The 60,948-nt window shown below is 43.1% G+C and overlaps 1 protein-coding gene across 1 annotated transcript; it reads right to left on the reverse strand.

The window, feature by feature from the left end:
* Positions 1-24,032: 24,032 nt before the first annotated feature.
* Positions 24,033-47,654, reverse strand: LOC149310138 (myosin light chain 3-like). Its single transcript, XM_089533778.1, has 7 exons — positions 47,423-47,654; positions 38,980-39,007; positions 31,893-32,042; positions 30,670-30,843; positions 29,906-29,983; positions 29,174-29,209; positions 24,033-26,282 (listed from the first exon to the last, which is right to left on the reverse strand). Exons 1-6 carry the CDS (start codon positions 47,552-47,554, stop codon positions 29,181-29,183), a joined length of 591 nt encoding a protein of 196 aa, XP_089389904.1. The 5' UTR covers positions 47,555-47,654; the 3' UTR covers positions 24,033-26,282; positions 29,174-29,180.
* Positions 47,655-60,948: the final 13,294 nt, after the last annotated feature.

The following is a 60,948-nucleotide window of genomic DNA, read 5'->3' on the forward strand; positions in this document are numbered from 1 at the left end:
GCAGTTTCCACCCAGTGTTTTCAGGTGCAGAAGTGTTTCAGGAAAATTATCCTGCACTGAAAAATGAGATTTTCAGGGGCAAAAGTGGTGCTTTTGGCACAGAGATCATCACATTTGCAACAACAACAACAACAACAGCTGCATTTTCATGAAGAATAATTTCCCAGAACACTTTGGTATGTGCCACTATTGGGAGAAAACTGCAAGAAGTATTTGTTTTTCCCCATGGAGGAAAGCAAACCGTAGAAATTAAATGTTGACATCCTTGCTCACCATTGACTCACCCTTATATACTTGATTCAATGGGTCTACTCTAGAGGGAACTACCCAATAGAAACTAGGCCATTATCTTTCTTTATATCTTGCCTCCTGTACTCCATGCCAAACTTAAACCCAAGACTGCTTACAGGTTAAAGCAAATACTGTATAGATAAAACTTGCAAATGTTTAATGTTAAAATGGATCTAAGCTGTCAGTCACATTAAAAATAGTACAAAGTGTGCAATTAAAAATAATTAAAAGTGATTTAAGAAGCAATACCATTAAAAGCAGCAGCACTGGCTATTAAAAACCTTTTCTTTAAAAAACATCCAGTTCTCAAAAGTCTGTTGGAATAAAAGCATGTGTTTGCTGACAGAAAGCCAAGAAGGAGGGAGCTTCCCTAAGAAAAGTGTTCCAGAGCCTAGGGCCAGCCGTCCAGGAAACCAATGTCCTGGTTGCTGGGACTGCAGAAAACAAGCTTGCTTCATCCTCAATAGGACATCCTTTCACATTTTTAAATATGGGGTTACCATATCACCCCTTAACCTTCTCTTCTCCAGTCTTAACCTACCAAGCTCCCTAAGTCACAACTCATAGAGCTTGTTGGTTTACAGACCTTTCACCATTTTGGTCGCACTCTTTTGGATATCAATAAATGCCATTGATTTTGGGGATTGTTTTGATCTTGGGCTGTGAGTCGGGCTCTCAGATCTGCTCTCCATCTCTTCAATTTCACAAGAGCTCTTGGTAGATGCAATCCTGTATGGCTTAGAATAGTATAAAAGATCCACATGCAGACCTGTGCTTTGTTATTATTGTTGTTAACTGCCTTTGGATTGACTTGGACTCATGGTGACCCCGTGAGTGAGACACATCCAAGCCCCTCTGTCCTCAGCCACTCTTCTCAAGTCCTGCAGGCTCATGGCCATGGCCTTCTTCATTGAATCTATCCATCTAGGATGCAGTCTTCCTCTCTTTCTAATGCCTTCTACCTTTCTTAGCCTTAGTCAGCACTGCATATCCATGGATTTTTTATCCATGGATTCAAGCACCCACGGCTTTGAAATAATCAAAAAATATATATATTCCAAAACCAAACCTTAATTTTACCATAAAGGACGCCATTTTACTATGCCATTGTATTTAATGGGACTTGAGCATCCATGGATTTTGGTATCCACAGAGGGTCCTGGAACCAAACCCCAGCAGATAGCAAGGAACCACTCTATTGCCTTTTCTAATGATTCATGCCTTCTCATGATGTGCCCATAGTATAACAGCCCCAATTTAGTCATCTTGACTTCCAGAGAAACTTCAAGCTTGATCTGTTCTTGGACCTATTTGCCTGTCTTTCTGGTCATCACACTCCAGCTAGGCTGAGCCATACAGTCCTGCTTCTGAATTACTGAAAAGCTTCTGAAGCCACCCCCACAACCATTCCCTTGTTCATGGAGATTGGGAAGGATCACTAGAGTATCTGGCTATGTCCCTATAGCTTGGCACAAAACGATTACAGCAGCATTGGAGCATGTGCTGATGTCTCAGTGCCGACACCATCATTTTGCATCCAGCTGTAGGAATATATTCAGACACTTCTGGGATCCTACATGCTCAGTAGAAAGCACAGAATAGACATGTGCAGTGGATTCAGAGGTGTTTCAGTAAAGAGAAGTGGATTTGTACACGACTCAATGTGTTAAATACACTAGTTATGCCACTACTGTGCACCAGAGTTTTTCAAGATATGGCTGGCTTGAGAGACGTGGGTAGGAATGATCCCATGGGTGTTTTCAAGCACAAGGCACAACATTCCACCACATTGAAATGCTGCTCAGTTTTGTTACATTAAGACACAGGAAGAGACCAATGAAGGTCCTGACAGTGATAGAAAAGGGAGATGCACTGAGATGCATTACAAGTGCACAAACACAGCTCTTGCAAATTGGATTTCCTTCTCTCCGCCATCCATGTGAGCAGCACACTTCAGCCACAAGTAGATTCTGTATTCCTACTAGCTGAGGTCCCCTTCAAATAAAGAGCTAGTCCAGCATACCAAACATGCAAGCCATGAACTGCAGAGATTTTGCACCTGAATTTCAGGTAAGAGAGCTTATATAGCATTAGTTAAACTGATATATGGTGAGCCAGGGATACAGCATGTCCCTTTTGCATGCTAGGAACATACCTGTTTTCTATCCCCACAAAGTATCACAAAATCTCACAAACAGGGCCATGGTGGCTCAGTGGTTCAGATACTGACTCTGACAATTGCTAGATCAGAAGGTCAGCAGTTCGAGTCCCAGATGCCATGTGATAGAGTGAATTCCCATCACTAGTCCCAGCTTCTGCCAAACTAGCAGTTTGAAAGCATGTAAAAGTGCAAATAAATAATAGGTACCACTTCGGTGAGAAGATAACAGCGTTCTGTGCAGCCATGCTGGCCACGTGACCATGGAGCCATTTTTGACAACACTGGCTCTTTAGCTTAATAACAGAGATGAGCACTGCCCCCAATGGTCAGATGCAACTAGACAATCTTCTCAAGGGAAAACCTTTACCTTTACCTTTCAAGAATCACAAGTCACCCTGTGAAATCAAAGAAACCTGATGCAGAGGACCTTGAAAGTCCTCTGGTTCCAGATGTTGGCTTCCTCCCCAAATCTGGATTGCTAGTGGCACAGGCACCAGATGAAGAGCTTCAGCAGGATTGACTTTCACCTCAGCCAGAATTGGTGGGCCCCATCCATGGAGACACACCCATCATTTGCAGGAGACTTATAGGAAAAGCAGCCATGATAAAGGAGTAAACACCTGTTGCAGAGGATTAAATAAGAAGCATGGGACAATTAACCTCGTGGCATCTCCTGGTCATCTCACTCCCAGGCAGCATATTCTTCTTCTTAATGTTTAAGTAGAATGACTTTTCCTGGAGTTTGAATCCATTGCTACATGTCCTAGCCTCTGGAGCAACAGAAAAACAAGCTTGCTCCAGCCTCAATATGACATCCTTTCCAATATTGATACTTGGCTATCATGGCACCCCTTAACCTTCTTTTCTCCAGTTTAAATATACCCAGCTCCCTAAGCTGTCCCTTGTAGGGTTTTATGGTTTCCAGACCTTTCACCATTTTGGTCACCCTCCTCTGGACTCACAACATCTTTCTTGAATTGTAGTGACTAGAATTAGACACAGGATTCCAAGTGAGGTCTGACTAAAACAGAACAGAATGATAGTATTACTTCCCTTAATCTAGACACTATACTCATATTGATGTAGCCTAGAATCACACTGGTTTTTCCAACTACTGCATCACACTGTTGGCTCATATTCAGCTTGTGGTCTTTCATGTATTACTGTTGTCAAGCCAGCTGTCACCTGTCCTATATCTGTGCATTTCAATTTTTCTGCTTTACTGTTGTACTGTGAGAGCTGTTAGATAGTAGAATAGTCTTCCTCCAAGGATGGTGGACTCTCCTTGTTTAGAGCTCTTGATAGAGAGGTTAGGCAGACATGTTTCTAGAGTACTTTAGTTATGTATAGCTTCATGGTATAGAGCTGGACTACATGGCCCATGCAGTTCCTTCCAGCTGTAATATTCTATGATGCTATTGGACTTAGAAGTGGTGGCTAGTCATTCCCATGGCATTAGGGCAGTGAATCTGCTTCAGGAGCTCATCTCATCTCTCAAATAGGATCATCGCCTTGGATAGCACCTTTGAGGCTATGCTAAACCTAGGATGGATTCACTGCCTTTGCTTCTTGATGTGGGAGCCATCAGCTGCATTTCAAGCACCAATGTTCACTCTTGTTTGTGTTAACATTTGCGTGCTTAATGAGAGGGAAGCTTTCATCTCTAACAACTGAGAAACCAAACAGGATCAAAAGTATTCTTTTGCTTTTCATCATGGTCCTTGATGCTGATCAGAGCTCAGCCTAGGATTAGGAAACGTGTCCAGGTTGGAAACAAGATTGCTTAGGGTACTTTTTTTGGAGTTGTTTTCCCCCTCCTCATTTTCAGGAATGTTCACATAAAGAAATACAACCTTCTTCAGATCCTCCATTCCTTCACAAATGACAAGGTGTAGAGTGTTGGTTGTTACCTTTAAATTCTTACATGGTTTGGGTCCAGGTTACCTATGGAATCACCTTCTCCTGTATGGTGCACCCCTTACAACTAGGCTGACCACTGGTACTCAGAGGACATTTCTTTTGTCATCCCCAGATTGTGCAACAACCTTCTGGGAGAGATTTGTCTACCTGAGTTCAAGACAGCAGCAAAGACCAGTCTCTTCCAGCATCCCTATCCAGATAATTTTTCAATTATAAACTTTAAAGTATGCATTGATTGGTTTTTAATGTGTGTTGATTTTATGTGCTACTTTAACTGGTGTAATGTGTTTTTAACTGGTGTTATTTGTTGTTGTTTCTGACCTTGATCCATAAAGAGAAGCAGGTAAGAAATAGTAATTATAATTATAATGGTTGCAGTCCTGTATCAGCTTACACCTAAGCACTTAACTAAGTGACTTCTTCTCTCCCAGCTCCTCCAGACCTAACAGAAACATAATTCAACTCTGTTCTGATTGTCAACAGAATGGTCCTCCTTTTCTGCATGCAGCTGATGCCTGGTAAAGTAGGCTGAGGGATGATTTACAATCATGGCAATACAGTCAGCCCTCCACATTTGAGGGTTAAGTATTTCCATATTTGATCATTCACAGATTACTGTATTTGCTCCTGCCATTTAAAATATATATTCTCTCTAGGCATCTGTAAGCCCTCCAGCATGATCCTATGATCAATGTCCACCGGACGATTTTGTACTAGCTGCAACTTCCAAATCGTCTTCAAGGGCAGGCCCAGGTAGATAGCATTGCAGTAGTCTAATCAGTTATCAATGGGTGGCTATGTTATTCTGATCCAGGATCTAGGAGTACTCCTTATCTATGCACTTGCTCTTTCAGAGGGAAGTAAAAATTTTCAGAGGTTGCATATCCAATTCCTAGATTTCAGAACCACCAATCCACAGATTATCTAATCCAGATTCAGTTTCAGGGTTTGAGGGTTTTTGGGTTTTTTGCAAGACAATCTTATAAAACAATAACAAATCTAAATATTCAGCAATGTCCTTCCTAGTAGCTCAGCAGAGAAACATGGTTGGGTGAACTAGAGCATGCTTTGTAATGTCTGCTGTTGAGATAAGATGAACTCACAAGGCGAATAAATCTCCAAGGCAGCAGAGGCAAGATTTATTACTTCACAGACTGAAGCCAATACAGGAGCCTCGGCCCATTAAATATTATACAGCTGCAGCAAAGCAGATTTGCTTGAGAGAGACATTATTGGTCTAATTTATAGCAAGCATCCATCCCTGCCTTTTGTTACAGGGATATTAACTGTCTTACACCTCCCAAATAAAATAAGCTGATAAATCTAGGGTGGAAATCATGAAATTTTCCAAAAAACTGTTGGATTGCAACACCCAGCATTCCTCACCATTGGCTGGGCTGGCAACAGATACTGTGGGAGCTTTCATCCGACAGCGTTTGGAAGATGGCTTGATTTGCATCCCATTGTGCCAAATGAATGCTTTGCCACATTGTGTAGACATCCAGTGACTGCTGTCTGTTATGGCTGGACCTCAAGAATGGTAAAGATGACAGCCATTTTGTCTAGGGTGGCAGCCATATTGAATCTCCCCAAAATTCATTTGGGGTTTCCTCCGTGTTTGAAAAATCCCTGCAAAACAAGGCTTTGCAGGAAACGTCAAAGAGGGTTCCAGTGCCCTTCCTCTTCCAAACATTTCGCCTCAGCCTGAAAACACAGTTGAAATTGTTTAAAAAGCCAAATTGTTTTGTTAAACGGCTGAGAAACAACCCTTGTTAATTCAGCACAGCCCTCATCATGATGGTTCCCAGCTTTGCCAAATTCCCTAGCCATGCTGCCTGGGGGATTCTGGGAGCTGTAGTCCAAACAAGTCACTTTCCCAGTCTCTGATTTCCCCATAGCTAGGTCTAAACTCACGTCTTTGGGAGAAACCCTTATAAATAGCTCAGCAGGTGTTAGAATTTGTGGTGGTCGGTGGCAAAACAAGAGGGACAGAAAAAGAAAAAAGGATTCCCAGTTCTGATTTGTATTTTGGGCATCTTGGCTTCCTCCTCCCTCCAATTTTAGGGAATGGAGATGCTTTTTATATGCCTAGGCACCAGCTCAGTATTCCATAACATTCAATTAGCAAAACGTTACCATCTGTGAAACAGGACAAAGAAAATCTATAATAGAATTTCCCCTATAGCATGAGGGGATATTCCCCCGCCCCGATGCAGCAGCTTGCTGTGTCTTTTCATCAACTGACTGTTGGATCCATCTTTCTAGGACTGCAGTCCAGACTTCTTTTTTTGTTTCCAGTTTGCAAGGAAGGCTCATGGTGCACAATGGCTTTCCTTGCAACCTTCATCTAAGTTTTGATTTGGAAACAAATAACTCCATGGCAGCATAGGGGAATGGCTTGAGTGTTGGACTATGACTCTGGAGATCAGGGTTGAGCATAAAAAAATACCCACTGGGCGACTTCGGGCAAGTGACACTCTCTCAGCATCAGAGGATGGCAATGAAGCTGTCCCAAGTTCTTCTGGATCCTGCCTGAAAATGATGGTAAGGAACAATCCACAATCCATGCATCTCAGTTCCTGTGGTATTTTGTTTTTGACTTTGCTCTGGCCTTCCCAACCTGCTGAAACCACTGGGCCCAATTCCTGCTGCACAAGGCCTCCTTGGAGCACAGCCAAGTCCCTACCCTTTCCACTATGCCCTCGAAACCCTCCTTTTCCCACACCTGTTAGGCATTAAACAGCAGACTGCGCCTTCCCCCAACAGACACAAAAAACATCGGAAAGCTCTGCTCTCAGATGCACTTCCCACCCCATTAACTTTTACGAGTGGGCTGTGCCCCCCTTTTGGTACCATGCTGTGGGTCAAAGGGAGGAACAGCCTTTAAATGGATCCCCCCATTTTGTGCCCCTGTAACTGGCCCTGGGAGCGGCATTTTCTTTGGAAAACACTTGTTCTTTTCTTCTCTTTTCGTGTTTAATGAATCAGTTTGGCCAACTGGAGATGGAGGAGGGGAGGCAGAAACCCGACTCAAGGCCAAATGACATAAAAAGAGCAGATCAGGCCACAGAAGGAAGTTATAAGCCTGATGATGGGAAACAGACGTTTGCAAGCAATACCACTGTGCAATTTTTAACCCAATGTAATTAATCCATCAATTGATCACCCTATCCTCCTATGTTACCAGGTTACAAACCATAGTATGTTGGCCAAGATCCTCTTCGCTAGTGTACCTACACCAGTGTAGGAGGTGCAGGGGTGAGAATCATGCCACCACCCACAGGCCATATGCACATCGTTGATGGGCTCTTATGCTGTCCTTAGGAGTCCTGAATGGCCATGGACTTTATACCACTCACAAACCCCTGCTGTAATCCTCACAGGAGCTGGAAGGGAAAATTGATCTTTCCAGTAGATGTGGTTTTTTACCACACCCCGCCATATAATCCACAGCATTTTGGGATGATTTGGTCTTGGATAGGCAATTAGGAGCCATTAGTTTTACAGAAGACCTGTTACTGGTGAAATCAGAACTGGCACATTGACCTTAGAATCGTAGAATCATAGAGTTGGAAGAGACCTCAAAAGCCATTCAGTCTTCTATCATGCAGAAATACACAGCCAAAGCACTCCAGATAGATGGCCTTGCATTCTCTGTTTGAAAACCTCCAAAGAAGGAGACTCCAAGGCAGTGTCTTCCACTGTCAAACAGCTCTGACCATCTGGAAATTCTTCCTGACATTTAGGTGGAATCTCTTTTCCTGTTGTTTGCATCCACTGCTCCAGGTCCTATTCTCTAGAGCTGCAGAAACAAACTTGCTTCATCCTAATATAATCCCCCTTCAAATACTTCAGCATGACTATCATATCACCCTTAACCTCTTCTTCCTCAGGCTACACATATCCAGCTCCCTACGATACTCCTCACAGATCTTGGGGTTTTTTTGACCTTTCACCATTTCAGTTGCTCTCCTCTGGACACACTCCAGCTTGGCAACATTTCTTCTTGAATTGTGGGGCCCAGAACTAGACACAGCATTCCAGGAGAAGTCTGACCAAAGCAGAATAGAGTCCCTCGAATGGTCCAGAGGTTCCCCAAAGAGGTCCTATTTGCTAGTTGACTACTTTTCTTCTTAAAGAATTGTTTTTGACAATTGTCTGTCTTATTGCTGTGTATGTAAGTGAAGCGTTTTATGCCACCTGATGTTGGTCGAGCCAAGAACAAACCTGACCTGGAAGCTTTTATACAAAGAGATCTTGTAGCTCCATTGAGACTCAGAGAGAGAAAGAAAGAAGTTGGTAGAATAAAAATGTATAGTCTTAAGTATATTTTCTCTGATGCAAGAAAGTAACCTCCATGCATCGGAGGAGGTAGAGTTATGTCTACAAAAACTTATGCTACCAACTTCTTTCTTTCTCTCAGTTAGTCTCAAAGGTAGTACAAGACCCCTTTGCATGCTGATCCAGACTAACACAGCGATGTCTTTGAATTCTGGAAGCTTTGTAAGGGCAGAGTATCCCACATGTTGTAAACCAACCTATATCCTCTTTTGTTTTCTTAAATTGTCTTGCACTGAGCTTCTAGAAAATGAATTCCTAGAGGGCAGAGGTGAATTTCGCTGTCCTACCGACATGGAAGCTACTAGTCGCAACTGACTGAGCATTAACATTTATCCTTATAGTACTTATTTTGCATTGTTTAAGGAGGACTATAACAAGCAACATTTCCCATAACAATTAAAACATCCTCCTGTTAATTCCCTCCAATTAATTTTTAAAAGAGGAGGAAATCTGACTTGATATCACAGAATGAGCCTTGTTTCATTTCAGACCATTCTGCTACGGTTCTTCCCTCTTCTGAAGAACATTCAAATAGACCAGCTGGACCAGGTCAAAGGCTTCTCAGTCTAGCCTTCAGTTTGCACAGAGGCCAACTAGATGCTCCAATGCAAAACCTAGAGAGAACAGTAGTGATCCTAGTCATGCCCCTGACAACTGATATTCAAAGTTATTTTGCCTTTGATATTGAAAGAGATGCTTAGTCAGAATAACTAGTAACTTCTGATAGCCTTATTATCCATTAATCTGTCCCAGTGCCTGGTCTCTTCCATGTCAGCTGGGCAGTGAATGAACGCCAGGTTTTCATTTGAGATTTAAGGGTGCTGAGTCAATTTAGGTTTCAGCACACTGGACAGCTCCTTTAAAATCCAGAATAGAAGAATAGTATGATAGAATCCAGGGCCATCCAGTCAACCCCCACTTAGCCATGCAGGAAGTCACTATTACTCCCAATAGATGGTCATCCAGCCTCTCTTTAAAAACTTCCAAAGGAGATTCCACAACTCTTTGAGACAGCATGTTCCACTGTTGAACAGCTCTGACCATTTGGAAGTTCTTCCTATTGATTAGGTGGAATCTCTTTTCCTGGAGCTGTTATCCTTTGCCCTGTGTCCTGTTCTCTGGAGCAATAGAAAACATTGTTCCACCATTAATATGACACCCCTTGAAATGTTTAAACAGGGCTATCATGTCCCATCTTAACTTTTTCTTCTCCCAGCCCCCTAAGCGACTCCTCATAGGACTTGGTAGTTTCCAGACCCTTCACCATTTTGGTTGTCCTCCTCTGGGCACACTCCGCCTTCTCTACATCCTTCTTGAACTGTGGCGCCCAGAACTGGACACACAGGATTCCAGGTGAGGTTTGACCAAAGCAAAATAGAGTGGTACTATTACTTTCCTCGACCAAGACACTACACTCCTATTGCTGCAGCCTAGGATCCTATTGGCTTTCTAAGCTGCTGCATCACACTGTGGACTCATGTTAAGCTTGCAGTCTGCTAAGATTCCTAAGGCTTCTTATGCCTTTGATCCACCAGCAGTTTCCTCTGCCAGCCTCTGCCAGCATGATGAATGATAATGGATTCTGGCAGATGGAGGACCAAAGGTTGAGATGAGAACCATTGATCATATACTAAAGTACCTTTTTTGCTCCAATCACATAGACACCAGCAATTGCTCTCCAGCATGGTGGCCCTCTGGCCATCTTGTGACAGTGAATTCCATAGTCAGATTCCCTGTTGTGGGACAGCCTCACAAGCCTGCCCTCAGGAGGGCAAGACTGCTTTTGGCAGTGACCCATAACAGTGCTTTAAAGTACAGAGTTTTCCCCCTTGCCTTTTCCAGAATACCCAACAAAGTCTAGCAGGGCCAGCTTGTTTCCAGTGTCCTTTCTTTGAAACTACCTTGGTGCAATTGGATTTTCAACTCTGGTTGCAAGGAAAACTAGAAGAAGGGCTAGAGCAAGTACAGTGACCCTTCCCATCTGTGGGAGTTTGGTTCTCTCCACTCGCATGAATGGCAAAAAAACTCAGATGGTCATGCCCTATATTACTCAATTGTGATGATATGCACATGGATGTATCATCACATCTCCATGCACACATTGCTGTTGAATAATCCTGGCCATAGTGATCCATGGGCAGTCAAATCCACAGACCGGAAACCTACCGATAGAGAGAGTCCACTGTAATGTACTGTGGCCACTGTAATATATTTTGCAGAATCACAAGCTCTCCCTAATGTTATCTTGTAGCTTTGAATGGGAAGCAACAATGATCTGCTTGGTTGGATTTCTTTCAGAAGATTGCCTCCCATCCCAAATGTTCAAAGGCATGCCAAGGCGGTGCTTGGAAACATACACGTTTAAATAATATTTGTATCTGTTACTCACTAAAGTGTTCAGAAAGTAAAAGGTTCCTTTCCTTGTGCACTAGAAGTCCCAGCCTGCAGCATTTGGGGGGAAGGAACCAAGTCAGATATCATGTATGTATGTGCCTTCAAATTGCCTGACAACTTATGGTGATCCCATACATTTTCTCTGGGTTTTCTTAAGCAAGGGATCTTCAGAGGTGGTTTTGCCAGTTTCTCCTTCTGAAATAATCCTAAAGCACCTAGGATTTGCTAGAAGTCTCCAATCCAAGGGCTAACCAGGGCTGACCCTGCTTAGCTTCCAAGATCAGATGGTATCTGGTGCCTTTAAGGTATTTAGGCCTCTTCCAAGTAGTTTACTCCTGGTATAAAGCAGCTTCTTTACTGCTTTCAAGTTTGCAAACTGTTTCAAGACTCTATTTTAATGGGGTTGCTTTTGCCGTTTCCCCTTATGATGGCCTCTATAATTAGATTCAAATATGTATTTAGTTAAGGAAACGTCTAGGGAGCACCGCAGTAAAGTTAATTGCTTGCAAGGGTTTATAATGGTGATCCCGTTGCATTAGATTTTCAGCTGTTGCTGACCTTGGCAAGCGGCTTCCCATTTCCATGGAATTCAGCGTTTGACCCTCCCTCCCTCCCTTTAAAAAAGAAAGCAATAACTGCAACAGAGTATACAGCCATCTATGGTCCAAAACACACTGCAGAAATCATCCAGTTTGAGAGTGCTTTAACTGCCCTAGCTCAATGGTAGGGAACTCTGGGAACTGTAGTTTTGTGAGATCTTTAGCCTTCTCTGTCAGAGAGCTCTGGTGCCACAATAAACTACAATTCCCAAGATTCCCTAGCATTGAGCCAGGGCAGTTAAAGCAGTCACAAACTGGATGCTTTCTGCAGTGTGTCTTGGACCACAGTGACTTTTTTGTATGGCTTGATCTGTTTCAGGCTAGGAGGGTCTTGAACTTTACGTTGTAAGCCAGTGAATTTGGAATCTATCAAAAGAATAGAGATGGGGAACTCAGTCAGTTTTGCATATGGGTTCAGACTTAAAAACAGCACAAATTTGCCCCCCTAATGTCCCAGCTGGGAATCTGTAATTATTTTGCATTCCATGAAAGAGAGAGAATAATGACAAAAGTTTTCTCCTTGCTGCATCCAGAGTGTTAATCTGTAACAATAGCTCCACTGGCTGCCAGTCTGTTTCTGGGCAGAATTCAAAGTGCTGGTTACAGTGGTGTCACTAAGGTTGGCATTATGGTGTCACCCCACATTGATAGACCTGCGGCTTACAAATGAACACAAACTCATGTACGCTTCCCTCTGAAGGAAACACTCCTTTGTCCAGAAGCTTTTGCACTGACTGGCCAGCCATTTTACAAGTTCCCTTCACACCCTTTCCTCCTGGAATCTTCACTTTAACCCCAGAATCTGCCCTGGGATATTTTTTGCCCTATCAATATGCCTGCCAAGGCACCTCCAATTTGGTCTTGTTTTGAGGTCAAACAGACACTCTGAGGCTTATCGCATTGGTTATTAAATCAATTTTCCTCTATCTGGTTTAAAGCTGAATTTGGGTGGCATCCTGATCTTATCAGACTTTTTTGCTGCCGAGTCTGCTGCCCGAATACAGCCTGGACCCATCCCTGCTTCCAGGGTTACTCTTTTCTGATCCGGCTGTTTTCTGACTTAAGAAAATGGCTGTCAGAACCCCCCTGGAATCAGGGATTGATCCTGAATGTATTTGGGTGGCAGATTCAGCAGCAAAAAAAAGTCTGATAAGATCAGGATGCTGCCCAAATTCAGCTTCAAACCAGATAGAGATAAACTGATTTAATAACCAATGTGATAAGGCTCCCTGTCTGTATCTCACCCAACTTTTCAGCAACCACTAGACACCCCTGATCCACAGGCAGCATGCTGAGCCAGTTTCCTCTCACTGAGCCCCCCTCCCGACTGGAATCTCCGCAGACACTTCTGCAATCCTAAAAGTCACTATCTGCTACCACCTTTTTATATCATTAGTAAGTGGATTTGTGTGAGAGTGCCTGTCTCTGTTTGGCGATTCCCTGTGATCTACAAATAAAACTACATTCGGACCTTGCATTCGGGAGTTTTGATTCTCAGAACCAATATACACAGGCTTGATCCCTGCTTTTAGTTTCCCAAACCCTTTCTGCAGCTTTAAGTGAACTAATAAAATCGAGGGCACCCACAATAAAATATTAATTGTGGATGCCCTCCAGGGACCTTGGCATTTTGGGTAACAAGCCCCTTAGGTAAAGATGTCTGTCTTATGGACTGTGCACACTGGTCATTAAGGCTGGCCTGGTGTCGAAGCCTGGGTGTGACGTCCACATGACACACGCCCCGACTCTGCACCCAGGGAGGTGTGATGCCATGCGCTGCTCCACACGGCATGCAGCATCACGGCACTTCTCTGGCACTGCTTCCACATGACGCAGCACCAAAAAAGTGCCTTAAAGCCATACCACCACAGCTATTGCACCCTTTCTAGGATGCAAAAAGTCCTTTTTGTGCCCTGGAAAGGCCAGATCGGGGCTGTGGCATGTGGTTGCCACAGCCTCAGCCCAGCGCAGCTGAAGGTGGTTGCCCCATTTCCAAAAAGGGAAATCCCCCCCACACACCTTTCTCAGTCTCTCTCTGTTTTTGAATGGCAACCTGTGAGCACTTGTGATTAGTATTTAATGTATAACACTGACATTGCTGGGGGACAACCCTATACAGTGGCATCACTAGGGTTGTTGTCACTCCAATGCAATAACTCATGCTGTCACCCTCAGGCTTGGAGCTGCCAAGCCAATGGTCCCAAGGAGTAGTCTACTTGCCATCAACTGCTGATGGACCAGGACACACAAAGGGACTATCCATGTACCAGGTCATTCCAGTCTACTTGTCTTGTTCTCAACTCCTAAGGGGTCCAGGCACCACTTGGTGAAGGATTTCACCATGATTTGCTGACAATGTCCAGCCATCTTTCCTGCCACCTTCTGGAGGGTTGTCTGGGTCCTTCTTGCTGCCTCTGCTCATTCTCCCCCCAAAAGTCCAGAATAAGAATCTGCTTCTGTCAGCAAAACCCAGTGGCTGCACTAGAATGTGCACACCCCCTTTTCAATAAAAGGACAGGATATTTGGTTTCCAGTGAAATATTAATTTCCCTCAATCCATCACACCTCTGAATAGTTTCTTGCTATGGGCATAAGGGGCAGGGGGGGTGGAGTAGTAGTAAAAATAGTAAGAAATGAAATTACGCTTTTAATAGATTCATATGTATATGTGTAGAATAATTTTAGAATTCCTTATTCTAAAAGTGAGTTAGTTTTGGTCTCCAGCCAACTGTGTCTGGAAAAACATTAGTTGCTCCTCTCTCTATTTTTTTCCAAGGGTGTTACAGAGGGCAAGGAATAAAGAGGACAAAATTGTGTGTGTGTGTGTGTGTGTGTGTGTGTGTGTGTGTGTCCCCAAATGAGAAAGATTTTTAAAATTATTTTTCTGTTTTCCTACTGTACTTGGTGAATATTTCCAGGAGTTTGGATGGGCAGAGGTTATTTATGAACCTGATAGCAAAACAATGAAAAACAAGTCTCCCGTGGTAAATGTTTAAGTGGTTGTCTTCTTCTAACCACACATACCTTGTTGGGCAGCTTTTGGTGGGTGCCGGTCTTAACACAATAGCCAAGCTTTTCTTGGAACAGCTGGAATGGAAGTGATGAAGCCAGTCATGGTAAATGGTCTTTGGGGTCATGGTAAATGGTTTCAATCCCACAACATCCATTTCTTTGGTCATGGGTGAAGGCTACCAGACATGATGCAAATGGCCAAATAGTGGTCCCTGAACTTGGGTTATAGTGGATCTGTGTAGCTGTGTTCTTGTGGGCAAGAGTTTCCCAATAGTTTGCAGGATGGATGTGGGAAATGGCAAAAGGTTGGCTTCTTGTTATATTCTCAGTTGATTTATAATGTGTGAAATGGTTTTGTGATGGCATATCAAGGTCATTTTGTACTACAAGTTATTCATAGAAGCAATAAAACAGAAAACGTCAGATTTTGGGGGTTAGGAAAAATGAAAGAATAGGGTAAAAGGCCATGGCTTGAATCGTATTGTTACTTCAACGAGTAACTTCATTGAATCAATGGGATTCATCTCAACAGCTGATTCAGTGGGGCTGCTTCGTTGGGACTACCAGTTTTCTCTTGTATAATTTAGATCAGGGATTTTGTGGCTCTCCAGTTATTCATCAAAATAGGCTATGACAGCTGGGTCTGCTGGGACTTGCAGTTCAACTGTGGAGGACACATCATTCCCACCTGTGGCCTTGCCTTCAAGTCATTATGGTGACCCTAAGGCAAGCCCAACACAGGGTTTTCCTAGCATGTTTGGTTCAGAGGAGGTTTTGCCATTGCCTCCTCTGAGACTGTGACATGCCCAAGGTCACCTCTTGGGTTTCTATGGGCGAATCGTTCAACCCATTGTATTTCCCATCACCATGAGAACTGGACAGCTAAGAGAGCAGATGTGAAGGAACTTAATTCATTTGAGATGTGGTGCTGGATTAGAGTGCTGAGAATAGCATGGATAGCCAAAGCAACAAGCAAATGGGTCCTTGAACAGATCAAACCAAAACTATCCCTGGAAGCCAAGATGACTAAATTGGGGCTATCATATTTCAGACACATTGTGAGAAGGCATGATTCATTACAGAAGACAATGATGCTGGGGAAGGTAGAGGGAAGTAGAAAGAGAGGAAAGCTGCATGCAAGATGGATAGACTCAAGCCGGGAGACCTTGGGCCTGAACCTGAAGGACCTGAGCAGAGTACTGGAGGATGGGGGGTGTTGGGGATGTCTCATTCATAGGGTCACCATGGGTCAAGGTTGACTCCAAGGCAGCTAAAAACGACTAACCCCATGTTTGATGCTGAACAGGTGGGATGTTATTAGGACTATTCACACCAAAATTGATGTTTAGGCCATGCATCATCCACTGAGAGGATAGTGGGAGAATGTTTTATTTGGCCTGTGCAGACCAAAGAATCTTGCAGAGTTTCTGAGCAATGCTTGCAGGAAGCAATTGGTTTGAGTAATGAGCACCCTGGTATTCTTCCATCTCTCCTCAGCAACGGAGATTGCTGAGCAAGGTTTGGGTATCTCTTGAGTGGGGTGAGACTGGCTAGGAACGAATGCCTTTCTGTGTCAGGAATGGAGACTTGGTAATTGGAATCTGAAGGGTCATTAAAGGAAACCCTTATGGAAATGATTGGATAATGAGCTTTGGATAATGGCTTGTACTTACATTGGCTGCCTTCCTGGATTGATTGCTTCAATCACTTACCTTTAGAAATGTGTTCATGTTTGAAAGAAGTGGTGCTAGAAAATGACATCCGCAGCATTGGTTGCCCATTATTCCAAAGGTATGTTGGAGAGCTACCTTCTTCTGCAGCAAACAAGAACTGGAAACCTGCAGTGGCTTTACACAGATGTAAATGTAAAAATGCAAAAAGACAGTGCAAAATAGGGTCACAGCTGAATGTTAAGAAAACAAAAATAATGACCACAGATGATTTATTCATTCAGGGGGAGCTGTGTTGGCCATGTAGCAAGACATGTACAATAACACCCAAAATCCACAAAACAGTATTACTTTTAATTGACCAACCAAAATGCACCAAAAAAAAAAAAAAAGTGATTCAAACTTTCAAAGCTCCTTGAAAGCATGTGACATGTATTTTCTGCATTTTGTTTGGCCAAATAAAGATATCACTATTTTGTGGATTTTGGATGTTATTGTACAGACAATTTATGTAACTTTCAAGTGGGTAACATAGACATTGAGACAGTTAAAAAGATTTCCTATCCCAGGACCCAATAGGAATCCCAGGACTCCATAGGACTGAGCAACAGCACTTCAAGTGGTATCAAACTGTATTATTTCTACATTGTAGATGTACTCAAGGTCAATATATTCAGTCTGGATCCAATCTTCTTTCTACCATAATACAGTATTGGCGCACCTTCAGACTGAAATACACAGGAGAAGTGCTGCCAAAGCATGAGGCTTCATGTGTGGGAAGATGAATTTGGCAGAACAGAAAACCAAGAGCTATTTCAAGCTCAGACTCCTGGAAAAAAATGAATTTTCATTTGTCTTCTCAGGCCTTGGCTGGTTATTGAAAAATAACATAATATTTGGAGGGAACGAAGATGAGACCCATCCCATTTGATGGCAGACTGTGTATCAACACATCCAGTGATTGTTGCTGAAGACAAAAAGAAGTTGCATGGGGTTACATTTAGAGACACACAAGCTTGTTCATTCAAGATAATGGAAAAGTGACCTTTTGAACTATAGCTCGCAATATCTCCAAGCCAGAAGTTCCTCCAGAGGTCTAGGTGGAATCTCTTCTGTTGTTTATTGCTCCATGTCCTAGTCTCTGGTGCAGCAGAGCTTGATAGATGAAGGGAATGCTGTGGATATCATATATCTTGATTTCAGTAAGGCTTTTGACAAGGTTCCCCATGACATTCTTGTAAACAAGCTTATAAAAAGTGGGATAGACAAGGCAACTGTTACATGGATTTGTAATTAGTTGACTGACCAAACCCAAAGGGTGCTCAACAATGGCTCCTTTTCATCCTGGAGAGAAGTGATCAGTGGGGTCCCACAGGGCTCTGTCCTGGGCCCAGGGCTATTCAACATCTTTATCAATGACCTGGATGACAGAATTGGGAGCATACTTATCAAATTTGCAGATGACACCAAATTAGGAGGAATAGCTAATACTCCAGAGGACAGGATCAACATTCAAGATGACCTGAATAAACTAGAAAGTTGGGCCACAGCTAACAAAATGAACTTATGCAAGGTACTGCACTTAGGGAAGAAAAATAAAATGCACAGATATAGGATGGGAGACACATGGCTGAATGAGAATACATGTGAAAGGGATCTGGGAGTCCAAGTAGACCACAAGCTGAACATGATTGAACAGTGTGATGCGTCCAAAGGAGGGCAAGTAAAATGGTGAAGGGTCTGGAAACCATGTCCTATGAGAAACGACTTAAGGAGCTGGGGATGTTTAGCATGGAGAAGAGAAGGTTAAGAGGTGATATGATAGCCCTGTTTAAATACTTGAAGGGATGCCACATTGAGGAGGGAGCAAGCTTGTTTTCACTTGCTCCAGAGACTAGGACCCAGAGCAATGGATGCAAGCTACAAGAAAAGAGATTCCACCTCAACATTAGGAGGAACGTCCTGACAGTAAGGGCTGTCCGACAGTGGAACAAACTCCCTCGGAGTGTAGTGGAGTCTCCTTCCTTGGAGGTCTTTAAACAGAGACTAGATGGCCATCTGTCAGGGATGATTTGATTTGGATTTCCTGCATGGCAGAATGGGGTTGGACTAGATGGCCCTTGTGGTCTCTTCCAATTCTATGATTCTATGATTCTATGAGAGAACAAGCTTGTTCCATCTGCAATATGACACCGTTTCAAATATTTAAAGATGGTTATCATAAGTTCTCTTAACCACCTCTTCTCCAGGCTAAATATATCCAGCTCCCTAAGCCGCTCCTTATAGGGTTTGGTATTTTCCAGACCTTTCATCATTTTGGTTGCCTTTCTCTGGACATGCTCCAGCTTGTCAACATCTTTTCTGAATTGTGGAGCCCAGAAATGGTTGCAGTATTCTGGGTGAGGCCCGACCAAACCTGAAGAGAGAAGTACTATTACTTTCACCGGTCTTGACATTACACTCCTATTGATGCAGCCCAGGAACATATTGGCTTTTAGCTGCTGCATCACACTGTTGACTCATGTTGAGTTTGTGGTCTACTAGGACTCCCAGATTCCCTATGCATATACTGTACTATTGTCATGCCAGGTTTCCCCCATCCTATATTTATGCATTTCATTGTTATTGCTCAAGTGTAAGACCCCCCACTCCACCCCAATGCTGGCTCTTTATAGCGGTCTGTGTTGCCTCTGAGTTACATTTCAAAAGTAACATACTGAATCACTTTGTTGATGTAGTGATTAATGTTTTCCAGTTAGTTTCAAAAATTACTTGTAAAGGGCATTTTATTCAATTTTTATGCTATTTTGGTGCCATCCTGCATAAAATTCACACATGGTATTTTTGCATAGAAAACAGCCCTTTCTGCAAAAGAAACAGCATTTTCGCTGCAGAAAATCCTTTACATCTTATTTTCTGCCCTGAAAATACTGGATTTCATGCAAAAGTATCATGCTTGAATTTGTGTAGTGGGTTGACCATTAGACTACAACTCTGGAGAGCAAGGTTCAATTCCTGCTCGGCCACGAAAGCCCAGGGGCTTGGGCAAAGCTCCTCTGAATAAATCTTGCAACACAAAAAGCAAACAAACCAAACCATGAGCAGATTGACCTAAGTCAGAAACAACTTAAAGGCATGCAACACACTAAAGTCCTAACCATGAAAGTCTCATCAGTCCAAGATTCTTCTCATCGTGGTTTCTTGGCCCTCAGGAAATGTGGATTTTGGCCATTTTTGAATATGTCCACATATTCTTCCTATCTCATGGAAACAAGAAAAAAATCTGGTTGAGTGGCCATTTGTGTCAGGGGTGCTTTAACTGTGGGTTTCTTCCATCAGCAGAGGGTTCAGTTATATGACCTTCGGTGTCCCTTCCCAGACTCCAGTTCTCTGCTACAGGGAGTGAGGAGGCCCTGACCAAAATGAGCTCCTGATAGTCCTCCCAGCAGCTTCTGCTTTACCTTTGGCCTAGCTTTGGAAACCCTATGAGATCGGTCAGGAAGGGGTGGCAGATAAACCTCCAAGTGTGGGAGAGAATGCAATTTCTTTCATGTAAACAGTTCCTGATTCGGCCCTGTGCCCCTTCACTCAAAGGCTATAGATTTCTTGGAATGGAACAGGCCTGAGGTCTCCAAGTTATGAAAATAGCTTTGGGAAGCTTTTATGGGATCAAGAACCTCTTGGCGTTGAAGGTTTCCATCTGTTCATTTGGGCTTGCACTCTCATTGACGGAGCAAGGAGAAGTAGCTCAAGAGAAACCGTCTGCACAGACTGTTCTTTCTTAAACATCTTTTGGGCACAACTGAAAGCACAGGGTGTGATTCACAAGGCAGTCAAATGCAAATGCTCAGCATTCCTGACAGACCAATCTTTGGTCAGGTTGGAGATGCAAAGCTGGCAACACACAAAATAACCAACAGCGGCAAGGAGTTGACATATTCCATCTCAGCAACCCTGGGCTGGAATCCTGTTGGTGTCATTCACCTGTATAAGTGCCCTTTCTCATGTGGTGCTACTTTTTTCAATGGATGTTGCTACACTGCAGAATTAATGCAGTTTGACACTCCTTTAACTGCTATGGCTGCATCCTATGGAAAGCTGAAAGGTGTGGCTTGTTGGGGGCATCCGAGCTCTCTGTCAGAGAAGGCTAAATATCTCACAAAACTACAAATCCCAGAATTCCATAGCATTGAGCCATGGCAGTTGAAGTGGTGTCAAACTGTATTATTTCTGCAGTGTAGATGCAGCCATTGTCAGTTCCTGATTGCATAAGTGGAACTTATCTAACCATTTCTTCAAAAGATAGAATCTTAGAGCCAGGAGGCGTCTCAAGGGCCATTTAGTCCAACCCTCTGCTTTGGAGGAATATGCAACAGAAGCACTCCTGAAATGTGTCCATCCAAACTCTGTTTGAAGACTGTCAAAGAAGGAGAGTCTACTACACTCAGAGGCCGTCCATTCCACTGTTGAATAGCTCTTTCAGTAAAAAAGTTATTCATAATGTTTAGGTGGAATCTCTTTTCTTGTGCGATAGTTGTATCACTGCCTCTCCTACATAGTAAAGTCATACCAATTTGTTGATGAAAACTGACTCAATAGCAAAACTCTTCAATTCTATTTCCCACAGATGAAAGTCTATTTACATAGATGTAAGTCTCGTACTGAATTCCAGCCAATAATAGCAGTTTTACCATTTCGATCAATTCAGCGAGTCTACTTTCAACAGGACTAACAAGAGGATCAAGGCCATCCTGAAGGCCAATGTTTAATTCATGCTCCTTTTCTTTTAGATCTTTTCCTTCTGATTCATAAAGCACTCACTTCATGCAAATCAGAGTCTGCACAGGGATTGTTTTTCTGGCTGCTCCCTTTGTAACAATAATTACAGAGCTTTCTTTGGATAAAAAAAAATCTATTTCTACTACCAGCTTTAAACTGAAACACTAATAAACAGCGGGAGAGAAAACATAATTGGCTCGCTGAACGCTCTCCAAAGAAAACAGGCTGCCTTCATTTTCCTCCTATCTCTACAAACTTCCTTTTCACTAATTATTCAGTAGAGCAGTGTAGTTGTTTTTCTGGTCTGAATACTATTCTGCTGAATACTATTTTCCTTCAAAAACAGACTGGGTTAAATATGCTGACCTGAGTCTTACTGGTTAGTATCAGCTCAAGTATATCCACTGAATCAGTTGTTCAAGGTGCGTCAGCACAGAGGTAAACCCATAGACCCAGTGGCTCTACGCCAAACAGGACCAGCAATAGGATTTTAGCCTGTTAGCATCACTTTGGGTGCATTGGCACTGTAGAAATTACTGCAGTTTGATATAACTTTTACTGCCATGGCTCCATCCTCCAGAACCCTGGGACTTGTAGTTTTATGAAACACCAGCACTCTTGGGCAGAAAAGGCTAAAGATCTTGTAAAACAGCAGATCTCAGGATTCCATAAGTTGGAGCTACAGTGGTGTCAAACTGGATTATTTCTGCAGTGCAGATGCACCCATTGACACTTAAGGAGTGCAGCGCATGCTTTTTCTTCCACGCATGTACCCAAACCACCCTGATGGAAACTGCTGTTGTCTTCAGAACATGGAAGGAGATGTCCTCTGATCATGCCCGTGGCTCACATCTCAACAACAGCTTTCATGCTTATTTTTAGCTTCTTTGAACAACTGTGCCTTGGACAAAGCCAGTGCCAAGGAGATGTCTCTGGAGCGTGCTTTGTTCTAGGAGAAGCATGACCCAGTTGCCCGAAACAGTTGCAGTTTCCTTGGACTAATTTAGTGCCAATGGGCATGTGCCCCTGTTGCTGTCCTTCAACAGTTCCAAACACCTGCAGGACTTGGCAGTTCAGGGATAGCTCAAACCGCAGCCTTTGTTCCTTTCAGAGGCCCTAGGTTAAGTACGCTTGTGGCTCTCTTTTGGACAGCCAAACAGGTGTGGAGTCCTAAAACAGACAAACACTGATAGACAAAAGGCTTTGGGGACAGGGGAAGACAGAATCAGGACCAAATCTGTAATCTGCATGCTCCTCTTGACAAGGCACTCTAAATAACTACAAACGTCAGGATGGAAAACTGATAAGATCACTCAGCAAGCTCACCAAATCTGGGCATAAATGCTTGTCTTCTCAGATTACCAGACCACAATGTTCTGGGGATGCAAACATGAGTTTATATTGCATGCAAACAATTTCTCATGCTCCTTTATCATCTTGGACAAATGTCAGAAGGGAGGTCCCTCGGGCTTCTCTCCTGAGCTTAGTTTTGTTCAACCTCTTTAATTTTAAAACTTTGGATGATGGAACAGAGCAGTACTACTCAACATGGTGGTCCAGGAACCAGTGCCAGTCCATGGGCCACCCACGGCCAGTCCCCAAGGAGCTTCCAGGAAAGAAAGAGACAATTTTAGCTTTTGAGCACAAATATAGCACTGGTCCCTAGCACACTGGGGGGCGGGGGATACTAGCCCCTGACATCAGATAACTTGGGAAGCACTGGACTAGAAGGTATGCTTATCAGATGTTCAGAAGACATCAAATTAGGAAGGGTAGATAAAAATGCAGAGAACAGGATCAAGATTCAAGATGGCCTTAACAGACTGGAGAACTGAGCCAAAACAAACAGAATGCATTTCAACAGGGCAAAAGGTAAAGTAGTATATTTGGCATGGGGAGAAGGAAATGAAATGGATAAATGTAGGATGAGTGATATCTGGATTGACAGGTGTGTGTGTCTAGAGGTCTTAGTAGATCACAAGCTAAACATGAGTCAACATTGTGATGCAGCAGCTCAAAAAACCATTATGACCCTAGGCTGCATCAATAGGATTGTAGTGTCTAAATTGAGGGATGTTGCTGTGCTACTCTCTTCTGCTTTGGTCAGACCTCAGTTGGAATATTGCTTACATTTGTGGGCACTATAGTTCAAGAAGGATGTTGAGAAGCTAGAACATGTCCAGTGGAGGGTGACCAGGATGATGAAAGGTCTGCAAATTGGGGATTGAAGTAATATTTGGACACCTTCCAGCTTGTCAATATCCCTCTTGAACTGCGGAGCCCTGAACTGGACACAATAATCCAGATGAGGTCCAACCAAAGCAGACTGGAGTGGTACTATTACTTCTCTTGATCTGGACATGACACTCTACTCTAGAATCTTTCCTGGTATTGATGTCAAGTTGATTAGATGGTAATTATTTGGGCCCTCTATGTTTCCTTTTTTGAAGACAGGGACAACATTTGCCCTCCTCTAGTCTACTGGGACTTCTCCTGTTCTCCAGGAATTCACAAAGATTATTGCCGGTGGCTCTGAGATTACTTCTTTCAGTTCTTTTAATACCCCTGGATATAGTTCAGCTGGCCCTGGAGACCTGAATTCATTTAGAGTAGCCAGGTGTTCCTTTACTACTTCTTTACCTGTTCTTTGCTGGATTTCCCTTATTGTATCATCTGTCCCATTTTCCCCAGGCTGAGCATTGTTCCCCTCTTCAGAGAAGACCGAGGCCAAGAAGATGTTGAGTAGTTTTGCCTCCTTGACCAAAATGAAGTTGCAGGTAGAGAAGCATCCCTAATAAACACAATTTGGTGAACACACACACACACACACCAAGGCAGCAAAAAGATGGTCAAAGGCTTCCACAGTTGAGAAAAAGGATGTGTTTAATGCAATTTTTTATAATAAATATGAGGTTGTCGTGTAGAACACAGTTTGTCTGGGGCAGAAAATTCAGCCAGAAGCTATGCTTCTCTGTAACTCATTCCAAAGAGTTGCTTAGCCACCAAAGTACATGTTATGAAGGGCTTATCGAGGATCAAACTGGAACAAAAGAGTGAAGAAATCATGTCCCAGGCTGGACCCCATAGAGAACAGCCAGCCTCTGCCTCCTCCTCTTCCTGTCAGAGATAGGATGTGGTGTCATTTCACTGCAAATTTCCCCACCATATTAATGGTGGCAACCAATGAAGTGACATGGGGTGGGAGAAATGATGGATGATGACACAGAATGTCTTTTGCATTACTAATTGTTATCGGAGGGAGAAGAGGAGGAAGAGAAGGAGGGACAACCTTAAGATGATGCTTTGGTTGTCTTTGGAGGAAATGTGTAGCCCCAGCCATAGAAACATGGCAATGGAAGGATGGAGAAACCTATTAGTTTCCCCTTATCTTACAGTCAGGTTTTGTTTTTTGTTTTTCAAATCTCACTTTACTTCTACTGAGGAAATACACATATCCATGAGGATCCATTCCCTTAGTTACTGTGGATAAGTGGAAATTGCAATTAATAGCAAATGCTATATTTCCGGCAGAAATTGACCATAAAGGTGGACCTCCAGATATCTAGCTGGTCTCTGTAGGCACCTAGAGGTCCTCCAGTGAAAAACTCTGTGGTCAACGTCTACTGGACATTGAGCATTGAGTCATGCTGGAGGACCTTCAGATGCCTAGAGAGACTTTTTTTCCAGGCACAGGGAACTGATACTGCAGTTATTGATCCTGAAGATATGGGGACTGGACTGTGTCTGGATTTTGAACATAAAAATGCACATGAATCAATGGAATCCTCATATGCCTATAAACTGAAATGGTGCAGCTATTTAGTGCTGGGATGTACCCATCCAAAGTGGAAACTTTTAGGCATCCATAATAAGACATACCACCTCTCCTTCTCTCCTCTTGATTCTGAAACCAACAAGGAAAGGTACCAGCTGAAAAGTCCTAGGTCCCTGGGGCCATGAGTGAGTTATCCAAAGTGCTGACCCTATTCATGGAGGGAAAATAAGATCTGGCACCTTGGTCTGCCCCTTTAAAGTTCGTACTAAAACCTGGAGTGGATTCACGCCACCACTGATATGGGAACCACCAGATGCCCTTGACAAGGAGGAACTGATGTCTTGGTACAGGAGTATACCACTACTCTATTGCTGTGCTATTTTTGGCAAGCTTTGGCTAATAATTTACATTTCTGAGTCCAGCCTAGGACCTCTGATTTACCTGTTAGCATTTGAGGACCCGTCTAATTCTGCAACAGGGCCAATGAGGAGGCACAATGAGATCTGGAGTCCAAAATCATCCAGAAGGACAAAGTTGTCCACCCCTGCTTTAAAGAGTGGCAAGGCTGGTTATATTCTGCTGCTATCTGTTGTATGTGAAGGAGCCATTGAGAGATGTTTCATGGCTATCCCCAAATTTCTGAAGCCAGTTCAGTTGTCTTGCAAATCTGGTGAGACAACTAGTTTCTTATAGATAACTAGAAGCATTCTATCATGGCCACCCAAGAGCAAAACACTCATACTTGTATGCAGGCTGGTTAAAGAAACTAAGATAGATAGTAGTTAATACAGCTAGTAGTTAATACTATTAATTGTTAATACTATTAATACTTAATACTAGTAGTAGTAGTAGTAGTTAGCTACTACAAATATCACCAACAGTAGCAAATGTCTGTTCTCCTAGTACTGGTGATCAATAACTCTTGAAATTTGGAGTTGATAAAACACCAACAATGATCTTCATAGAACATTGAAGCTGCTACATCTCAGCTCTGATGTAGGCTTTACTACATGGGGAGAAGGTGGAAAGTAAACAGAATTGATGGCTAGGACTCCCAGATGAAGGAGCTTGATGGAAAAGAACCAGCTGACACTGGGGAAGGATGTAAGGAAAAGGCTAGGCTGATTTAGGTGAAGCATCTTAGAAGGAGGTTCCAAGCAGATTGCATCGGGCTTTAGAATGAGAAGAGACAAGGTTGAGTTTATAATAACAATCCCATAAAAACAACATCAAAAATACATTTGAGGGATTGAGCATCAATCCACACTTGGAAAAATCAAATGCACTTCATCCATTCAGTTGAAGCTCCAACCTCTGCATCCAGCTGCTGTTGACACACCCTAAAAACAAATGATCAAACATTAGAAAAAATACTTAGTTTCTGTTGAGTCAAATCTGCAGGTGACTTGCGATAAAGCAACATTCAAGCCATCTATACAAACAAAGGCAAAAAGTAAAATTTTGCATGTTCTCCTCAAAAGAGATGCGGGGTGGTCAAGAGTCTGCTAGTAGCAAATTCTTTCTGCGGATGTCTCCTGCCTCTGTTTTCCTTGATGAAAATACTATTTAAGCAAGCAAAGCTGATTTCTGGACTTCATGGATACAGATAAAACATGACAAATTAAACCATTATCTCTCCTGAATGAATTAATTTGGTAATTTGGGGTAGAGAAGAAACACCTTTTTCATTCTGTCATTCCTAGGCCTCTCCTGGCTCTACCAGACTTCTTCAGACTTGCCCTGTGAACCACTAAGATTTAACTTTCCTGACCATTCTGGTTGTAGCCAGGGATACCAAGGTTTTGCAGCTCAAAAGTGGGAGATTGTATTGATGTTGCAAAGTTTATGAAAGGTGAAAGCTAAGGAAGCATAGAATCATAGACCTGGAAGAGAACATTGAGGAGCCATTGAGTCCAACCCCCTGTCAAACAGGAACTGTAAGCATAAGAACCTAGCTTAAGAAATGAAGCCATCTGCAAAACCCTGGCATCACAGCCAAAATGACAAAGGCCCTGTACAAACCAGCACTTTGTGCCAGCGGGGGGGCAGAGTCGGGGCGCAGCATCTTGATGATGCATGCCTGACTCTGGCCCCCAGGATGCCCTGACACTGTGTGCTGCTCCAGATGGTGCACACACAGCATCATGGCACACTTCTGGCACTGCATCCAAATGACAAAACACCGAAGGGGCACCACTGGGTGACACCAACCTGAGCAACACTGCTGGGTGTAGCTGGCACACCAAGCTAAGCTATGCAAAGACACTCCTGGGCACAGCAGCCACCTGGCCTTCCAAGAACAATGTTGGATCTGAGAGCAGGATAAGTCTTGAACTACAAGACTCTTGGCAGCCCAGATTTCTTCTTATCAAAAATTTTTGACATTCAGACATCATGCTTGTCAACCATTGCTTTGGAATGTTTTGGGAATATTCTTTCCTTCTCCACTGACAAGTTTCATGGAAAAGTGAGAGGAAAGACCAAAAGATGCAGAAACCTGCTACAATAACAACAAGACAAAGTAGAAGGGGTGTGTGTGTGGGGGGGGGGGGGGACTGCTATTGAAAGACAGCCTGCCTTTTGGCAACGGGTTGAATACATTGAGGCCAAACTCTTGGCAGCCTGGGTTTATCTTCTGCCCTCTTGTCTACTCATTCCTTGGGGATTTGGTGAACCGATATGACAAAAAAGGACCACTGTCCCACAGATCTGTAGCCACACAAGCTGTGATAATTCAGAGTCTCCCTAAACAAACAAGATCAGGAGGCAAGGGAAGATAAATAAACCAGGGCAGAGCAAAACAGGAACTGATAGGGCTGAGCTCGGATTGTTTTCTCTAACTTATCTGAGACATGCACAGTTTTTGGCTCACAGAATAGATGGAGTGGCCCTTTCCAGGGTCAAACGTTTCCCTGAGAGTTTAAAAAATACCCACCACCACCAACACAGATCCTGAGTAGTCACATAGACTGGCAGTATTTGTGTGGTTGTTTCCTTCCAGGCAGGAACATGAAATCTGTCCTCCTTGACCAGTGAAAGCCCAGACAAAACCAACTTGTCCTAAGGAGACTTTGGTTTTGGTTGACCAAAGTCGGCAATCATGGTGGAGAATGCAAAGATAATCGACGGACGTAAGCACCCTGCACAGCACTGGATATAGATAGTCAACATTTGTTGAGAACATGAACTTCCTAAACTCACAGTGCTTGAATGTATTAAGGGCTGAAATGCATTCCTTGAGACATTTCTTCTCTGGCTCCAAATCTACTAGAAGTAGATTTCCTGTCACTTCCCATTTTGTTTGCAAGTCTACTGTGGCCCCAAGAAAGGTTCAAGGACTGAACATTCAGCCCTGGACCACCTTGGGTGGCCCAATCCTGGTTTTGATGGACTTTTTCATATCGTGGCCTGATGTCGGCTTTGCCTCCCAAGATGGGGTGGCCATGCTCTGGGGCCACATGCAACCTCCCCCACAAATCTGGTTTTCCCAGTCAAGCTTCCATGGACTTCCTTTTTCCTGAGCTTTTCCCAATGAGTAGCAATTAACCATTCAAATATTGTTGCACCCCATTGCACTACTTAACATACAATGTTAGCCATTTTTCAAGCCTCTCCCAGTTTGGTTTGAGTTGAGTTTTGATCATCCCTGTGGTTCCTGGAGAGTTTGGGGAGCCAAAATCAGGCCTCCAAACCAGCCAATGTCGGCCACCTTTTTCTTTGAATCTGCCCAGTGTTCTGATCACAGGATTTGAATCTGGTGCTTTCTGAATACAGATGGGTCATGAACTGGCTTTCTTCTAACGACACTGGCCTTGGAGTGCTACAGAAATAGCCATTTGTGCATTCTCAAGGCACACAGAATCATAGAATTACAGAATCATAGAACTAGAAGAGACCATTTAAGCACACCCAAGAGATGGTCATCCAGCCTCTGTTTAAAAACCTCCAAAGAAGGAGACACTGACCATCAGGACATTTTCCCAAATGTTTAGGTGGAATGATCCAGCTTCCCTTTCTTTCTGACAATGGATAGGCTTTGGTGTATAAAATGCTAGATCCTTTTGAAGAAAGAGCGACAAACATTCACTGAGGTTCTGGGAAATGCAAACCTACGTTTGTGCTAACAACTGATTGTTCAAAGCAAGCCATTAATCATCAAGAGCCAGATAGTCAGCTGAAGATTTACCCAAACCTCCCCCCAAAATAATGGCGTATGAGTTGGCTGGCTTACCTGGCATTCAGCTTGCCATGATATGCTTTACAAATGCTGGAACAAAATGGAAGAAGGAAAAGTCATTTAAGATCTCACACTTTGGGCTATCTAGACTTAGTGCTTGGAATGGGCCAGATTATTTCTGCCTGCAAATCTCAAGATTCTAGCTCTATCCTACAGAATCCTGGGATTTGTAGTTTGGTGAGGCACCAAAACTCTCTGACAGACCAGGCTGAATACCTCATCAAACTACAAATCAGAGGATTTGTGTTGTGACAGCTAAATTGGTGTCAAACTGCTTTAATTCTGCAGTGTGGGGGCTACCCCTTTATACAGTGGACCCTTGCTATATGCTGGGGTTTGGTTCCAAGATCCCCTGTAGATTAAAAAAAATCCATGTATGCTCAAGTCCTATTAAATATGACATAGCAAAATGGCGTCCTTTATAAAAAATGGGAAATCAAGGTTTGATATTTGAAATTTATACTTCTTTTGAACATTTTCAAACCGTGGATGCTTGAATCCGTGTATTTCTATCTAGACTGAAGAAGATAATTCTTTCATTCAAATTATAAGCAACATCAACTTCAAAGTGGGCAACACTGGATAAATCTCTCTCTCTCTCTCTCTCTCTCTCTCTCTCTCTCTCTCTCATACACACATACACATACACACACACGCGCGCGCACACACACACACACACACACATATTTATTTAGTTCCAAGGAAATTGAGGGTCATTCATCCTACCTTCATAATTGATGCAACCGTTGGAATCTTCCTGGCCAGCCATTAACTTATCAACTTCCTCCTCGGTCAGTCTTTCTCCTAGAGCAGAATTAAAAATGGGACGTAACATCAAGGTAACTCAAATACCTGACATTAAGAGCACAAGAAAGGTTAAGAGCCTGAGAAAGTACACAAGGGGATCTTGTAGCACCTTTGAGACTGAGCAAAAGAAGTTGTAGCATAAGCTTTCGTAGACTTGGCTTACTTCCTCAGATGCATGTAGACCGAGGTCTAATCTGCACTGTAAAAATAATGCAGTTTGACACTGCTTTAACTACCATGGCTCCATCCTATGGAATGCTAGGATCTGTAGTTCACTGTGGCAGCAGGACTCTCTGGCAGGGAAGGCTAAACATCTAACAAAACTGCAAATCCCAGAATTCCATAGCATTGAGCCATGGCAGTTAAAGTGGTGGCAAACTGCACTAATGCAGCCTAAGATTGGATCTAACTCACAGGACTAAATCTGAATCCAACCAAGAGTTGTAGTTGTGGTTATTTTTAGTTCATGTTTTCTTCCATTAACTCATAATATTAAATCTCGGATTCGAACATTATATAGCAGTCAGATCATGGGAATAAAAAAAGCAAATAGCCAGGGAAGTTACCTTCTTTGCATTGCATCTCCTCAGTATGTCTGCATTGAAACAGAGGAGAGAAACTATTGGACCTCCCCATGAATGTAGCTTAGATGGCATCACCATTTTTCTTGGGGATTTGCTTACCAAGAGTCGCTAGAACGTGGCGGAGCTCGGCTCCCATGACGGTGCCATTCCCTTCCTTGTCAAAAACACGCAGGCCTTCCACAAAGTCCTCATAGGTCCCCGTATCTTTGGTCTTGGCAATGTGCTGAAGCATAGGCAGGAAGGTGTCAAAGTCGATCATCTTGGTGTTCATTTCTGTCAATGGACAAGTGGACAATGGGGACCAGTCTCTTTCTTCATGAGGGGGAAAGAGGCCCAGCAACTCTACCAAAGGTATCTGTTTTCTACTCCTTCCTTCCTGATGCTCTTCCAAACTTTGGTTCTGTAGATGTTTTGGACTTAGCTCCCAGAATTCCTGAATGTTGGCCAACTTGACAGGGCTTCTGGGAGCTGAAGTCCAAAACACCTGGAGGACCAAAGTTTGGGAATTGCTGCTTTCCTTGGAGCACCTAATTTCAAGCTAAAAGAGCCAAGCAGCAGCCCAACACAATGTATCTCTGTTGTTTCTGTCTGAAGTGAGTGATCAGAAATCCAAATTGGACAAATATTTGCAGAATGCAGCAGGACCAGTCCAACATAAGCATATAATTGAAACAGGAGTTATTACAATGGGCCCTTAGTATCCTCTGAGGTTTGGTTCCAGGACCCCCTGTGGATACCAAAATCTTTGGATGCTCAAATCCCATTATATACAGTGGGGTAGCAAAATGGTGTCCCCTATACAAAATGGGGAAATCAAGGGGTTCATTTACACTGTAGAAATAATGCACTTGGACACCACTGCTGTCGCTCCATCCTAAAAATCCATAGTTTTGTGAGGAACCAGCAGTCATAGCTAAAGAGCTTGTAAAATGTCACAGGATTCTATAAGATGCAGCTACTGCATTTAAAGTGATGTGCAACTGTATTATTTCTAAAGTGTAAATGAATGTGTGACCTTGGGCATATCATACTCTCTCAGCCTCAGAGAAAGGCCAAGGCACATCTTGGCAAATCTTACCAAGAAACCTCACGAGAGAGTGGCCATAAGTCAGAAATGACTTGAAGGCACACAACAACAACAACAACAACAATAACAACAACAATAACAATCCCTGCTCTGTCTAATGGTGCAAGAAAATGCCAGTGAGATTTTGTGAGGCCCATAGATCATTGATTCCAAAATGGCTGAGATAGATCTGATATTTTTTTTAAAAAATACAATTTGGTGGTCATTGCAGAAATAGAATAGGGAAGACTCTAACCATCTGGCTTGGGTCGTCCAAGGACCTTGAGGACTTCCGCCTGGGTGGGATTCTGGCCACATGCCCTCAAGACGTCGCCACACTGCGCATATGTGATCTTCAATTCTCCCTTGGGAGTTCTGTCGAAGAGCTCAAAAACTTCTTTAAAGTCTAAAGAAAGCACAAAGAAGAAAACCGTCAGGACGATGATTCTTCCTATCACCCCTGTAGCCATGGCTGCGTTACTGGATAGCATGTAGATCAAGAGTTGGAACAAGAGACCAAAGATTGGTCCCTGTCCCAAGGAGTTTACACCCTAAAATTTGCAAGAGTAGTAAGAATTATAGTTCAAGGGGTAAGAAGGGAGGAAAGAGAGACTGAGAAAGTCAACAAGGAATGGATATAAATTAATTGTGCAGACATAGGAAGATGTCAAATGTCAACCCAACATCAACCCAAACTTCAACCCAACGTCCTAACTAGCCCTTATGTTTTGGTTTGGTTTTCAAATGGGAAACATTCAATGAACTTTGCTGTTGATCTTGTTATCAGATATGTTTGCATTCCATTTCCTTTGGACTTCCTGGAAGAACTGCAAGAGTGGGAAGGGTCAGGCCAAGTGCTTCTTCACATCATTTGTATAAACCAGGAACAATTAGGAATTATGAGAAAACGCAGCTCTGAGTTAGACCTTCCTAGGCCAATAACCCTCAGGAGTCAGGACAAATGTTAACAAATTCCACGATCCTGAATTAAACTCGTCTGGAGGCATTGCAACAGACATTGGCATTAAGGATGCAGGGACTCAAGTTAACTAAAGTGAAATGGTCAGTCTGTCTTGGCCTTTATGTCTCTTTTCAGAAGTCATTATTGTTGCCTATGAATTTGCTTTTTCATTTTAAAAAATACCATGTCAATACAAAGGGGTCTAGTTTAGCCGTCTCCTGCCACGCTACATTTTTACTTGGGAAAATATCAGATTATGTGAGCCTTCACTTGGAGACTGGAGCAGTAGAGTAAAAGTAGGCAGCTGTGTTTTGGGACTCCAACTCCCATTATCCCTCATTGTTGGTTATAGGAGCAAGGCTGATAGGAGTTGTAACCCCAAAATAGCTGACGGGCCATAGCTGCCCATGCCTGACGTACAGCCCCAAGACAGCTTGACCACCTCAGAGTAGACCAACGTTTTTCAAATATTTTATATTTATATTTTATATATATATTGCACCCTCCTGCTATCTCAATTTAGCAGGAATCATCCCAATTAATCCCCTGCTGTCCCATTATATCACCTGCATTGAAAATGTCCCAAAGTCTCACTCCTGCTCCCACTTTCCCCTTTGTTCTCAGCTTACTTCAGTTGTGGCAAACTGCAAACTTTCAAAATGCAGAAGTTGTTTGCACTCCATTAACTCAGCGTGGAAAGGGAGAGAGAAGAGAGGTCAGAATCATGCCCTTCCCAGGAAGCACAGGCAAAAGCAAACTGCTGCAGCCCCTCCTAGCTTGTGTGTTCATCTTCATTAATAAATTTTACCATCTTGATATTGTATCTTCCAACATTTAGCAGATGAAAATGGGGACACATGTGACCAAGCAACTTTAGAGGTTTGCACTTTGAACTCAGTTTGCAGCAACTGAAGTTAGCAGAGAACAACAAAGGAAAGTGAGAGGTGGAGAGAAAAACTGGAACATTTAGAAACCATCTTGAAAAGTGGCTCCACACAAGATTATCTGGGATTATCCCCACCAAATTAAGACAGTTGAAAAGTTGTGATGTTGCTTGGCCTCATGTGTCCCAGACTTGTAAATTGTTGAACAGTATGTTATATGGAAACCACTGGGTGACCCTGAGCAAGTCCCATTCTCTCAGCCTTAGAGGAAAGCAATGCTAAACCTCCTCTTTCCAAGAAAGCCTCCCACAACAAATTGGCCTTGGAGTCCCCATAAGTAGGAAATTATCTGAGGCACACAACAACAACAACTGTTATACTTTGGCTGGCTAGGAGATTCTGGGAATAATTTTTCCAAGTTCCATAACTTTCATGTATATATTTTGCACACATACAGTGTATATTTTTAAATGGATTTATATTTAGCATTCATTTCAGTTGTAAAGAAATGCTTAATATCCTTTTGCTGTGAGCGGTCAGTCATAAACGGGATTTAAACTATAATTGGTTTTGGGGGCTGCTAAACAAATATTCCCATCTGTTTCTCTCCTTTTCAGTTATTTTTCAGCTGTCTTTTCTCTTGCTTTGGCATGTTCTAACTCAACAGATTTTGCCTAGCATCTGTAATGCCATCGTGCTGCAAGATCTGATAGGTAATATCGTATATAAATCCGATTTGCTCATTAATACTGTTTTTCCTCCACTTTTTAAAAACTAAAAAATACACTGTTCAACTTGGCAAACTTAATTAAATAGTTTAAAACAATAAAATAAGACTCTTCCATGGACTCCTTGGTAGATGAGATCACCCACAATTTGAAAAGCTAAATTCACACTCTCCCTGAAAGCATCAAGAATAACTACTTGCAGTTTAAGGCGGGATACATACCGCCATATAGTACGTATTGTATACGTACTAGGGTTAGGAAGGGGCGGTGCTTCCGCACCCCCCTAACCCTAGTACGTATACAATACGTACAAGATGGCGGCGCCCCTTCCACATGGGCGCCGCCATCTTTACGTACTGGACGCATAGCGTCCAGACGTGTCATGGCGCCTATGACGTCGTGAGTCCGCGCCAGGCGCCTTGCGACGTCATAAAGGCGCCGCAAGAAGAAGCTCCGAAATGGAGCTTCTTTTTTGCTCCGCGCGGGAGCCGCATGGTTTGGCTGCTGCGGCTCCCTCGCGGAGCAAATGGCGCCGGCGGGAGACCGCCGCAAAGCGGCGGTATTCCATATGGGATCCCTTATTGGATGGGACCACCTATAAGACTATTCCAAAAAGTTGGATGGGGGATGATATTCAAACAGTAGAGCTTGGGAAATTACTTTTTGGGGGGCTAACTGGGGGATTCTGGAAGTTGTCCAGAAACAGTAATGTTTCGAAGATCTATCAAGCAGTTCCACACACAGAATTCTCTTCGCTGTTCAAAAAGAGTATTCACAGCTCAGATAGTATAGAAAACAAGATCCTGCCCTATGGAAATGGCCAATATTTTTTGAAAATCTCCAAAATACAGTTGAAGATTTGTTGGTGCAGCCCTCTCTCATTCCCCCATTTTCTGTAAAACTTCCCAGCAGAGAGGCCTGTGCTTTTTCCAGTGGGACGGAAGGGTCTACCAGACTGTAGTGGCTTCTGCTTGATAGCAGCTGAACAAACACAGAGCCTTCTTACTTTGGTTGATCCTCTTTGGCTTTTGCCTGGCCTATCATTATTGAAAACCCTTGTCAGCAAGATCCGGGCTGTTGCTGCTGGGGTCATGTCACAGTTGTGAGAGAAAGTCTAAGCCTCAGGCTTCGGACCGCAGACAGTGGGCTGAGGTTGCGGCAACTGGTTTGGAAGCTGAGGGAGAAAGGGTTTGGGAGCCGGAAAGACAATCTGACCAGATCAAATCCCACTGAAACCCAAGGGGCAATGGTCAGATCTGGGAACATTGATTCCAAAAATCACATTACCTCCTTTTCCCCAAAGCACCATAAAGCTTCAGGAAACCATGTAGTGAATGACACCAGATTTCTGTCCAGCATCTTGTCTGTTCGTCCCAATTACGGTATAACCAACTGTTGAATGGCAAGTCCCAGCATGATCCAGTGGTTTGTGCTTTGGACAATGGGCCCGAACAGACAGGCCAAAATAAAGCTGCTTCGGGTCACTTTGGACGTATGCTGTTTAAATGACACATGCATCTGAAGAGCCCTCAAGTTGTGCCAAAGCTGCGCTCCAGTCCTTAAGACAGGAGCATGGCTTTGGTGTGGCTTCCAGCCTCTTAGGATGCATGCAGCATTTACACAGCATACCTCCAAAGTGACCTGAAGCAGATTTATTTTGGCCTGTCTGTTTGGGCCCTATGACTCTGGAGAGCAGGGTTCAAGTCTCTGCTCGGCCATGAGACCCACTGTGTGACCTTAGGCAAGTCGCACACTCTGAGCCCCAGAAAATCCCATCATAGGGGATTAAGGTCACCATAAACTGGAAAAACCTTGAAGACAGACAACAACAATAAACTGCTAGGAGCACAAGACAGAGGGTGTAGTTCTGCACATATCTTATTAACAGACTCCCCACAGCCAACTGGTTGATTACTTTGTGAATGGGATGATGGACTCTGGTCTGATCCAACATGGGTGTTCTTATGGTCTTGACCCCAATCCAATTGCTTGTCCCAACCTGAGCAAGATTTCTGCATCAATGGGATTTAGACAGTAATTCATCAGTTAATTCAATAAACTGGAGCCACCCTCAAACTGGTAATCCCAACAGTACAGACTACCAGCAGTATCCATTTTTGAGTTCTTAACACTATTCTCAGAGCTTGAAAAAATTACCATGGACAACTTGTCTCAGAATCCTATGCCCAGCATAACCCTTAGAATACTGGTAGTCCAAAAAAGCAACTTTCCTGGGCCCTGGTTATTCTACAAGCCACTGGATTCAAGGTGTACCTGTGTGAATTGACCTAATTCTCTGGCAGGTATTTACTCCAGGCAACCAAAACTAGGCTGGCAACTATCAGCTGGGGACTTTTTCTTCAACCGCCCCAAAACTGTGGAATGACCTGCCAGAAGAGATCTAACAGCTGAATACACTGTCTGAATTTAAAACAGCATTGATGACCAATCTCCTCTGACAAGTTTATTAAGGCCTGTTCCGCACGGGCATAAAGTGCATCCTGGGGATGTACTAGGGTTAGGGAAAGGGAAACCCTAGTACGTCCCCAGGACGTACAAAATGGCGGTGCCTGTTCCACACGGGGGCCGCCATGACTACATCATGACCGCGCTGCCTCCAAATGGGGCGGTGCTTAAGTGGTGTAGTGGGGCTGTGCGAGGGTGCCTGGGGCGCCCTTTCTGTGGCCCTGGAAGGAGCTCCGTTTCGGAGCTCCTTCCATGATTTGCGTCGCTGGTGCAGCCTCTACACGGCTGCGCCAGCGATGCAAATGAGAAAGGGGCCGAGCGGCCCCTTTCTCCGTGCCTCTGCCGCCACCGGGAGTCCTTGGGGCATGAAGCCCCAAGGACACCCCTTTCCAGGCTGCTGAGAAGCAGCCTTTTGCGGATCGGAGTGGCGGATCGGCAGCTGAGGCCCCGCTCCAGTGGGTAAAGGAGCGTCTACAGGCCACCCCAAATGGGCGGTCTGTAACGCGCCCAAGATGACTTTTAAATTGTGAATTCAGATGTTGAATTTTAAATGTGGACTGTTTTAAAATATATGTTTCTTATTTGTCCTTTTAAACTGTAGCATGTTTTAATTGACGTGTTTTAACTGATGTTGTCCATGGTTGAATTGTTGTTGTTCCCCGCCTCGATCCATGGGGAGAGGTGGATAAGAAATAAATAGTAGTAGTAGTAGTAGTAGTGGTAGTAGTGGTAGTATTGATCAGTTCTGAATGCCTGGCTTGGAGAAAGCCAAAGACATGCCAGAAACATTAAGAGGTACTGCTTCTCTGGGACACATATGTTCCAAATTTAACAGAAAGGGAAGGGAGGTGTTTTTTTTCGCCAAAAGCCAACAAGATTTTTCTTTCTTTTTTAAAGTTAAAGGATAAACATCTGGGAAGGAAGAGTTTTCATATTTTGGCTGTCAATTTCTGGAGAGAAAAGCTGAGCAGAACGGAGGCGGTCTGGCAGTGCATTAATGTGGCATATGTGCTCTACACATATACAGTGTGATACTGAAAACACATTTAGGTTCTTGGAATTAAAGACCAAGGTTGAATAACCCTTTCCTTCCAGGGAAACTAATAAATCTCTCAAATACCTTTATGGGTTTTTTTTAAAATTGTAGACAAAGTTTGGAAAAGTTAATTCTGAAGACTACAATTCCCACCATCTCCCAGCGTGGTCAAGGTGGCCCATCCAGTCTGCATACCAACTTTGTCACTGGCATATTCCTTATATTATCCAGTAAAAAGCAAGGCGTGGACAAGAAATGGAATATTTCAGATCAATACAAAATTCAGGAATTAAAGACAATGGGAAGTAACAGCATAAAACATCCCTTCTCACCACAACAAAACAATTAGCAGCTCAGGTTTAAAAATAACATAAAATAACATTCTGGCAGCCCAAGGTGGGGATGTGAATCCTCAACTATTTTGCCTCCATGGATAATTATGGAGGTTTTCTTCCTACGGTGGTGGAAAACAGATATTCCTCTGCTATTTTCTCCCTGTATTTGATAACCTGAAATGTTGGGGAGGAAAAATTCTAAGGAGAAAAACATGTGGATGTTGGGAAGGCAGGAACTGTGCAAGAACCCTGTTTTTTTGAAGAAAGGAAAAGAAAAGTTAGGGTTCAACTGACCTTGACAGATTGGAGAGCAGAACCAGTTCCAACAAAATGAACTTCAACAGGAATTAATGGGCTCCTGGTACCTGCTGGGCTTTGGTTACAGGACCCCCAATGAATACCAAAATCCGTGGGTGCTCAGTTCCCATTATATACAATGGGGTAGTAAAATGGAGCAAAATATAATATAATAAAAATATAAATATAAAATGGCAAAATTAGTTTGCATTTTGGATTTTTTGGGGAGTGGTATATTCAAGCTGTAGATGGTTGAATCCCTGGATGCAGAATGCATGGATATGGAGGGCTATTTGCACTGTGGAAAAAATGAAATGCACAAATACAGAATGGGTGATACCTAGCTTGAAAGCAGTAGAGTCAGCCCTCTGTTTTCATGGGAGATCCATTCTGGACCCCCCCCCCTTGCAAAAGCAGAGACTTGAACCTATTCAAGCCCCATGCCTCCAAGAGCGCGCGAAGGGTGCATGCCATGGGGGCCCACCCCATTGACGATAATGGAGGTCACCTCTCCTCACATATTTAAGAATGCGGATCCCAAGTCTGCAAGAAAGGAGGGGCGACTGTACATGTGAAAGGGATAGAAAGAGGCAGGAGAGGAAGGAAGAAGAGGAAGAGAGGAGAAACATCCCTTACCTTCAAGCTGTTCATGAGTGAATTCAACCTGAAAGAGAATAAAAATAGGCTATTTGCTGTTCATTGGGAGACCTAAGGAGAGTCCCATGAAACCAATGAGGCTTGCTCATACCCAAATGTTAAAGCCACTCTGCTTCCATTCCTTGAAATGGCTCTTAAGGGTTAATCAGACATTGGGGTTTTTTAGCTCAACTATGCAAATAATCACATGCACACATCCCGGTTTTATTATTAGAACCGCATCTCTGCAAGTTCTGTTACATGCGTTGGCACTGTGAATAAAGACAGAGTTGATGATACCAATGCATTTGAAACATATCCAAGGCACGCAAAGTTTTATCAAAGTTTATCCAGGGTCTGTTTGCATCGGTTATTCAGACATCCAACAATAGGAATCTTTTAGGAAAACTTGGGGGGGGGGGGACAGGGATCTATTATCCCAGGTTAAGTGGTATTTGTGGCACAGCCCCCCCCCCCCCCAAACTTACTTGGCTGTATTCAAAATGCATGTGAACAACAAAGAGACAACCCAGATTCTGCCAGGATTATGTTCACCATCTGAATAAGTTGCCCTTGACAGCCTGCAAAATCCTGGAAAATGAACCAAGCTCTTTGAACATTCATTCTGAATGCTCCAGAACCGGAGGTCCTTGGGCTTCCCAAAGAGTCAGACACAGGGACTTTCCAATGATGGTTCCACTTTTCGGGAATCTCATTCTCTTCCTTCCTTCGCTCTGAAAGTCTGTGTGACCCAGTTATTGGACATTTGGAAGCAGGCCTTAAGACGCATTCTTGCCTCACTCTGCTTTTGGTTTCGTGTAACTTGGTACATTAACACTCACAAATCTGAGGATGCGTGTACACTGTAAAAATAATGCTGTTTGACACCACTTTAAGTTCTGTAGCGCCATCCTAAGGAATCCTGGAATGTGTAGTTTTACAAGGTCTTTTGCCTCCTTGGGTAAAGAGTGCTGGTTCCTCACCAAACTACAAATCCCAGTATACAGTATTCTGTAGGATGGTGCCAGGACAGTTAAAGTGGTGCCAAACTGCATTATTTCCGCAGTGCAGATGCAACATGGATTCTTCTTTTTTTAGTATTGGGCTTGCTTTTCAATGAATTTTACACAAATACTACAGCTTTCTCTTTCGTGTCATGCAATTTTTTTTTAAAAGTTTCCTCGGAAAAGTGGAGTACTGATTTAAACCGACAAAGGAATGAACTAATAACCAAACAAACGGTAGCAGGTTTCACATTTCAGCAATAACTGTGGAAAGGGAACCGTCCTGGGTTCCTTTTTTTTCCCCTGAACCAAAGCCAGGAATAACACTAGGGAAACGGAATCGGATCCTGGTGTTCCCAGAAGTTCCTTTTCTTATATTACACTCTCAGGGGAGAGTCTAATGGGCATGTGGCACGGAGTCCTGTTCTTTGGACTTCTAAACAGAATTGACAGGTAACTTTCATCTGTAAGATGATCGCCTCCGTCTTTTGATTGAGAACATGCCTGGGTCCTGCTGAACCGCCTGAGGAAAGGAGTCGGAGAAGCACCAGCGAAGGAGGATTGTACACATGCAGCCCTTGTGGACAAATGAGATGGGTTTCTGGCACTGTCTGTGACCAGAAATGTAAAACATTTTACAGACTAGTTGTTCCCCTTGCTAATGGACTCCAGAAACATGATCTCTGGCTCTCTGACTGTGGCTTTAACAAGCTGCTATTTCACCCCCTTGACTTGTTCTCTGGGGTTACCAATTGACTGGAAAAACAACCAGGCCTGGATGGTTGTGGGTTGTTGTTTTGTATGCTGCATTTCTATATTTCTTTCTTGCATTTGGCACCTTGTCAAGTTGCAAAAAAAATTATAATAGTAACAGAGGCAAGATTATATATCAGGAACCTGTAGAGAGAGAACTTGTAGCATAAGCTTTCATAGATTTGGTCTACCTCCTCAGATACATGCAGATGGATGCAGATCCATTCATCTGAGGAAGCAGACAGAGGGCTTGTCTACATGATTAAAATACTCCTCATTCAATTCTGTTTGCACACCATCTGGCCATGTGTGATTCGTAGCGGATTGGGCCATTGCAGGGCGGGTGGCTGCTTAATCTCTGGAAAAAAAGGCTTCATAGTTTTTATGGAAACATTCACAAATATCCAAAAGGATGCACTGTCCATTTGCTTTAGATGGATTCAGATAGCTCTGCATTTTCAGCGGAGAGAGATAAAATAGATGCAAATTTGTGCAGGAAAGTGAAGACAAATAAATATAGATGTGAATGTGAGAAAATCTGTAGCAGTTTGCATAATACACTGGGACCTTGGTATCAACAGACTTGCCATCTGCGGATCTGAGCTTCTGCGGATGGCCAGCCCGCGTTGTCCCCAGTGGTGGCACATTCATGCGGCCACACCATCATTAGGGACAATGAGACTTCACATGAATTCCTGCTGTTCCTAATAGCAGAGTGGCTGCTTGCATGTGCCGCCATTGGAAACAACACGGGTTTGAGCATCCATGGATTTTGGTATCCATGGTGGGGAGGGGGTGACCTGGAATGGATCCCTGTGAATATGTACACTTATGTACAGTGGGTCTTTGTTATCCACTGGTCTTTGGTTCCAGGACCCACCATGGATAAAAATCTGTGGATGCTTAAATCCCATTAAAGTCAATGGCACAGCAAAATGGTGTCCCTTATATAAAATGGAAAATCAAGGTTTGTTATTTGGAGTTTATACTTTTTTTGGAATATTTCCAAGCAGTGGATGCTTGAATCCATGGATAGAAAAATCCGTGGATAAGGAGGACCAACTGTATAACTAGTCCAAGTCTACAAAAGTTTGTGCTACAACTTCTTTTGCACAGTTAGTATCAAAGATGCTAGAAGATCCATTTGTATATTATATTCCTAGCATGGCTATGTCTCTGAATTCTAGAGGCAAGGGTAGTTCCTCTGCTTCTTTTCTCTCTCCTTCTCTCTCTGCCATTTCTGTCAAAGCTATAGGCCTTAGGACAGGAATGGGCAATTTGTAGCCCAAGAGCTTCATCCTGGCCTAATCCCAATAGCTTTCTGCTAACAATCTGTTTCCTGACAGCAGGGAGAAAGGGAGTGAGAGAAAGGAGGGAAAGAGGGAACCTACTTTATTTCTGGCCCCACCCACGCTGGCATGGTCCCATGGTGAAGGATGCTGGGAACTGTAATCCAAAAACACCTGGAAGGATGCATGCATCACTAACATATAACTATATATTGCCTTAATCCTCCAGAATTGTGTCTTAATTGGATTGTGTACTATGGATTTAGAGCCTGTTTCCCAGGCACTAAAATCAGGCTTCTTAGCCAGGATTTTAAGAGGCATCATCCAACTCCATCCGACACACTTGTGAGGAGACAGCCATGTAAGCTAAGCAATCTTTATCCCACAAAACTACCATAGGAGGAGCCTCTAATAATAGAATATGCAGCAAGTGAGTGAGAAAAGGAGAAAGAGAGTGAGAGAGTGTGCATACAGATGGAGTGAATAATGCATTATAAACACCCAGACGAAGTGAGGGATAAAATTAAACACACAAATGGAAGAGTGCCTGGGAATTGTCACATAATAAACCCTGTCTTCTTGGCCTTTCCTGGGGCTGGTTTATATTCTGAATTCTTTAAAAAGAGGAAAAAAAGCCCGGAGGGAACTGTCTGCCAAATGCCTTCCAATCAATGCTGCATCGGGAAAGAATAGAGTCTGCAACCTTTATAGATTAATAAACCAATGTGTGGTTGTTGCTTTCCTTTTAATATTAATTTTAAATTGGGCTGGTTTGGCTAGCCTAGGGCAGGGATAGGATTTGTGCAGCCCTCCAGATGTGGCTGGATTGCAACTCCCAGTTGTCCCAAAACAGCATAGTCACTGTAAGGGATGCTGGGGACTGTAATCCAAAAACACCTGGAAGGGTGCATGCTTCCCAACTTTAGTCTACATCTACAACAGCTACAGAGGGGAGGGGGCCAGTTACAGAAAGCCCCCAGCTCCTTAAAATGAATCAAATAGTTTTCCAAGTGACTTTTCATTCTGTTACCTTTAAAGATGTGGCATGTTGGGGTCAGCATCTCCTTAGAATTATGGGGAAATTATAGCTCAAAGGGAAGCCTGTGAGAGGAGGGTAACTTCGGAGATCTTTTCACCTGTGTATACCAGTATTAACTAACTACAGAGAGATTGCAGCTTCAGTGAAAAGAAGGGTTTTATTTAGAAATGCTCCAGGGTGCACATAAACATACAAAACCAATGCAATCTTAGGAGCGATACAAGGCTTACCAAAAGACAGGCATGGGAGGTTGGATACTGAGAGATCGGGATTTAGAGGGGCAATAATTTCCAGTTCTGCAGAGAGGAGTCCATGGAAAATGGAGAGTGGCTCAGACAGCATCTGAAGGTGACACAGTAGGTGAGAGTGACCCTCTGTTCAGACCTGAGGCCAGGTCTGGAGCTAATATTTATATCCGATTTCATACCCTCGAGGGGTGATTAGTGCTAGCACACGGTGCAAGACTTTGATGGTTTTCTAATGGACTTGAAAAAAGAGGCCTGGAATGGCTGATGGCTTTAATTCTAAAGTGACAAAACAATGATTCGATTTCAGGCAACCCTTGGCTAGTCGGATAAGAAGTCTGAATTGGAACACAGCCTGGAGTGAGGTGGAAGATGTGGTCTTTTATTGCTTTGAAATAAGACTCCCTTAGAAGTTTATCACACTGGAGCTAATTTTGGCATTAAAGAGAGATTAAAGTGCATTTAAAGTATCCTGCAAATAAAGCAAAAATGGTGAGTAATTGCGTGAATGATTATCACACACAGTTGCGCAAATAAAGCGGTATCAGAAATGCACTGTCACTGAAACCCTGAAAGTAAAAAGATGTGTCAATGCTTCTGTGTGACCACTTTAATGACGGGTTTTGTGCGACATCATGTGGAATTGTTTCATGTAATTACGCAATTTTTCCAGAATATTCACAAGATAAACTCCCGATCTTTTTCGTGTGATAAACGCCATAGTCTCCATTGCAAGAGGAAATGGGAAGAACCCGGGGGGTGCGGGGTGGAGTGGATTGGCAAAATCATTCAGCATTTATATTTTAATATAATAATAACAATAATCGAGGCAGGTTTACAGCAAAAATAAAATTACAGTAAGACAATAAGAATTTATATCAATCCCTAATCCCTCCCACCTTTAAAACAATAAAATACACATTAGTGCTATCCAGTTCTTCCACGTGTCCTTAGGTTAGCATGACCCCTTCCCTCTGTAACTCCATAGTTTCCAAAGATCAAAACCTCTCAAAACACTAGATATTAATTATGAAAACCCCATTTCCAGCAAGAGGGGTGTAGGGTATGTTAACAACACAGGAAGATCCCAAAATGGCTCAAAAACTGCTGCACAATGCAACAGTCCAAACTTTAAAGGAGCCCTCCAAGTTGTAGAACTGAGCTATTCAAAGTGCTAAACCCTTCCAATAGATTGAGAACCATCAATTGCTTTAAAGGTCAGGCTAAGATGCAGAATGGATTCACCGCACCACTGACATGGACACCATCAGCTGCCCCTGGTTTTCTTCATTCTCAGTAAAGGACTCTTCCATGCTAGCTAAGGGCTTTTCACACATTTAGGTTTGGAGGCTTTTTCCCCCCTGCCTATCCCTAGGTAAGTAGATAAAGTGATGAAGACAAGATTCACTAACTTCCATTTCTTTTTTGTCTCAGAGACAGACAGCTGCAAAGTGAAATGGGCCTGGATCCAAGAGGAGGAAAAATGTGGCTGCCCTCCTTCCCTTTCAACAAATAAGTGATTCTATTTTGGACCATGACAAAAGAAGAGGGAAATTGACAGGAGGCAGGTAAACAGAAAAGGAGACAGACACAGTTGTTTGGCTATTAAAAGAATGACTCCTTTGACCATTGCTCCAGCCTCCCTCTTCCCTGAACCGTGCCCCAAACCCTGACCCTCCCACCCACTGGGGCAATGAACAGAGCCTCCCTCCGGGGTGATGTTCTTGCAATAAATAAAGGCAATGGGGAAACGAGCCGGTGAGAAGCCTCAGTGATATCCCAGTTATACTGGCTCCTGCTCTCAGCCTCCGTGAGAGCAAGGGAAGAGCATCACAAATGGGATGTGTGTTCAGACCTTGGCTGAATCTGCATTCACCAAAATGGTGAAAGGTCTGGAAAGCACCAAGCCCCATGGGGAGCAGCTTAGAGAGCTGGGTATGTTTAACTTGGAGAAGAGAAGGTTAAGAGGTGATATGTTTAAATATTTGAAGGCATATCATATTGAGGATGCAGCAAACTTGTTTTCTGCTGCTCCAAAGACTAGAAAGAACATGGAGAAATGGATTCAAAAAGAGATTCCACCTAAATATTAGGAAGAACTTCCTAATGGTAAGAGCTGTTCAACAGTGAAAGATGTTGACTCTCTTCATCCTCAGAGAAAGGCAAAGGCAAAGAGAGCCTGCCAAGAAGGATCTGGGAGTCCAAGTAGACCACAAATTGAACATGAGTCAACAGTGCGATGCGGCAGCTAACAAGGCCAATGCGATTTTAGGCTGCATCAATAGAATTCTAGTGTCTAGATCAAGGGAAGTAATAGTGCCACTCTATTCTGCTCTGGTCAGGCCCCACCTGGAATATTCTGTCCAGTTCTGGGCACCACAATTTAAAAAGGATGTGAGAAACTGGAGCGTGTCCTTTCTAAATAAAGAAGAGCAACTAAAACGGTGAAGGATCTGGAAACCATGACCTAGGGAGCTGGGGATGTTTAGCCTGGAGAAAAGAAGATTAAGAAGTGATATGATAGCCCTGTTTAAATATCTGAAGGGATGTCATATTGAGGAGGGAGCAAGCTTGTTTTCTGCTGCTCCAGAGACTAGGACCAGGAACAATGGATGCAAGCTGCAGGAAAAGAGATTCCAGGAGGAACTTCCTGGCAGTAAGGGCTGTTCGACAGTGGAGCAAACTCCCTCGGAGTGTAGTAGAGTCTCCTTCCTTAGAGGTCTTTAAGCAGAGGCTGGATGGCCATCTGCCAGGCATGCTTTGATTTAGATTTCCTGCATGGCAGAATAGGGTTGGACTGGATGGCCCTTGCGGTCTCTTCCAACTCTATGATTCTAAGAAAAAACTTGTGATATGGGTCACCATAAGTCCAACAGCCCCACCAGATCCAGAAGCACCCTGCTCCCACCACAGCCAATGGATGTCAGAAGTGTCCTGGCTGTTCGAGGGAGTGGCCATGGGGGTCTTGGACTGGAGTGACCACCCCACCAACTATTCACCCCCATCTGAGGTGTCACCCAGTGTGGTCCACACATCCCGCACCCCCTTATTGATGCCCTTACTAACAAGCACAGCCACATGTGTAAGGGATCCTACACAGCTCTGAGATACTAAAATAATTTCAGCCATAAAGTCAGCAACAGAAAGAAGAGAGGGAAAAAATAGTTAAGGGTGTGTAGGAAAGGATATATGTTCTGTTCGATTAGATACACACAGGGTTAATTCTGATAGCAGAGACTGACACTGTTGAATTTCTCTTTGAAAGAGGACTGAGTGGGTTTACCTTGTAGTGAAATCAATTGAGACTGGAGGGAAAAAAGAAATAATATATGGGTTTTAACATAGCAGACTTCAAGCACAGCTAGAATTAACAAAAGCATCCAGAAAATTCTCCTTCCCTTCCTTGATGGAGGTTTTTGTTTTTATTGGCAGCTTTTCCTTTCCAAGCCAGGGCATTTCTAGGAATGAGCCCCAGCGTGGCATAGCAGTTTGAGTGTTGGACTACGACTCTGGAAACCAGGGTTCAGTTTCTCACTCAGACATGAAACCCATTGAATGACCTTGGGAAAGTCACACTCTCTCAGCCTCAGAGGAAGGCAATGGCAAACCTTCTCTGAACAAACCTTGCCAAGAAACCCCATGATGGGTTCACCTTAGGAAATGACTTAAAGGCACCCAACAACAACAACAAATTTCTAGGACTATTATCCATATCTAATTCTCATTCAACAGGAGTATAGCGTTCATACTGAGGGAAATACTAGTGCCATTCCTTCTGCTTTGACTGGGCCTGACCAGCATGAGAGGGCCAGCATGGCATAGTGGTTTGAGCATTGAGTCTACAACTCTGGAGACCAGAGTTTGAATCCCCGCTCAGCTATGGAATTCCCCTGGGCGACTGTAGACAAGTCACATTCTCTCAGCTTCAGAGTAGGGCAAAAACAAGCCCCTTCTGAACAAATCTTGCCAATAAAACCCCACGGTAGGTTCATTTTAGGATTGCCACAAATCAAAAATGACTTGAGGGCACACAACAAGATCAACAAGCACCTTACACATAAGGCGCAATAGGAGAAGCCTCTTCCCCTTATAGTGACAAAAAAGGACACTTACTTTGGTGGTAGCTGGGTTAAACTCAACTTCCTTGCGAGGTTCTGGCTCAGATGATGGGGCTGCTTTGGCAGCAGCCTTGGGTTCTTCTTTTTTTGGTTCAGCTTTCTTGGGCTCTGGCTTCTTGGGTGCCATTGTGCCGAGTTGCACAAAAGCAAAGGAAAGGCTGGTTACTCTGGGAGGTGAAGCAGAGCCCGAGATGTTCCCCTCTCAGAGGTCTTTATCCACCTCTCGGTCCTTGAATGTCACTCATTGCATCACTTGGTGTCCCCCTCCCACCTTGTCCACCAATCTTCCCCCCTATCTCACATACCAGGCCTCACAATAGGGCTGTTGCTATAAAAGGACAAGACATTTCGCCCAGCTATTTTGGAGTGGTCGCTTATGGCATTGTTCTGAATTAGCACTGAAATAGACAGAGGGTCAGGGGTATCAGGTATGGAACCTGGAGAGGGGTCAAAATTGTCTGTCTCTGTGGGACGGCATCAGCAGTTGCAGGAGAAAGGACACTCAGCCAGCTGCATGCTCTCATGTGTCGATTTCATGATTGGAGCTGTCAGATCCTTTGACAGGATTTCGGGAAGAGTCTTGGAACTTTATCACACAGGGCTAAAAAAGCAGAATTTGAACAAGGTAGAAGCTGGTAATTATTGCACAGTGTCATGTCCATCCTGATGCTACCTTGCATTCCATTTGTTACTGTAGCGTAGCTTTTCATTGACTGGCAAAACCCATCAATAGGCTCTCAGTCTCACAGCTATTCCATGATCGCCTTAGTGCAATAGGTCCTTTCCACTGCAGTTCCACTTCTCAGGCATTCACGTGGTGTGAATGGCCATGATTCTGCTCCTCTCTCCCTCACAGCCATCACAACATCCAACAGCTCCTGAAGTTGGCAAATTTACACAACAGCCAGCTTCAGGAAGTAGTTGGCAGCCATGATCACTTGTACCCCGCCTTCTCCCAAAGCGTAGGGCTGCTGTGTCAATGTGCCTGGAGTTACTTTACACAACCATTCCATACTGAGTATCAAGCAGACAAGATTGGAGAAGACTCTAGCTACCTCCCCATGACTATATCCACAATCAGCTGGGTCTAAATTAACAAAATGAATTTTAACAAAGAAGAATGTAAGGTAATACATTTAGGAAGAAAAAAATGAAGGACATAGATAGTTTTTTGTGGGTTTTTCGGGCTATGTGGCCATGTTCCATGTCTAGCCTGGGGATGTTTTAGCCTGGGGAAGAGAAGGTTAAGAGGGAAAATGAGAGCCATGGTGAAATATTTGAAAGGATGTTATACTGAAGATGGAACAAGCTTGTTTTCTGCTACTCCAAAAACTAGGACACAGAGCAATGGATTCAAGCTACAGGAAAAGAGATTCCACCGAAACATTAGGAAGAATGTCCTGACATAAGAGCTGTTTGACAGGGGAATTCACTGCCCCGAAGAGTAGTGGGGAAGTCTCCTTCTTTGCAGGTCATCTGCCAGGGGTGCTTTGATTGTGTATTCCTGCATGGCAAGGGGTTGAACTTAATGGCCAACTCTAGGATTCTGTCTAGCATGCAATTGTGCAATCTCAGATGGCCATTACTATTTGTATGCGACTTTCTGTGTGCTCCTTCATTCACTAAAATTGCAGAAAAGGGGCAGTAAGCAGGCATTTTGGAAGATACACAGTCTGTCACACCATATTGGTGTTCAACACAAGAATGGTGTTGCAGAACCACGGTGGAACAACCTGACTGTAGATTTACAGCTCACAAACACAATATAGGGTCTTAGCCCTGTTCTTAGGACTCATGGTATGGCTGCATCAATGGACATTTCTTATAGGGGTAACATTCATCATGCACAAGCAAATGATTTATTGCATTAGCAGTCTGGACACATTCAATGCCTTTTTAAAGAAAGATGGTTTCGGCCAGATCTTGGCACACTAGGGGAAGAATCCTGTCCCATGATATCATGCCTGTACAGTAATGCCTCTTCCCAAAATACACCTCCCTTTTCCTTTTACATTCAGTGGAATTCCAGGGCTAGCCAGGAAATCCGATCTGACTTTTCAGAACTGTAACACAACACCCCTGTGGGAGCTTAGAACAATACTTATGAAGTGAAGTCTGTCCACACACAGTCTGCTGCTCTGTACACCAGTTTAGTGAGAGAATGTGGACTGAAGCCAGTTTCATCTCACTCCAGGGAAGAAAGCAAAACCTTCTTAAGTGTGAGAATTCTGGGCTGACTAGAATGTCCGCCACTCACTGCCTTTGTTCTCTCCAGCTTCCACTATCAGGTTTGCATGCTTTCAAAAAGCTTGCTCTGATATCAACACAGATAAACAGTTACTTTTCAATCAAAATATGGATTCCTCTTCACTTTCACAATTAGAAGTGGCCAAGATGACTGAGTCTTCTGGAAGCTGAAGTCCAAAACACCTGGAGGACTAGAGTTTGAAACCACTGATTTATCCTCTCTAACCCTCCATGACCATTCTGTGGTTGGAGAAGACTTGTGGGGGACCAGTGAATAATAATAATAATAATAATAATAATAATAATAATAATAATAATAACTATTACTATTATTATTATTATTATTATTATTATTATTATTACTATTATTCCACTTAATCACTCAAAATCCAAGCGGATTACAACAATAAAACAAGATACAGTTAAAAATTCTGGAAAAAAAACCCTATCCTCCCCAGTATAAAAACATAGTAATACTAAAAGGAAATCAAACCAGAAGGACATTAAAATAATAGTATAAAACAACAGTTAAAATAAGTAGGAGATTTGTAGGAAGTTTATAGTGGGGTCCAGATAGGATGGAAATGAGGATGGAGAAAAGAGGAGAAAAGTGGAGGGGGAGAGGCAGGTAAATGGAGGTGGTCTAGTCTGGAATGGAAGCTGTAGCCAAAATCTATAGGGAAATTTATCTTAGCTCAAATTGAGAAGGGGTGGGCTACAAGGACCTTACGAAACCATTTCCCACTTGTATACTGAGGAGCCAATGGATTCAAGAAATGATGCCGAGGCAGAAGTCTCCAATTAGAGTTTTATTCTTATTAAGGGGGGAAATCACACAGCAGTTCACTATCACACACTCATTCATTCAAGGCTCAGGAAGTCAGGGAGGAGGTTTGAATAGATGGAGGCAGAACTCACAGAATTACTTACACAAGCCAAGACTTGCTTCAGGATCCAATTGATTCTGGTGGTGTGGGAGACAGTCATTCTGCGAGCGCTGAGTGAATGACTGGGCCGGAGCTAGACTAGAAATCACAGTGACAAAGAGTCCCCATGAACTCCAAACTGGCACACTGAGGGCAGATTTTCAGGAGTTTTTAAGGGCTAAAACTAGCCGCAGGGCAAAGGTGTTAGATTGCATGGGGCGAGGTAATCTGGCCTGGCAATATTCAAGGTAAATGAGAAGAAGATGAAATAGTTAGCTGGCCCATCAGGTGTGATGTCTAGGCAATCATCGCCCATTCTTCTGATTATGGAGGTGATGGTGATCCCATTTGCAACTCCCAAACTGCCTTCCTGTCTGGTGAGGGGATTTTCCTGGTGGCCTTGGCATGACTTGCCTGTCATTGCCCAGCTGGTAATGGGGTCATCTACAGGGTACATCTGGGGTCATGTGGAATGCCACACAGACCAACATTCAGAAAAGTGCACTTTAGCTAACAGAACTCTGGTGGATGCTGGGAGATCTCAGTGCATAGTGTCATCATTTTGCATCTGGCTATGAGGACATTGCCATAGTCAATCCCTTTACTCTCCACTAGCCACAAAATGGCAATGGAGAAGGCTGTGATAGCTAAATGCTAGGTCTGAGGAGTGTTAGTGTAGTGTAGTTCCACGAATGGAACTGTTATGCTATGCTGCACAGGATCTCTGCCATTGGCTATCAGTCCATGGCAACTACCTAGGAAAGAAACAGTTGTAACCCACAGACACAAATATGGTGCAAGTTCCTGACACATGGGTGGGCGGGGATATCTGTCACTCTGTGAAGAAGTACTCATGTTGAAAAAGCCACAATTAATGGCTTTTAATTTGAGTAGTTTGATTAATTAAGCCCCTCTGAATAAACCTACCAAGAAAACCCCATGATAGGATCACCTTAGGGTCTCCATAAGTAGGAAACAACTTGAAGGCATGTAACAACCATCATGAAATTTGATTAATGATAGTATTTTGTTGAATGGTAGTGTTTTGATTAATCTGACTAATGACAATGATGAGTTTAATTTGATTAATGATAGAGAAAAGATCAGAAGAAGGGGGACTTTAATGATGCAAACCCGTACCATTTTGAATTCCATAAGCATTTATTTATTTGTTTGCTTTATAAAGTATTTTATTCCTAGCTCAGTCATCCAGATCTTGACACTATGAATGGAAAGAAAATTCAATACTATTCTCAGCTCTCAGGCAATGCTGACCGGGAAAACGCTGGCCAGATAAGAATCACCAAAGTTTTGGGTATATTCTACCTTTTCAGAACAAGTCTCCAACTTTATGCAAAGAAAACAGCATTATTATTTTCTTTACATAAAATAACACTCCGGCACAGAAATATTGGTTTCTGTGCAGAAAATACTGTTTCCTGCTCAGACAATGCTGTTTCCTGAATGACAACAAAAGTGAATTTTGCACAGAATAAGTGAAAAGTGCCCAGTTTGTGAAGACTTTCTTGCAGTGGGAAGAAAATGGCTAAAGTTATTTGTGGCTTATTTTGACAACAGCACAAAAATACATCCATGTTGCATGCCAAACCAAACTGCAATCCCACTGCACATCTGTACAATGGCTTTACAAAGCTGCCATTAGGGGCCCCTTTTTGCCCATTATTTGAAGATCAAACAATCAGATGAAAGCTCTTCTCCCTCTTACACCACAGATTTGGTGATTTTTGCAGCAGATGACGAAGCCTTATCACAATCTGTGCATCTGAAGGTTTTAAATTGGACTGAAGACGTTTGTGTTCTGCTGGGAGCTATCCAAAACAGCTTTCTACAGAAGCACATGTGATTTGCATCAAAGAATGGTTAATTGACAGAATGCCCTTTGTTGATGTCAGGAGAGTTTCCCCCAGCGCAAAAGAGGCTACCAATCTAGAGAGGTGATTCAAGGACGTCCAGAAGCAATTTTGGGCTCTTGCTAGCCAAAGGGGTCATTCCCACTTGCGATTTAAAACGAATTTCAATACAGCAGTTCGTTTTAAAGCGATTCAAAATAAAGCGAGTGTTATCCCGCTTTTCAAATTCCTTTATTTGTATCGTTCCCATTTACGTAACATTTTATTTTAATTCGCTGTAATTGACCCTGTTTCGTTCCCATTCAAGGATGAATCGGTGTATATTTAATCCGGTTTGGTTACTTTTTTGTTCACATTCACTTGTTTTGGCTGTCAATCAAAGCGACATCATCATGACGTCACATTAATTCGGAGTAACATACACCGATGTAGCCTGTACCTGCGTTCCCACTACCTGGCCGTTTTTAATTAGTTATAAATTTCACGGTTTTTTTTTTAAAAGAGCCAATCAGGAGGCGCTTATTCGTCCTCTTCTGTGTCTCCCCATATTAACTGCCATAACTCAGTGCTAGGGAATCCTGGGAATGGTAGTTTATTATGGCACCAGCACTCTCTGACAGAGGAGGATAAATGTCTCACAAACCAAACAAACACAACCATCCCATAGTTCCTCTGGAAAGAGCCTCGGTTCCCCAAATTCGCTTTTTCTGTCCCATGGGGAGAGAATCTTTGGGGAAGATTGCTCCCTGAGCTGTCTTTTAAGCCAGGAAGCAGGGATGTCCTGCAAAACCCATCCCATAGTTCCTCTGGAAAGAGCCTCAGTTCCCCAAATTCACTTTGGCCGCCCCATGGAGATAGAATCTTTTGGGGAAGATTGCTCCCTGGGCTGTCTTGGGAGCCATGAAGCAGGGATATGTCCTGCAAAACCCATCCCATAGTTCCTCTGGAAAGAGCCTCGGTTCCCCAAATTCTCTTTGCCTGACCCATTGCTCCCTGGGCTGTCCTCCAAATCCCATCTGCTGCTCAGGCAGAGGTGAAAAAGAAAAATGAATAGTTAAAAATGGTGTTCAGTGGCTCTCCTCAGACATCGGTCTATGAAAGAGGAGCAGAGGGGAGGTTGCAATCCACCGGAGCAAAGGCTATTATGCGGATGGAAGAAAATGGCGCCGGCAATGAATAAAGAAACCAAAGAGGGTGACACCCCCAGGCCAGCCCCTTGAGTGCTGCTCCTCCCATCCTGTGGAACCCGAATCAGACGCCGAAACGTTCCCATTTAAATACAGCGATTCCTATCTCGGATCAAGGGATAATACTAGGGTAGACCCTAGTATTTTTTTACACTGGTTTATAGGCTTCTAATCCGGGTTAAATGTTACGATTCGAATCAGATTCGAATCGCAGTGGGAACGATTGCGGGTTAATCTAGAAATGTTCTAGAGTTAATTCGGGATTGAGTGGGAACGATACACCTTGGATTCGATTTGTAAACTGGTGTATAAGTGAGTGGGAACAACCCCAAAGAATATCATTTCATCCTACCCTCTTGCAAAGGATCCATGTGGATGAATGGGAGGGAATGTATGTAAAGCAATCATACACCAAGGGGTCAGATTCTCATTCAAAAATAATGCAGTTTAACAACAAGGATACAGGAAGTCGCAGACAATAAAATACACATTTAATAGGACCCAACAAAAAATCTTTAAATGATATGAGAATGTTTTTATTGTGGTGGTGGTGGTGGTGGTGGTGTGCCTTCAAGTCAAATCTAACATTTGAAAACCTCATCTAGGGTTTCCTCAGCAAAAATTACTCTAAGGAGCTTTGCCATTACCCTCCTCTAAGGCTGAGAGAGTGTGAATGCCCAAAGGTCCCAGTGGATTTCGGTGGCTGAAGGGGAATTTCAACCCTGGTCCCCTAAAGTCCTAATCCTACGTGCAGACCACTATACAATACCTACTACTTACACTCTACAACAGTGGCTCCCAAACTTTGGTTCTCCAGATGTTTTGGACTTCAGCCCCAGAATTCCTGACTGTTGAAGTTCAAAACACCTGGAGGACAAAAGTTTGGGAATCACTGCCCTACAATATACCAGGTGTCAAGGTGCATCTACACTGTAGAACTACAGTCATCCCTCCATATTTGTGGCTTTGATATTTGCGGATTTGATTATTCACGGATTTCATTAATATGTTTTCTCTAGGACTGTCTAGGTCCTCCAGTGCAACTCTGTGGTCAACTTTAACTAAAAGTTGCACTGAAAGATCATTTGTAGCTACTCCAGTGCCATTCTATGGTCAGTGTATGTTGGACATTGACCACAGAGTTGCACTGGAGGACCTAGAGATTCCTAGAGAGGTGTCCTCTCAGGTAAAACCAGTGTTTTTGTTATTTGTGGTTTTTCCATATTCACAGGGGTCTTGTTCCCCTAACCCTAGTGAATATGGAGGGACAACTGTAATGCAGTTTGACACCACTTAAACTATATCTGTACTTAATCCTATAGAATCCTGGGATTTTTAGTTTTGTGTAGCACCAGCCATCTTTGGCAGAAAAGGCTAAAGACCTTGTGAAAGCTACAAACCCAGGATTTCATCGGTTGGAGCGACAGCATTTAAAGCGCTGTCAGTCTGTATTATTTCTAGCAATAGCAAGAGCAGCTTCATTTATACACTGCTTCATACTGCATTAAGCAGTCTCTAAGTGGTTTACAATTGTAACCTCATTGCCCCCAACAAGCTGGATACTCATTTTAGCAACCTACACATATAGATCCACCTCCAGACTCAAATTAAAAATTACCCAGTCAGTTCTTATGCTACACACCAGGCCTCACACTACAAAAATTGTAGTTGCATACCTTTGATTCAGACTTATGGCAAGCTTATTGTATGTTTTCTTATGCAAAGTGATATTGTAGCACCTTTGAGACTAAATGAGAAAAGAAGCTTGTAATAATAATAATAATAATATAATAATATAATTTATTTATACCCCGCCCAATCACTAGGAATCCGGGCGGCTTACAACAGTAGGGAAATACAGAGCAATAGCAATAAACAATAACAATACACATAAGATAATAAAGAAATATAACATAGCAATACATAGCAAAAAAAACATAATAACAACAATAATAGTAATGTAGCAATTCAATAATGACAAAAGCCTAACACTGATTATTACATTCAAATCAATAATTATCAAAAAGAATTCCCTATTTCTCCCTCATTGGAAGAAATAACAAGCAGATGCCAATAAACAATGAAATAATAAAGGAAATACAGCACAAGTTACAACATTACCGTCAAGGAAATTACAATAAAAGAATTACAATCTAACAACCTGAAAAAGGGGGAGACTAAAAATTAGCAGCAAGATAATGTTCTTCTTAGTATCGCCCGAGGCTTTATGGGCCGACGCCCAAACAGAGTTGGTCCGGGGCTGGAGGAGAGGGCAGGATGTTAAAGAGCCCTCCCTCACTCAGTCCTCCATTCTCCTCCTGGCAAGGTTAGGGTTAGGGTTAGGGTTAGGTTAGGGTTAGGGTTAGGGTTGTAGCACAGGGGCCCTCCATATTTGCTGGGTTTAGAGACATAGGTTCCCTGTGAAAGTGGAAAAACAGCTAATAAAAATCACTCTTTTTTAAACCTGGTTCTGTAGCAATTTCTAGGTCTTCCAGTACAACTCTATGGTCAACATTTGTCAGAGGTTGACCATAGAATTGTGCTGGAGGACCTATAGACGCCTAGAGAAGTGCTCTCTCTAGGTCCTCCAGCACAGCTTCTAACAAAAAGTGGCCATGGAGTCATGCTGGAGAACCTAGAAATTCCTAGAGAGAACATATTAGTCAAATCCGCCAATCCTCAAATCCACAAAAGTCAAAGCCATGAACATGGTGGGCTGACTATAAGTTTTCATAGACTTGGGATACTTCCTTAGCTGCATCAGGTTTTCTTTTAGCAAGATTTATTCAGAGGAGATTTGCTATTGCCTTGCTCTAAGGCCGAAAGAGTGTGACCTGGCCATGGTCATCCAAGGGGTTTTCATAACTGAGTAGGGATTTGAGCCCTGGTTTCCCAGAGCCCTCAGTCCATCATTCAGACCACTACATCATGTTGGCTCCTTACACCTGACAAACTACAAAGCCTCAAGCTACAAACCAGGCCTCAGCCTCAAACGACCCAAACAACTGGGACGCATACTACAAATCTGGCTTCACACTATAAAAATCGTGATGATGTGACTTCAACGCTGACTGATGGCAACCATTTTTCCTTGGAGTGACTCATCCGCAGAGACAGCCTCACATCTTTATTTAGCATTCTTGCTTCCCCTCCCCATTGTGCTCTCTTAAAGAGAAACAAATGCCCAACAGCATAATGCGCTCTACATATATAAATAGCAACAGCTGGATTCAATTAAAACTCCCTAAGCCTGCACATGCCTTTGAGCGATTGCCTTTGCATTGTGTTGAGTGCGCTATGGGTTCTTCTCCCTCACTCTCTCGCCTTCTGTCTTTCTTTTCCATTTTCCTAAATGAATCCATGCCCCAATGTGGCATGATCTAAACGCATTCCAGACATATTTATTTGCATGGAGAGCCAGGGTTTTGGAGAGAGAGGGATTTAATAACAAAGCCATACGATACGCTGGGTGAGGGCATGGAAAAAAGGACACGTCGGATTGGATTCTGCACTGGGACCGGGAATTTGTCCTAACTCAAAGCAGCTGGCAAGATGGATGGATTCCAGGCCAGTGGGGTGCTAAGTCCAAACTAGATTTTATTCCACCCTTGTAAGGAGTTATCCAAGGTGCTGAAACCCTACTCCAAGAATGGATCACTTGTATAGCTATTTTACAATTTGGAATAAAAACTGGATCGGATCCAGTTCACCTTAGATGTGAAAGCCTCTGCTCCTCTCACCTCACAAATCATAGACTCATCAAAACATAGACCCATAGAGTTGTTAGGAAGTTTTCCCTAATGTTTTGATGGAATCGCTCTTCCTGTAGTTTGCTCCATGAAACAAGCTTGCTCAATCCTCAGTATCGCATACCCTTCAAATATTTAAACATGGCTATCATGTCGTCTCTTAACCATCACAGAACTTGCATCCTTTTGTTCTCCATTGAACTTTCATAGAATCATAGAGTTGGAAGAGACCGCAAGGACCATCCAGCCCAACCCCAATCTGCCATGCAGGAAATCTAAATCAGGGTAAGAATCTACTGAGTCTCTATCTTGGTTTGAAGTATGATCCATTTGTGGCAGGACTGAAAAAGGGAAAAGACACCCATTGAAACCAAACAAGCAATACCTAGTCCCTGCCGTTTGAGGTATATAAAATATTACAAAAAGGGAGACATCTCAAAGTTAAGGGGAAAATTCCAGGCAACATTAAATGCCAAAAGATTTTGGAATTTAAAGAATTTATCCTGAGAAATAATACAATGACACTATTTGCAAATAATGTAACATCAAAAGATGTAGAATAACATTCATTATAAGAGAAAAGAATTAAAAATAAGAATTTGAGGAATTACCAAAACCATGCAAGAACTGAAGGAAGAAGGTGTGACTTGTGCAAGGGAAAAATTGTTACTGCGTCTTTGTACACATATGTCTCTGTATATGTGTGTTTATATATGGTCAATGATATGGGGTTTCCAATAAAAATTAATACAAAAAAAAAAAAAGATTTGAGGAGTAATAAACATGGAGCATGATTTGAGTAACAATGGAGGAGAGCCAGTTTGTGATCATTATAAACAATGCTTCCCTTTTACCACCCTCACAGCCCCTCAGGGTCCCAAACATATTTCCACCTGGTTTCTTTACTATTTCTTTCTCTTTTTACTTTGAGGATTCTTCTAAGCCCCCATTCTGTTTCCAGAAGAGGGCAGCCAAATGCCTCCAGGAGGCTCAGATATTGGGCACAGAGGAGACAACTTTCCTTTCTTATTTGTCCCCAGCATCATGGAATTGAATAGTTGCCTGAATCATATTGTTTCTCCCAACAAGAGTAAACTCATTGAATCAATTGGACTGAGCTACTGTATGTGTTGACTCATCCATCAAAAATTGATCCAGTAGGTCAACTTCAGTTGGAATTCACCAGCTGGATTCTAGCTGTTGACGGAGATCCTACGTCGTGTTTATGTAGTGTTAATCTACAGCCAACAACAACAATACTTTTTGGCTGTTGCACAACAGATGTATTCAATCCAAGTTTACATAAGTTGAGTTCCATGAGGGTAACCAGTTCACAGTCACTTGCACATTCTTGGATGGCAACTATTCAACAGTGTAGTTGAAGGCTTTCATGGCCAGCATCCATATATTTTTGTGGGTTTTGGGGCTATGTGGCCATGTTCTAAAAGAGTTTATTCCTGACGTTTCACCAGCATCTGTGGTTGGCATCTTCCGAGATCTCTGAAGATGCCAGCCACAGATGCTGGCAAAACGTCAGGAATAAACTCTTCTAGAACATGGCCACATAGCCCCAAAACCCACAAAAAACTATTCAACAGTGTTTTCAGTTGTGCCCCTTCATTACTGGGATTACAGAAACAGTCACTATGGATTCGCCATTGCACAATGGGACAATAAATAGTGCATTGGTATATACTCTGTTGGATGCACAATGTTGCCATTCACAAGAAAGGCCGTGTAGCACAGCCACCATGTCACTATATCAATGTTGATTTACAATACTGAAGCATGATGAAGGATCTCACCACTATTTGGGCCCTTGGAATCTTCACGGAGGAAGAAGCTTGTGATGGAGTCAATCTGAGGATATCAGTTCTTCGCTGTGAGAAAATGTTGAGATGCAGGCTGGGTGAGGACATGAGAGGTTCTTCTCTGTGAAAGAGGCTTGGCATGCTGGCAGTCTGAGAATATGCAAGGTTGTTCTCTGTGAGAGAAGCTTGAGATGAAGGCAGTGTGAGGATATAAAACCAGTAAGGGCTGTTCGACAGTGGAACACACTCCTTCCTTGGAGTGTAGTGGAGTATCCTTCCTTAGAGGTTTTTAAACAGAGGCTGGATGGCCATCTGTCAATAGGGATGCTTTGATTGAGATTTCCTGCATGGCAGAAGAAGGGTCTCTTCCAACTCTATGATTCTATGATTCTATTCTATGACCTTCTCTGTGGAAGAGGGTATGCTGGCAGTCTGAGCACATGAAAGGTTCTTCTGTGTCGGAGAGGCTTAGGGTGATGGCACTGTGAGGACATGAAAGGACCTTCTCTCTGTGGGAGAAGCTTGGGGTGAAGGCAGTCTGTGGACTCCAGAGGTTGATCTCTGTGGGGGAAGCATGGGATTGGCAAAGTCTGATGACACCAAAAGTTCTTCTTTGTGAGACAAGCTTGGGATAAAGGCAGTCTGAGGACACCTCTTTCTCTGTGGGAGAAGACTGGGATGCAGACAGTGTGAAGACATGAGAGATTATCTGTGGGAGAAGGTTGAGATGGAGGCAGTCTGATGACATGAGAGGTTCTTCTCTGTCAGAAAAACATGGGATGGGCACAGTCTGATGACACCAGAGCTTCTTCTCTGTGGGAGAAGACTGGAATGGGGGCAGTCTGAGGACACATCTTTTCTGAGGCAATCCTATATTTATGGAACACAGTACCCAAGAAACTTCACCTGGCACATCATCATTTTTTAATTCCAAGCAAAGGTGTACTTATACCCCAAGGCACCAGAGCACTACCTATGACATTAATGTTTCAATTTCAGTGTGTTGTTGTTGTTGTTGTTGTTGTTGTTATCATTTCTTCAGCAAGGAAGATAGGCTTCCTGATTAAAATACCTACTTCCTAGCAGGAATTTACCAATTCAGTACATCCAAAACTGGGCAGGGAGTTAGAAGGGGAAAAACAGGGATCCTGTTGACTTTCTCGCAAGATACTGGCAGAACTCCTGCCCATGTAAGGAGAAGCTCAACTCTGCTCTTTTGCGCTCTCTGGCTTGTGGGAGTTTTGGCAAGGTCCAACTTCACAGTATAGTTTTGACTGTAACATTTCTGTGGGAGATGCCTCTGAGCCAGTTTCTGGTTTGGCCTTCTCCACCAGCCTCTTCTTGGCTGCCAAATCATGCTACAGACCTGTCACTCAAGCACCAGATATAATGGGCATAGCATTTTTCTCCCAGACTTAAAATGACTGGCTTTCATAACTGATGGAAGTTTAGATTCTTCCGGGGCTCACTGTCCAGGGCTCACCCTCCACCCTTCTCTGCATCTTTCCTCTTGCCTGGAGCTGAATCCCCCCAAAACTGTACAATGTTCATCCTCAGCTCCCACCTGGAGATGATATGTGAAAACTGCAGAATCTGGGCCAAGGCCTGAGATCTGGCAACTCTATATACAAATAGCAATAGAATGATATTCGTATGTTTCCACTTTAACTGTAGACTACACTGTTTCATTTTTTTAATCCAATATATATATATATATATATATATATATA

Source organism: Sceloporus occidentalis, unplaced genomic scaffold (genome assembly GCF_023333645.1).
Source record: "Sceloporus occidentalis isolate IW3139 unplaced genomic scaffold, rSceOcc1.0.p SCAF_7, whole genome shotgun sequence".
Taxonomy (NCBI): Eukaryota; Metazoa; Chordata; class Lepidosauria; order Squamata; family Phrynosomatidae; genus Sceloporus; species Sceloporus occidentalis.

Excerpts from the sequence above, each read along its gene's own strand:
- LOC149310138 (XM_089533778.1), bottom strand. The coding sequence starts at position 47,554 with ATGGCACCCAAGAAGCCAGAGCCCAAGAAAGCTGAACCAAAAAAAGAA. Across the intron at positions 39,008-47,422 it reads TTAACCCAGCTACCACCAAA|GTTGAATTCACTCATGAACA; the intron begins GTAAGTGTCCTT and ends ATTCTCTTTCAG. Across the intron at positions 29,984-30,669 it reads CCACGTTCTAGCGACTCTTG|GAGAAAGACTGACCGAGGAG; the intron begins GTAAGCAAATCC and ends ATTCTGCTCTAG.